This window comes from Aphis gossypii, chromosome X (genome assembly GCF_020184175.1).
Source record: "Aphis gossypii isolate Hap1 chromosome X, ASM2018417v2, whole genome shotgun sequence".
NCBI classification, from domain to species: domain Eukaryota; kingdom Metazoa; phylum Arthropoda; class Insecta; order Hemiptera; family Aphididae; genus Aphis; species Aphis gossypii.
This window is the reverse complement of record NC_065533.1, coordinates 7,368,684-7,440,772: the sequence shown is the minus strand read 5'-3', so window position 1 is coordinate 7,440,772 and position 72,089 is coordinate 7,368,684. Positions and strand designations below refer to the sequence as shown.

General features: G+C 29.9%; 2 protein-coding genes and 1 long non-coding RNA gene across 5 annotated transcripts; 1 reads left to right on the top strand and 2 right to left on the bottom strand.

Annotated features, from left to right (window-relative positions):
* Positions 1-11,579: 11,579 nt before the first annotated feature.
* Positions 11,580-17,155, bottom strand: LOC114123269 (uncharacterized). The gene is made up of 2 exons (XR_007605676.1): positions 16,776-17,155; positions 11,580-13,637 (listed from the first exon to the last, which is right to left on the bottom strand). It is a non-coding gene; the product is annotated as an uncharacterized LOC114123269 (long non-coding RNA).
* A 2,442-nt stretch (positions 17,156-19,597) lies between these two features.
* On the bottom strand, positions 19,598-37,382 carry LOC114123272 (uncharacterized). Of its 3 annotated transcripts, XM_050207471.1 has the most exons (6): positions 37,066-37,209; positions 36,671-36,893; positions 33,718-35,409; positions 25,180-25,782; positions 24,063-25,083; positions 19,598-22,774 (listed from the first exon to the last, which is right to left on the bottom strand). In XM_050207471.1, coding segments are annotated over exons 2-6 (3,570 nt in total). In that variant the 5' UTR covers positions 36,673-36,893; positions 37,066-37,209; the 3' UTR covers positions 19,598-22,522. The 3 variants fall into 3 exon arrangements, with proteins under 3 accessions (XP_050063428.1, XP_027841980.2, XP_050063427.1); XM_027986179.2 differs by lacking the exon at positions 36,671-36,893 and having other exon boundaries at positions 37,066-37,382; XM_050207470.1 differs by having other exon boundaries at positions 36,671-37,208.
* Positions 37,383-37,424: 42 nt separating this feature from the next.
* On the top strand, positions 37,425-67,573 carry LOC114123271 (inositol 1,4,5-trisphosphate receptor). The gene is given in 50 exon segments (XM_027986178.2): positions 37,425-38,250; positions 38,608-38,921; positions 38,995-39,065; positions 39,158-39,354; positions 39,714-39,800; positions 39,886-40,317; positions 41,033-41,329; positions 48,162-48,303; positions 48,379-48,752; positions 48,831-48,994; positions 49,081-49,185; positions 49,797-50,082; positions 50,181-50,500; positions 50,608-50,734; positions 50,807-51,060; positions 52,585-52,740; positions 52,818-52,977; positions 53,453-53,666; positions 53,792-54,066; positions 54,227-54,525; positions 54,685-54,856; positions 55,121-55,561; positions 56,050-56,394; positions 56,465-56,806; positions 56,967-57,111; positions 57,114-57,270; positions 57,434-57,569; positions 57,672-58,127; positions 58,218-58,350; positions 58,488-58,693; positions 58,795-59,018; positions 59,123-59,234; positions 59,556-59,916; positions 60,120-60,872; positions 61,038-61,199; positions 61,459-61,712; positions 61,840-62,019; positions 62,145-62,372; positions 62,522-62,845; positions 63,046-63,285; positions 63,459-63,651; positions 63,718-63,891; positions 64,043-64,419; positions 64,534-64,698; positions 64,890-65,073; positions 65,338-65,576; positions 65,879-66,044; positions 66,764-66,924; positions 67,000-67,170; positions 67,331-67,573. Coding segments are annotated over 49 exon segments (11,496 nt in total). The 5' UTR covers positions 37,425-38,250; positions 38,608-38,712; the 3' UTR covers positions 67,457-67,573.
* Positions 67,574-72,089: the final 4,516 nt, after the last annotated feature.

Here is a 72,089-nt window from a genome sequence, read left to right as displayed (position 1 = left end):
TTAATATTAAAAAAATTAAATGTTTTAAAAACAATTTAATAATAAAATAATAGCGTGTAAATTTCTTTTAAATATAAATAAATCAAGCAATGGAGTATAAAAAAATTAAAATCCAATTAAATTTTTTTTTAAATTTTTAAACAAAACATATTTTATTAAAATATAAAATACAATATAATAATAATAAAAAAAATACAAGTATACACTATAAATACATAATATTAAAAAAAAATGATACAACTACATCAATTTTGTATAAATAATTACAAATAAAATAATAAAACCTGTCCTGAAAGAAAGAGAATAGTCGACGTCTTATGAAAATAATAAAATATTTATTTAATATTTTTTAAACATATCATTTCTAAAATAAAAGCCCTTCAGAAGGGTATTTTATTTATTTTGTTATTTGTTTTTGTTTATTTGCAAAAGGTATAAAAGTAATTGAATAGGTATATGACATTACTTAAAAAAATTCAAATTAAATTGTTTTATATATAAGACCATAATATATTGTTTAGACCAGGGGTAGCCTTTTGAACACTACATACCAAAAAATTAAATATATTTACCTATTACCTATAATATCTATAGTATTATACATTATATTATAGTAAAAGTCTTCTTGTGCCAACTCGAGCATGCGCGTGCCATAGATTTGCCATCCTATTGGTTTAGATTTTAGACCATATCATTAAAAGGCCGTAGTTTAGGTATATTTTCATAAGACTCCGACCAATCACTTCTCTCCAGAACACATTGTGTATTCGCATAATACGAAAAGGTGTATAATAATAAAATCATGTACTTACCTAAGTAATTGTAAACATGTAACTTATAATAAATAATGAAGATTTGTAACCGTAATTATAGGATCACATTTTGCAGAATGTTGTTTCATATTTATCAACATTCTAGCAAGGATGTGATTTTACAACTCCGGCTTAGATTTTGAAGATATTGTTTGATATTATTGATACAGTTATAAAAAAATATTCTCAAAACATAAAAAGTTTGTATAAATACTACCTATAAACATTACCAATAAACACACTAATTCGTACAAATATAAATACGTATTAGTTATTTATACATAGGTACAATATTATTATAAAATAAGCTTACATGTATAGTTCAATAATAATGAATGTCGTTTTATAAGTTTATAACCATATTTTTGATTGCTGAATGTAGGTCGGTAAGATTCCATCATAACAACTATATCCAACCCACATTCCGCATACAAAACTACAATAACGTGACTACGTACATTCACTAGTGATCACTGATTAACATAAAATGCATTGAAATTACAAAAAAGTAAAGTTTTTATTAATTATTAATTAATAATAATATTTTACGTATTTATATAAAATTACATTTACAATAAGTTATAATTTATTATATTAATGAAAAAATAATAATTTTTAAAAAATTGGCGAGTATAATGTCTGCATTGAAACATTTGTATGGGGGAAAGTTTCCTAGTACACCAATAACAGCCGAAGGGAAAATGTCCGGGGAAATTGTCTGTTTATCATACAGTTAATACATTCTCCTCATTGTGGCCACAATATGTGCTAAGTTATTGTCGAAGAAATAACGCTAAATCTTTGTAATTTTTTATACTTCACGACTAATCACTCTAAAATATCTTGTTGAATTTTCATTAAAAATGTTTTTAATATTTTTATATCCAATGACCTTTTTTTTATTTATTATTATTGTTATTATTGTTACTATTGTTACTTATTTTTTTGCCTTGGCCATTAAAAATTTTATAATAATATTTTAAAAACGGCAAAAGGGAAATATTTTAGTTATGGTATTCCATGGCAGTGACTAAATTCCCGCGTCACAATAATGTATATTTTTAATTAAAATTATTATCAATTTTATAAATGATCTCGATTGTACAATCATTACATCTATATATAAAAGTACCTAATAAATAATAATTAATAACATTATATTTTATTCTTTGAGAAGAATTATACACATAAACTATAGTGTATTTTTTCAAGAGCATCAAATTAATATCATAAGTATAATGTATATAGAACTGTTTACGTTCAGTATACAAAAATAATTTTAATAAATTGCCCGAGACGTTTAGATTCAACAAACTTTAATCCACTAAACTTATAAAATCTTAAAATTAAAAGCACTATAGTAATGAAGTGGGGCTTAAAATAATTATTTAAGCTGATTTCAACTTTATCTACTCGTTGCTGATATAGTAAAGATTTACTTTCATAATTTTAAGTTGTTTGACTAATGGACAAGACACAAACGATAGAGGACTTAAATATACAATGGTATACTCAAAAGTTCAACGTTAACATTTAACAATATCGACACAAATGACTTACGACGTGCATTTACCTTATACAAAATCAAAACACTATTATTACATTGGTTAACGTTTGTTTGATACAATATTATCTATATACTATATTTTAATCATTATAGTATAATGCATTATGCACGTTATGTACAGGTAGAGATGGCGTTTACATTACCCGCTCCATTGGAGTATACTGTTCAAAGTCCAATATAATTTTGGTCATTAGTTATCGTTGGTATTTTAGTTAGTTTTTATTCATTTTAAAGCGGTGATACCCAAAAAGCTCAAATCGACCTTTTTTTCGATAACCCAAAACCGCAAAATTTATTTGCGCATTTAAATTACAGTATAGTGGGATAAAAGCGCAAAAAAATGTTTAATCCGATACAATACATTTTACCAGTTTCACAACAAATTGCAACGACGGTTATAATAATACCTATACTCAAAATTATAATTTTTTTATTCTTATTTTTTTTTTACTTATTTCAACTTTACAAATTTTAATATATCCTTAAATAAATATTAATATAATAACTAACTACTATTTAATAAAATTGATTTGCGCTTAATATGGTATATTTATTTTTGTGCTTTTAGGTTGCGTTTATAGGCCATATTTTGCGCTTATTGACTACAGTTATTTGAAAGATATAGGTGTTGAGATATTATATAGTATTTGGGTATTATAATATATTATGTTCAAATAAGATATACGCGTATATTTTTCTATTGTTAAACGGAAAGGTCATTTCGGGTAGAACACGATCCGTATATTTGTACCTAAGATTTTTAGTGCAATGTTGTCAGATTTCCATAATGTCACGTAGGTATATTTGATTCGGGTATAGTTATAGCGTTTTACGAAGTTTTACACGAAAATAAGATCAGCATCTAAAGGACGTTACAATCAATTAATGGCCTTGGCCGATCACACAATCTACGAATAGGTATAAAAAATATTTGATTCATCAAATTATAATAAAATATTTGTAACAATAATACCAAGCAGAAGTCAAATTAAAACCACACACAACATTATTTTAATTGACAGTTTACAATTAAAAATTTATTGTTGTTAAATAAATCGAAGTAAAAATAACTATACTTATAAATAGTGCCGTACAAAATATGATAAAATGAAGTATATGTATAGCAGATATAACACTTGGACTGAACAAATGTACTAGTATCTACACCTTAGCGTTTTCAAATATTCTATCAAATCAATTTCATTACTTATATAATCTTGTGATTTTGATTAAATATGATAGGTAGGTAGCGGGTGCGTGGTTCCGAGCGATGGGTAATATGGTTTTAGATAAATTTACGCATTATTGATCTATATACCTGCAGTGTGTGCAGTATGAAACGGTTTGAGTTTGGAAAAACTAAGCGGAATCGACGTAGGTAGGTACCAAATGTGCGAATTTGAAGGATGATCGCCGGATATTATTACTGGTAATTTAATTATGTAAATTTTGCGTGAAAATAATTCATAACGACCAACCAGAAAGCGTCATTAATTAAGACGTGCGGGTACGTAAACACATGTTTTGAGTAATAATAATATGCTAATATGTTTCCCGGATCCCGAGAATTTTGCATTTCTATGTTTTTGTTCGGAATCGACATTTTATACGAAATCTATAAATTCGATTCGGTGATTTTTTCTGTCTGAATCAAAACTTTAAACATGTTTTGTGCACAATATTTGATTTTATTTAAATTTACATTTAAATGTTTGTTGGGTCTTATCGCATATTTTATAACTTTTAATATTTTGAATAATTTATGAGTGAAATCGAAAACTTGATGTAAAACTAACAAACCAGAACACTATACATATTCTACATAATATTCAACGTTTTGAACCTAAATGATTTATGTAAAGATATATTCAATAAAAACTGTACTTCAAGCCAAAAATTATTTTAATCATAATTTAAATCGTTACCTGTTATTTAATTGTACGCCGTTTTAACTCTTCGAGTTAATTATCGACCTGTCTGAGCACCGAAAATAACGGCACACGCGGGAGACTACGTTTAGATCTGTTAAAGGTATAGCAGTACCTCATATTTTAAACTGTTACTGGATTTAGAAAAAAAAAATTCATTATTATTAATGTTTGTTGTTCGATGAATTTCGACCAACGGTTCAAGTATTTAGATATACCGTACAATATTATCTCTCATTTTCTTCTAATCATATAATTATATACTTTATTCAATTATTTTAATTATTTATAATTCTTCGAATTGTTTGCTATGTCGATCAACAGCTGCAGCTGGATTCTCGAAAAGTTATACACAGTAATTATTACTGTGTAATTTATTACTCGAAGTCCGATAACAAAATAACGCGTGGCATAATAATTTGTGCTGGTAAAAATTTATGTTCGTTTCGAGAATATTCTAGAGGCACATAAAATACAACTCAATACTCGGAATCCAGCTACTCGGGTTATTAGTAACAGACATTTTAAAATATTATTATTATTATTATAATTGTCGAGTATATTTAAAATATTTTATGTTAATAATAATAATAATAAGCGTTCATTAAATAATAATGGTGTAAGTATAATAATAATTTCTTGATAAAACTTATAATGGCAAGCCGTGGATGTCGTTTGCACTGCTCGTATTTATTTTGTTACTGTACGCGGGGGATGAGTGATGAGATCCAAAGTTTTCAAAATTAAACTAATTAAAATACGGTTCGGCAACATTTTCGTTTATTATTTTTACTGAGGAGTATACATATTATAGTACACTACTGCTATAACAAGGCAATACTTTACAGTATATACACTTATTATACATATAGGTATTGTATTACGTTCGGTTCAAATACTGCTTTTTCAGTTTATACTAAGGCACTAAGGCGTTCATTACCCACGTCATTCGGGGTATTCGTTCATTTTGATTTATTTATTTTGTCGCTTAAAAAGGGTCTGACTTCATCACGACGAGAAATTCTCGGGGCCCGCCTAACCTGCGCCGTAGTTATTCTATCACTACGTTCTTATTTCTTAAATCCAAAATTTGATTACGATGGTTTTGCCCGAACGATTCGTCTTAACGGTTTGAACGAGAAATAATCCGCTGACGGTACCTATACAAACCGTCGATAAGGCGAGTCGTCCGCCTTGACAAAATGTAAGTAATAATTGATAACTGTAGAATGCTGCGGACACAATCGTCTGTATAATAATATTATCAATGTTACGTTGTATTATAATATTGATTATATTTACTTAAGGGGATTGGTGACGGTAATTGCCTGTCTATGTCTAACACACGCACAACATAAGAATTCAGAAGGTGTTTTTTGTCCAACGTACCGATTGATACAGTAAAGCGATAAGAATTCTGAAAACAGATTTGAATTCGTCGTCAAGTCTACTTGAGAACGGCCAGTCCACATTTTTTATATTAAAATATAACTTTTTAAATAATTGAAATATGACAATTTTTTAATTACTCGTTTGTAATATAATAATTTTAAGATTTTGGCAGATAATATCAAAAATGTGGACTGGCCGTTCTCAAGTAGACTCATAGTATTTTATAATATGTTTTTCGAATATGAAAATGTTACGCTAAAAATAACGCGAAATCGTGTGGACCTATACACGGTTATCGAAATATTCATAGGTAATTTCGTGGAATTTATTTGAGGAAAGTCGTGTGGCAGTCGTTTGGTCGTGTGGTAAACCATTTTATACGAGTCTGACGTGTTTTGATTTGGCCCCACAAAAACCGAGCACGTAACGTAATTCGGCAGCGTTCAAACAGTCGTTCGTCAGTACCTACGGAATATCTTATCAAAGTCCGCAAACAAATTTTATTTACATATACTGTTTTGTTTGTTCCTCGAATAATGTTAATCAAAACCGGCAAAGCGAAATATGTGACCGAAATTATTTTCTGAAAAAAAAAAAAAACGCGTAGAAATACTTCTAAAACGAGACCGAATAAATAATATGGAAATCAGAAATCATACACTCGTACCAACAAGATATTATGATTACTCACCTACCAGCGTAATATTATTAACAGGAATAATAAATTATTTATTTGAATTGAGTTGCTCGACACGGCGGCGGCGTGAGCGCGGTACATTATTTACTCGGATTGTCGACGGGCGGACGGCTTATATCGTTAAAATAAATAAACGATATTGTTACCATATTATTATTAATTATGCGTTACTCGTTATTCAGATTACAACTAAAGTAGTCCAAAGTGATTATCTTATTAAGACACGATGCTTTCTGGTAAAATAATAATAATATTATATTATATTTGATATCGCGGTTTGTTAATTATTGTACGATAACAAGTGGACTTGTGAATCATATTATATAGGTTTACAATTATTGTGGACGAAACAAAGTTACTTTATTTTTCAATTTGTCCTTTTAACGCACTGGTTTATAATATTATGTCTTATGTTGTATGATATAATATATGAGTGTATGTATTTTTCTTAACCATAATAAATTACGAGGTTATTAACCGACGATTTGATTGCTTACGTTAAATTATATTTAGCTATTTAAATTTGCCACGATTTTAAGTTATTTGTATAGATTGGATTACATAATCGAATTGCTCCTGTTAATTGGGTTTATACTATATAGTATACAAAATTTCAAATAATTTTATGATATATTCATCGCAAACTATCTGTCACAATATTATACGCGCCTTCGTTTACGACATAATATAAACTTAATTATTCATTAATATACATAATATGTAACATTGAGTGGAAAATGGTTTTCATGTTACGCCTATAAATTTTTATTTGAAATGAAGGGGATCCTATATGACTTTCAAAATATTTCATAAACATCGTTGCAATCCACTGCTATACCTGAACAACTACTAATATTAATTATTGTATTAGGTATTTAATACTGAAGAATATAGATCGTATAGTGTTTCATATGTCTGCTAAAAATAGTTATACCTAGTCTCAATACTTTTAATTATAAACCGATTAAAATGTTCTTACATTAACTATCTCGTATTATTTAAGAATGCGTCTCAACTGCTTATACACCGTGTTTTTGTTAGCGATAACAAGTGATATTTTCTTTTACATTTTTTTAAATCCCTAATACAGGCTATAATTGCAATAAAAATAACAATAGTAAAATGTATTAAATGGTTGGCTGTGGATTGATTTATAAGTGTAAATACCTACTATATTCGTCGCTTACCTGCGGTACTATTGTTACACCTATTCAGACTACCCAGAAGCAACTCAGTAGCGTATTTACGGGGGTGCGGGTGGTCCAGGGATACTGGACCCTCCCAGAGGAAAAAAACCAATACATATTATCCTGCAGTATAGTTCATTAATAAACAAGAAATTGGTATTGTGTGTATTCTGAAGACGATTTCCAAGTTACGGCTAAATATAATGTGTGATAAAACTATAAAAGTAATATAGGTATATAATTATCATAGTTTATATAAATTATTTAATTATGTACAAACTGTGGACCCCCCCAGAAAATTTTGAAAATACGCTTCTGAAGCAACCAATACGGCAAATAGGAATAAACGTTTCATTCTCGGACAGAATTCAGTTCTACAATATTCAAATACAAAATATTTTATGAACGGATTGTAAATTAGACGTACCTATTACGATTTTCACTATACTTATATACTTACTAATATACTTACTCGGATCCTATCATTTACACATAATTTAGTAAAAAAAAATAAATAAATAAAATAAAAATGTGTATTCGCATTTTACAAACTAATGAAAAAAATTATAGAACTGTATTACTTCCAGAAAATGATAGATAAATATATTACCCCTTAAAATCACACAAACTTTGTGTCTTCTCCAACCGTGGAATTGAGTAAAAAAAATGCGATAACCCACACACACACAACAATTATGTCAAAATGCAAATGGAATTAAATATAATATTGTAAAATTGTAAATATGTTATTATATTATCACTAACCTGAAGTGAGCCTTCTATAATTTGTCCACAGCAGTTTTTTGTTGAGTTATCGTAGCAGTGTGATCCGGTAATGACGATCGATGAAAACTGTTAGCAGTAGCAGTAGGATTTAGGAATCGACTTTGGAATTAATTGTCGTCAACGTGATCCGAGAATAATGTTATCGTATGTTTAACCTATGACTAACTGACGGCGATAAAATAATAGTAATCATTATTGTCATATAGCTCGACTGGTCACGATGTACTTCGAACCGGATCTGACATTTTGACGTCATGTAATTATGTAGATATTGATTGTTTTCTTAATTGTTATTTCTGTGCAACGCATTCGCTTTGTAAAGAATAAGTATATAAAACTTTATTGAAATATTATCGTTTACTTCGATGATTTTTTCTATGTATATATTATATTTTGATTTACAAGCATTTTATTTTTAAGCTATTTTACATGAATAGACGAGAGCAGCTCCACGGAGGCCCTTGCAGCCACTCTCTCCAAGCCCATATTTTTAAAAATGATATATTGTTCAAAATGAAATTACTAAAAATATACAGGCATATATAACATATCATATACCATCGAATATTATACACGCATACAAGTGTGTGGTTAGGGGTGTAATAATAGAAAAGACTCTATAATACCTATCGGGAACGATTATGTGTCTTTAAATCAACTATACTTATTATATTATAATTAAGTATTATTATACCTCTCCAATCCTTATTACGACTTGCTTTTTGAAACCGTGGTTAGCGTCTGACATGTAAAATGAGGTGACCGATTCGAATTTTAGAGTAAAAAGACTTCTTTCTTTGAATCATCACTACTTGTTAATTTTATTTAACTTTTTGACACACACATACACTATAAGCTATCAACATATACCTATTACAAGAATATGTCAATTTGATGTTATGGGACAGTACTGAGTAGCAGTACTAAAACATTGATTTATTTAGGAATGCTTTGTATAATTTTTGATAATCCTCACTGTCCGTCAATATGTTAATATATATACTTTAAATTATTTTTACAAACGTAAAATAAATATTGGGTTCTTTATTATGTCTCATTATTATTATTATGTTATGTGTGTGTGTGTGTGTGTGTGTGTGTGTGTGTGGTGTGTGTGTGTGTGTGTGTGTGTATTATGTTTTTCTGAATAAAACTAAATTAGGTATTTTAGAATCAAAATTTTACAATTTTTCTCGAGATTTTTTTGCAACTTTTTATGAACTAATTTTGGTTTTGTGTTGCTTTAAGAATGAGTATTATTTAATAAATGAAACATTTTAAATGTACCTATTTATAGTATAATAGTTTTATTTTTTAAAAACGTGTTAAGATTAAAATTTAAAATTTTTTTGTAAATTTTTTAAACTACGCTTAATGATAATTTTTTTTTAATGTAATATAATATTTCACATTCTTATAATTCTTTAAAATTAAAATTTCAAAAAACTACCAGTGGCAAAATACAGATAATATTTTTATATTTAAATTTAAATTTAATACACAATATTATTTCATAACATATTATACATATTATACATACAACATACTGTGACTCACTTTAATATTAAAACAAACAAAATGAAATGGATTTTGTTGAATGTAAATTTAATTTACTAATAGTTGTACGATTCTAAGATAGAAAAAGCTTCACTAACGGTTATTATTGGTATTTATAAAGTACACATTTTTATCTATCCGGTTAAATAATTAAATAATTAATATGTACCTACCTATATAGTATATAATGTTATAATACTTGAATGTACTTTGGTTACAAAATTAATATTTATTTATTAGATATGTCTATGTGTCAATTTAATTAACCATTTTACAACAAAATACAAAACAAGTATAGTAAGCATTGTAGTTTTTTTTTAAAATATTCCAATCCATGTGTGGATTATACATTTATCATTTATCATTATATGTTTCTACACATCATGTTTTTATGAAAATATTATAGATATAGACGGTATAGATATATACATCATATTATGTTATTCAATATTATATAGTGTACTTTCGGTTATCAGCGGATAAGCGAATTCCGCAAATAATAATCAGAAAAGTTAAAATTCAAATAAAAATGTTATAGTTACATGTAATACCTCTGTATTATTAAAAAATTAAATGATGTAATTTTAAATAGTATTTAAAGAAAATTAAATTAAAGCATGTTTTATTTTTATTCAAACATTCATATAATATTACGAAAATATTTTAAATTTTATAATAAAAAGTAAAAAATACACAATAATATGTATATTGAAAACTTATAAATTATTTATATGCAAAAATATTCCGCGGAAGACAATAAATAATTTGGCTATAAATAATCGAGAGTAAACTGCAGTTTATCCAATACTCAATTATTATTACGTATACTCGTACATTTTATGTTTTATAATTTTAATTATGACAACCACACCTCAATTATTGACGGTCATCATGTCTTGTCAAGGACCTATATAAAATTATCTCAATACGATCGATATAAGTGATATAATCATAAAAATTGGAAACTATTCAGTATTTATGGTACCTATAGTGGGGAAACATTAGCAGGATGGACAGATGATTACGCCAAAATTGTTGATGTTTACCTGTTGAAAAGTTTTATGTCGTGACATTTTGATGAGCCAATTAAAAGATTATCATTTTTCATAAGTCATAAAAATAAAAATATTTAATTTTTTTTTACAATTTATTAATTATTTTACGTCTTGCTGCAATAATTTCTTTTTTTAAACTTGTTATAATTTATCACTTATTTTTAGTTTAAGATTTGTATTGTAAATTGAGTAAGAGGATTTTAGGTTGTGTCTTTATAGCTTACTTATTAATATATTTATGTATACGGAACGAAATTCGATCCTTAGATATGCCCTTGAATTTTGCCTCTAGAACACTTACCGTTAGTCGAGTATGAATATTATCGGCAGCTTCTTCACAACCGTCATGTTCAACTATCATACCACGAGATCACACAATGCAAAATATAATATATTATATATTATATTATTCATACCTATGTAAAAATGTAAACACATCAGCTGATATTATAAAGGTAAGTACCTACGACACATAAGTACGCATAGACGTAAATTATAAAAAAGGATTTTTTTTCAAATAGAATATTTATATTGATTAAAAAATGCAAAACTTAATTAAAATACATAATAAATAATATTTAGTTTATAATGGGATAAGAAAAATTGACATTTAGTCTTGAACAAATTTTTCAGAAAAAAAAAAAAAGAACACATTAATACAAATTATAAATTATTGTTAAATGAATTTCGTACGCGGATAACATAATATGATGACATATTTTTAGTCTTGAACAAATTTTTCAGATAAAAAAAAAAATATTGTTTACAGTATTAATCTTTAATTATTAATTTACAGTGAAATATTATTTGTACTGACTAAACGTGACCCGAACGACTAAATAAATCGTCGCGTTGAGTGATATTTGTACATCAAGTATATAATGAACACATGTTTATTAACATAGAACTTTAACGATTTATAATTTATATATATAATATAAAAATTCAAACTGCTTTTAATGTATATATTATTGTATATAATATAAAGTTAACGACTTAAAATATGTGATCAACGGGTGTAGAACAAGAATTGGGTATAATTTTGATATAGGTATAAACTATAAATATAATGTAATCGTGCGTGTATAAATTATGGTCGATTAATAGATCGTAAATACGGATAAAATAATGTTATGAAAATAAGCCGTAAATGTTCGATGTAATATTATGTAAATCAGCTATTAAAATTAAATCGCCCCTTTAGCGCGGGCATCGTAAATAACTAAGTGTGACGTTAATAATCGTTTTTTGTAATTTAAAGTGTAAGGGAGAGTGGGGTGATCGGAATAAATTTACAAAATATAAATTTCTGTAATCTCAGCAGCTATATAGCTATATAATACTATATGGTTATTAAAAAGAATCGTGTTTGTTTTTGAAAAAGGGTTTAACGAAAATCGTCATTGAGAGGAAAAGTTTTTCGGGGGGGGGGGGGGGGGGTGGATGCAGGTCGTACCTGCGCGACGTTAAAACAACGTATCCATACATCCCGAAATAACGATTAAAACGTCAACTAACACTATCGAATAATAATATTAAACTATAAAAAACTACAAACTACTGCGGGTGAGCTGCTGTCCCCGGTCGAAAACCGTGCGAACAAATTGCGACCAGACGGCGAACGTCCGGCGCGAGTTGCAAGACAGTCCGATCGGGGATTCGCTTTGCCCGCCTACTTATACGTTTACGTTTATTGTTATTTTGTTTTTGTGGAACGATAACGCAACGTTTTTCTAAACGATAAATTCGTCGTCGTGTAGTGTGAGCAGAAGTAGTAGGCGGTCGTGTTCGCTGAAAGAAATGAACACGGCCAAGACGAACCATGTCATCGCGACCGCGACGAACACGCTGATGAACGTCACGTGGCAGTGGAACATCAGAAAGCACAGTCCATCGCACAGGTGCGAATAGATGGAGCCGATCAGGAACACTAGATCGACGACCATGTGGCGTGTCACGGTATAGAAGGCGATGAGCACCGGTACGACGACCACGTACCCTATCGCGAGCAATATAACGTACACTACGACGGTCAGGATAAAATCGAAGATCAAGAAATACCGGCCAAAATATTTCTGGGCGGCCTCGGTATACGCTTCGGAAGTCTTCCAGTATGGCGTTTGGTACAAATAATCGTTCTGCATCGCGGGCTGCTGGAGAGGCGGCATTCTGTTTGGTGTATAGAACGCGAAGACGGCGTGATTGATATATATATATATATATATATGTGTGTGTGTGTTTTGTACGGGGCGAGCGCAACGCGATCGACGTTGAGATGAGAATCGCGTTACGGAGGCAATGTTAATCGTATAGTCGTAGGCCCGTTGGATCGGATGCTGCAAAATTTGTGGGCCGTAAGGTGGCTGTTTTTCGGGCGCACGCGCCACCCGGCGAGGCGGCGATGGTCGAGACGGCGGCGATATGACGAGCGCGCTGTTCGCGGGTTTCGCGACAAACGCGAAGGCGCGCTCGCTCCGCTTGATCCACCGGGCCGTGGACGACGCCGCTTCCGGCCACTGGACAGCCTATCCGGTAACCGTGGTCGATGTCTTGATTAGCATAATATGTGATATGCGTCGGACCGCTTACCGAAATTTTCGGGCAACAGGCCTTCAATCACAAAGCTGCTCAGCAATGTATTACGCTGGTCATCGGTCTTTGTGAATGAAAAAAATAATAATAATAATAAATAATTATTATTTAATAATATTTGTTACATTAGTTCACTAACATTTGTAGGCATAATAGTATACTATATATATATATATTTATATTATAAATTAATTTATTAGGGCAGATCCGAATATTGTGCAGTATGGGACGAATTAGGTAACGTAAACATCGCGCAGACATGATAATATTATAAAATGTATATAGGTAACCTCTTTTTGCTTTCATTTGAAACAAGTCAAACGCAAAGGCTGTACGCGCGCCTGTTACTGTTGTAATAACATTATAACTTGAACAGTTGTACCTAATAATAATTTGTAGGTAGATAGGATTTCGATATGCACTCCGAGTGGTAATTTTTTCAAGTATATGTATATATGTATTAGAAATCGAGCTACTCGATGTTTGTTTTATTTGTTTATCGTTTATTTTCGAATCAGAATAAGTCATTTTTATTTTTACATTTTTAAAGCAGGTCTTATGATTTTGAGTCAACACTACAATGCGATGTTTTCAGAATTGTGTTTTAACATTTCTACTTACCAGTTATAAAATAACTTAATAACGCGCCAACAGGGTTTTCCGAATTCCTATTAGATATTATAAATGTTAAAACATAATTTTTAAACGGATATGTACGTGACAAAAAATTTGAGATTACTATAGGCGACAGCAAACTAAATGAAAAATTATTTTTTGTAATTTTAAGTACGCGCAAACGATTTAAAGTTGTGCAATAAAATAATTTTTTTTTTTTAATTAAATAAAAATTATTTTTGATTCAAATCTTGTTCAAAGTAAAAAAAAAAAATGAGTATTTTATAGGTTTAATACCTAATTTTAATTTTAGTTTATTTTTTTTAATTTAATTTTATTTCGTCGCTAAATAATATAAAAAAAACCTATGTCAAAATTATAATTATTATAAACTTCAGTGTTTTTGAAGTTATCTTTGACAGTAACACGATGTTTTAAGTAACTCATGATGGACAAATCCAAATAAAATTGACATTTTTTTATGGGAAAACTATTTTGTGTGCAATAATTATTGTGACTGAAATTTATCGTTCATTATTTTAACAAACACATAATAAATTATATGCAGACCTTACGCAAATGGAATAGTTAAACAAAGGAATTTATAATGAAGCAAATTAATAAAACATAATTAATAAAATAACGTTTTTTGTGAAAATAACAATTTGAGGAGAAATGTTGTAACACCGTTTACAACCACCATTTATCATTTATCATCTACACCAATTAACTATTTCAAAAATATTATTATAACTTATTTAATAACTGCGTTATGTACCAAAAGCCCATAAAATATATACCTAATGACTATCAGAGCTCGTAGGCTATAATTATTGTTTTATGATTTGATAATCATATTTCACAACATGACTAAAGATATACCTATAATCGTGTTAACAATAAAAATGGAACCCATGAGACTATGTGTATTTCTAATCTAAAGTCATTACTTGTTATAACTATAATATTACTATAAACCACTCCTTTGCTACGATATAATATATAAATAATTAAGATATAAAATTAATAATAATGGTACCTAGTATGTAGGTTGTCAATGGTAATAGTAATTAGGTATAGTTTATAATTTATTATAATATATTTCAGTTTTTAAAAGATGTGTTAGAAGTGTAGATTCAACTCTATAATTTTGTGCATAATATTATTTTATGCTATATTTTGGTTATAGCTTACATTGGTCTCTCCAAATTTAAAGAGACCATAATCAATAATAATAATAATAATAATAATTAAATATAAGAGTAACTTACAATATTTTATTTATATAGCTGCTTTCGGGAATAAAGTCCTCGGAATCGTTTTTAAATATATTATTGTGTAAGGTAGGCTTAAACGTCACGTAACACCCAGCTGAGCACTCGTTGAGTTTCGGTGCTGGGAAAATATTGTACAAAAGTTGAGAAACATTGGGTAATTTAATTGATGATGGCGGTTCTGTCATTGGTGATGGTGATACGTGCATTGGCAATGGTGGTGGGGGTATTTATATGATTATTATTTTTTGTATAGTAAACATATTTTATATACTAATGAATCAATGAATAAAAATAAAAATTGTTATGTGATGGATTTATAATATTATAATAATAATATGTATGCTGATACTGTAATATTAAAATATACAATATCATATTCCTGGCATGTAATCGTTATGCAAAGTTCTCCCACCTCTCAAAAATACTTAGCCAAAATTAAAGGCCACAAAATTAACCATTACACTATATATGACTATACCTTTAACATACGTTTTACAAAAATGTTGACGATTTTTAATGTTATTTAGCACCAATACCTACAGAAGTTTGATCTAAAGCTTCTATATCTATGGCGGCACTATATGATATTTTAAAATATTATAAGCGTTGAAAATTTCACAGTAATGTCTAATGTCTAACGCTTTTGCATAGATATAGGTATGAATGAGAACCTCATACAGTGCTTTACACTCTTATCGCTATTTTCCTTAATAATTCATTAACATAAGAACATATGACAATACCCATACCTATAGTATATGTATAAATGCATTATGCATTTATCGATACCCTTGTTGAAACATATCTTTCGACAAAACTATTTTTAATTGAATCCACTCACTTACGACGAGGAGTTACGAAAATCGCCATTACCAACTTCATCTAAGAGTCATAGTTATGACGGTCATTTATCCATAACCATTTAATTGCATTCATAATTTTTATGTCGTTGAACGTTTTGACAACAGGTATATAAAATTCATATGTATTCCAATCAGGAGGCATATCATCACTAGTATAATTCAGTTTATTTAAAAATATATTTTGTACTAGATGGGTATTTTAATTCATTTTAAAAGCTTCCTTATGGGCCATCAGCAAGTTAATTCTCAATTTGTTCGGCTGTAGATTTCTAAGCATATTTCTATAATTCGAGTCGAATGTATTATATTCATTCGATACTACGATAGTGTAACCTAAATCCATGAGGATATTTTCTAATTGTATATTAAGCCACATAGGGATAAATGGGTTTTGGAGATGACCCCAAAACTTTGTTATTTGATTGTAAGATAAGCTCTTATACTCACTGTATGACACTGTGTTATGACCAACTGTAATATAATTGGATAATTGGATTGAAACGTACCGGTTCGAAGAAATTCGATACTCGGAGACAGACAACTATGGTGATCAGCCGCCGTCAACAGAAGCGCAACAGATACGAGTCAAGAGAGTTCAACCGCCGCTAACTAACTAACACATCGTTCACTGTCCCACACATTACTATACGACACTTACTACACGACACCACAATCTTCCCCACCATAGGCACAACAGGGGTGGTCGGTGGGGTACTAACAACACCAACAGCATGGCCAATATCGCCGTTAACTCTCACCGCCTTCATGACAATGACGTGAGTCTTTATCGATACAATAACATACTATTACCGATCTCAAACCGGATTCAAATCGTTCAAAAATATCTATGACCCGTAATTTAAAATGTAAGGAATTTACTGCGCATTTGTGAATTTTCTTTTCCATTCTATTTTATTGATTGATTATATTTTTCTGTTATATTTGAACTCTTTAGAAGAGTTAGATAAATATATGTTCAAGCTCGATTGTGATGTGTTTTTGTAGGTAAAAAGGTAAAACGGGCTCAATAGTGCTAATTAGTTATTATTAGAGCTTAATCGTGTTGTGTTCTTGCATTTAAAAAGGTAAAGTGCGCACAATCGTGTTACACTTTATTTGAAATCTACTCGTTTCGTATACAATACCTGTGTTTATGGTTTATTTAAATAACTTTCATTAGTTTTATTAATTTATGTACCAATATAATTTTTAATATTTTTTTTTTTTTTTTTGGTAAAGATACAAAAAATAAATAGGTACCTAATATTATCTATTTATATAATTAGTCAAATAATAATTATTATTTTTTTTAAATAATCGGATACAGACTTTACGACTTCAAATTTGTTTTTAACCTTCTTTTTATTTTATTTTTTTTTAATTTAATTAAAAATGTAACTATTTTGAACTAAAATTCGTTTCTTGGCTTTTAATGTTCCTTGAATTTAAAAAAAAAATAGTGGCCTTATTACTATAATTACACTTTTTTTGAAAAAAGTACATTGTGGCCCAATTTTCGGGCGCTTTTTATTATTTATCTTAAGTGTATTGTATGAAGACGATTAAAAAATTAGTCATTAAAATGTTGACTGTATTGTCACTAAAAAATGATGATTATATTTAGTTTAGTAATATTTTCTTCCCATTGAATACAAAATTTTACTGCTTAGTATTTATACCTAACTACAATCTATAGGTACTATATATTATTAACTTTATATATTATATAATTAGGTATATAATATTACCTATATTTAATATTTTCACGATGTATATTGTATACATTATTTTATTATTGACTCCAAAAAAATAATCATTACAATTGTTATCTATACAGTATTTTAAAAAATTAGTCTTTATGCACGAGTTATATAATATCAATTGGCCCCATCAATAACCACGAGAAATATATAATAACTTCACAACTACTGTACACGCTTATACTATGTACCTATATAAAACTTTAAGTCCACTTACCTGCAGTTACGCCAAAATACTATATTTATAGTATCTACATCACAGTTTTAGTCACGGTCCTGAAAAAAATATTCTTCCCTTCTACAGTCACTTCTAATAGGTAATTGATAATTACCTATACAATGATGTAGACTTTGCAGCAAATTAGTAATTGATGTTCATAAGAATATAGGATATTAAATGAATTTGGTACAAAATAAAAAATGGTTTTTGAATAATGATTTTAATGATTATTTATTTAACACAAACACACATTTATAAAAAATAATATTATAATGAAAAAAAATACTAAATAGTATATCTAAGTAGTTACTATACCCAAACACACGTGACAAACTTATTATGGGCACTAATTATTTCTAATTTCTATGATTATAATGCAAATATTTCTATAACTACATAATTATTAAATAAAATTATAATAATAACAAGAATATTTTATGTATGAATATGATAATCTTCAAATTACTATCAAACAAAAAAAAAACATAGATAATAATAATGTTTAATCTTTATAAATTGTCATATACATACAAATATTAAGGTTAGGTAGATTATTTTTTAGAATTATATTATTATATAAAGACATTTTCAATACGAGTGTAAAAGATACATGATATTCTTTGACACTAAAATAATAACGGAACCATACAATTAAAAGAAAACAATATTTTAAGAAATGTTACAAACAAAAAATTTTTAGAAATTGATACGAATAAATTATACTAATATTTATTACGATTATATAATATAATTTGATGTATTTTGAAGAAGTAATATCAAAACAATGAACAAACACTCATACATTTATTATGGCACATGCAACATCGTCAAAGAAATGTTCAAATTTTGGCTAGTGCAATATGATATATTTAATTTAACTAAACAATATTATATTACAATAGATATACTTAAATAAAAAAAGATTATGTCGATCAATATTATTTATGTATTACGGTTATATATAAATTTATGATATTGTATAAGTAAATGTGTATAACTTCACTTATATTATAAAAAACCAGACACACACAAAAAAAATTTTAAAAAATTACAGTCATCAAGACGTAAAGTAGATTTTTTAAAAGAATTATAATTTACGAAAAATCATAAACGATTTCGTACAGTCGTACAGATACACTATAATAATGTTTTTTATTGAGACACCCATGCAGTAAATCTAGTTATAGGCGTGTCAACAGACGATTGAAAACTAATATTTGTAAATATATAATGTATCAAATAATATACACAATGATAAGAAGTAAACCTACTTGAATATTTGTGGGGAGATAAAAAAAAAACAATAGACTCTTGTAAAAAAGTTCTATATAACATTAATCATTTATATATTTTTAAAAAAATTTTTATAGTATTGATATCAAATAACATAGGTATGTTCCAACAAATTAACTAATCAATGGCATATTAAATCAGTTAACTTGTATACATATACATGCAGTTATACCTAAATTTCAACACATACAATTATTTGTGTAGAACATGATGGTTATATCACATAATATAATAACATTTAAACAAATATACAAATAAATAGATTAGATATTTTAAATCTGTTTCGAACGTTTTTTTAACTGAATCATAATATTAAATACAATCTTGTTTGGTCGTGATGAAATACGCAGGAAACTATTATTTTAGGACTTTTATAAAGCCACTATTAGTATTTCAAATGTTGATACCGATATTTAGTAACCGGTATCAGCGGCATTACCGATTAGGTACAAGTATAATATTTTCGGTGATTCTAGAATGGTCTTTTCAATCCGAGAAAATTAATATTTTTTCATACCGAAAAAGAGGGGAGATTTTACAAAAATAAAAATGAGCATAGAATAAAAAAAAGCTCTAGTACCTACAAGGCTAAAACAAACTGTTCTATATCAGAAGTTCCTAACTTTTTTATGGTCATGAATTTAACAGTTTACAAAGTAGGGTTACAGACCATTTATGTCAATAATAATATGTGGTTCAAACACTATACACAATAAATTCGATTTTCCGAATAAAATACTAATACAGACCTATACCTTTATTTTATCGAGGACGGACACGCATTGGATATTTTAGATAAATACCAACCTAATGCGGTATTTTCGGTAACACAGTAATTATTCTCAAATATTGGATACCAATAATTTAAGTAGTTACCGGCGTATCGGAAATACCGTTAAATCTTTTATATCCCCCAACTACTCTACTTCACATATTGTTTTATCTCCCCTCCCCACTAATTTGTATTCGCATCGATCACTGCAACTCACAGTAGACTGTATACTAATATTTATTATATATTTTATTTGTCGAACGTGAATATTGCATTGTGTCTAACAGTTGGCCGAAAGTGGTTACGTCCCAACTGATGCTGCCTGCAGCAGAGTTCGTGCCAGATCTGATACAGATTACGATAATGATACTGATACCTCTCACTCTGTAAATCTTTATAGAAATGATTTCAACAGCAATTCCTATAATTTATATTTTAATCTAATTAGTTTTGGAGCAAGAGCAGGCCCGATATAAAATCAGTTGCGAATCAGCCAAGTGACGGAGGAAGAATAATTCTTATTCTTTAATTATTAAACCAAGATTTCATGGACAGCGATGAAAGTGATAGTGATTATTCGCTCCGAAATAAACCATAATGAAGAAACATACTGAATTAAAAAATATAAAGTTCAGATGATAAAAACAAATATTAAATAACTGAGGGCTGAGACACCAATGGTGAATATAATGGTGAAGATGGCAGTACTGAGGAAATACTATAGTATTCCAAATATTTTTGATCAGTTTATTAGACCGCTGGATTTTGTTACTATGTGACATCATTTTCCGGAAACCAGCAGAATAAAAGTAAACACATATTCAAAAATATTATAAATAATATTTAAGAATATTTGTTTATATAATGATAGGTTTTCATGATTATCACTCTTATTCTGCTGATATCCGGAAGGTTAGTATTTTTGTGTTCCATAGTAAAAAATCCAGCGGTCCAAAAACTTTTCAAAAATGTTTGTAATGCCACAATTTTCTCATTACTGTCATCTTCACCATTCGATTCATCATTGGTGTCACAGCCCTAAGTTAATTCATCTTCCTCTTTATTGTCAGCGTTTTTATCATCGGAACTATATTTGCTGTTTATGTAGGAGTGAATAGTATCACTATCCTTTCATTGCTGTCCATGAATCCTTTAGCTTTGAGTTATATATACGTTTATCATTCGAATAATCGATGCTCACCTACGGATGAATAACGTGTATTTTCTATATTAATATTATTAAAAATTAGTCAATAATTATAATTTACTTCATTAAAAACGGATTTAGTTCCATTATGACGAATGTAATTTTTTAGAATTTATAACCCACGCTATTAAAAATATCAATTATGAAATAGAATGTATAAACAAATTTACAAATCTGACCCCCCTTCCTAAAAACGCCATCGCTATCATAATCTATATTACAGTTATTAATTATACTAGGTACTATTGTATTATCCTATAGTAATAAATTATTTTAATAGTTTTACTTTATTCATACAGTAAATTTAAAATTAATTAAACATTTCAATCTATCAAACAATTTTGATACGTTTATAAATTAAAAATAATCATGCCATATATTATGTTACTTACTAAAGGTTGTTTGTCATAACTATTCCATCGGAGAAAGTATATACATCGAAATCGCATATGTTATCGGACATTTGTGTTGATTAGTAGGTAGGTCATCAAGACAGTCGTTAGCAAATCTACCAAGAAAATTTAGACTAAGAAAAATTAAATTATTCAGATAGGTAATGTTGATACTACATAATATAAAGAGTGTAATGTGGGAATTAGTAACGTAAAATGAACGAGTTGTGAGTAAATCATAGGGGTTATCATCTTATCGCCATATCAACGACTGGCTCTAGTGTTCTTCGGTCTCTGTCTTGACATCATAAAATGTTATGAACTTAATAAATTGAATAGGTAGTGGTAGTCTTCGCTAATGGTTCCTTCCAGTTGTTGGGTTACATATATATATATATTGTTGGGATAAATATTTAATTCCTACAGAATGAATTGATTTTCGTGACTACTGTTATTGGTTTTGTTTCATTGACAATTATTAATTATTATTATTATATTATTATTATTACTATTATTATTATTATTCATTTGTTTTATTAATTTTGACTGATCATTTTAATGTTTTCGATGCCATTGCGTCTCTTCTAAATTTGCTTTGTGATCTACTTGACGACGAGCGACGTCGGCGTTCTCTTGATGGTCTCCGTTGTTGAACCGGCGACGTACTACTTTCTGGCGATGAATCCGTTGTAACATAATTGTAATCCTCTGTCCAGTAATGTATAATATCTTCAGTTGGACTCCATTGTTTTATATCCTGGTCCATAGTAAATGAAAATTGACATAGAAGCGTAGATAATGGCTGTACGGGAGTAGAAAAAAAATTAAAATTAGTATTTGTGCATTAAACGAATGAGGGCGCCGAGGTTCCCAAGTCCGGTTAAGTAGGGGATTTTAAATTTCCCAATTAGAACTTTTTTATATGAAAAATTCTAAAAGTTCCCACGGTATATTTATCTGTGAAAAACATATTACTGTGAATTCGATAGTAGGTACTAACTTTAAAATAAATGTTATCTCCACTGATATTATTTTTTGACCAATTTTGTTTTTAAATTTTAAGTTAAAAATAAACTGACATATTTTTTTCTAATTTATTTAATTTAGTTTTCGTAAAATTTCTTATTTTTCCAAAATTTTTTCTCCTGATTATTTTGAAAAGTACGAACAATTTTTAATTTTGACTACTTAAAAGTAACAACTAAATCCAATTTGTTAGCGGAAACCGCCCTTAAAGTTGAAAATCAAAGATTTTTTACTGCTTCAAAAATTCTGAAAGACCGAAAAAAATATTACACACAGTGCCGGGTTAAAAGGGGAGAGGCAAAGAGGATAATATATTATAAGTAATAACTTATAAGTTATAAGTTTATAACGCTTCTGTTTCAATCAATTTGAGTGGAAAGAGCATAAAGTGGTGCTGATTTTTTTGTAAGGTAGCTAAGGCAAAAAAAACCGACTAATTATTTTTATGACATCTAAAACGTAAGGTTTTTATAAAAATGAAAAACTAGCATAAAATAATCATACATTTAAAATGAAATTTTTTTTAAAAAATGAAGGTATAAATTATTAGTCATAAATGATAAATAAAGAATTAAATATACCTATTTCATTATTTAAACAATCATGAAAAATATAATGCTGTGATTCATAAATCATATTATAATATAATATAATATAATATAAGTGTGTTAAAAGTATAATTAAATAGTATAGTATACTTATACCAATTTATTTATACTATAATATAAAATTATATTTTATATTTTCAATTTTGTATTAATATGTACTCAAAAAATAACCGAGCCGCAATTTGTATGTATGTTAAAAAATGTCGTGACAACAAATTAGTATGTAGTTTGTACACTAGAAAATCTTTGAAAATTTGGAAAGAATTGTTACTGTAGGATGCAACTATAAAAGCCACCTAAATTATTACAAGATATACTATTTTTCACTTTAAAATTTGTTTTAATTCGCTACATCGCTACATTATAATATTATAATACATAGTAAATATACTTATTTCTATGTTAATGATGAACATTATTATAATTTATAACAATAATTCGATAAAAGTTACTCACGTTTAGTATTTGTGGATTGTTATCATCAGGTATTTTATAAGGCACCCGGACAGGTTCAAATGAAACGAACTTATGAGCCAAACAAAGATCAAGCCTAGGTCCTTCCGGTAACACGAACGGTGATTCATCCTTATTATCATACAGGGATTGTATGGGTATAACTGATGGTGGTGGTGGCGGTGGTGGCGGTGGTGGTGGTGGTGCTAGTTGTATTTTTGGTGATGTTTGTGTTGTCGATAGTGATGGTGATAGTTTTTCTGTTTGTATCTGCTTTAAAACGGGATCTCTAGTATTTTCCTCTGGCCAACGTTCGATCGGTAACTCGGAATTATTCCTCTCCAATCGATGAAACCTGTTGCCAGTTTCGGTTGGATGTAGATCACAATGATTAGTACGATCATGATTTTGTTTATTCGATATATTTTTTAATTTTTTCGATTCTAATTCGGCTGTCTTGTAATCGTTATTCCATAACTTTTTTATTTCGGGAGGGATGCTATCTAAAATATCATGCGCAGGTGTACGTAACTGACAGTTACTTTCAGCAAGCTCTTTGAGAGACCACACAGCATACCGAGCACTTTTTTTTCCATGTCGTGCTATCACCCACACACGGTCAGCATTCCGTTTCAAATCCTGATTAGACATGTTACAATAATAATGTTCCTCTGTGACGTTTTTATTACTATCATCATAATATTTTTGTGCCATATCAATATCACTAAAATTTATGTGTTCCATATATTTTCGGCTGGATTCAGTAATTTCTTCGGCAATGGGATCTTCCGGGTCGCGTATTATTTTATCGATGTTAGAAGTTGGCAAAAACTCGCTCGAATTCGGATTGTATGGATTTAGATATCCATATTTGAATGGATTAAACTCCGGTTTGTCATATTGGTGAATTTTATTTTTTGGTTTCTTAATGGATTTTCCAATAATAACACCACATAAAAGTGCCCAATGAGCAGTGCTTCCACCGTTGACCAAAGACGGCATCATACTCCTATCGCAATCAAAACTACAACATAAATGAATAGAAAAATAGATTAACCTTTTTACCAACCATATCCATGAATAGATAAAAATTAACAAAAATCAGAAATATAATACTTACCAGACAGCGACAAGGTAACCGCGCATCAGACGTTGGACCACATTTAATGTAGATGATGATAATGGTCGTAAATGTTTGTTTTTAGACTTATTCGTACGTGGATCGTCATTTTGTTTTAATTCGTTAATTACACCATTTGTGTTAAGATTAGCTGGCCCAATACATGCATCTTCAACTTGTTCAACCACAGATTTTATTTCAGTTTCAGTATTAGTGTCATTTTTTTCTTCTGTCATATCAAATAAATCTTGGTTGACCATCGTTACATTGTATTGTCCGGTTTGGTGTCTCCTAGCCAGATTGACCATGGCTTGGGTACTAAACATTTCACCATGACCTGAGTATCCAGATTTTATAGCTTCCTTTTGAAAGTCCTCGATATTAGGTCTATAATTGTTTGGTGGATAGATGGTATTATTTGTAGAGCGTTCAGCTTTTGGCTTATATTTTTCCGAGGGTTCCATAAAGGCTTTTTCCACCACTTTGTCTAGCTCGTAAAAGTCCTCCAGTTCATCATATTGAGCATCATCTTGAGCATCGCTCAACGCAACCTCACTAGTCAGTATTGGACATGCAGCCATAGCAAGCACTGCCAATCCACAGCTGTTAATAGAAAACAAAATGTTTTACTGTTAAATATTAAAGAATAGCATTAACATTCTACATCTTAAAGCTTCCTAACTTATTCACCTCTATAATACTGGTGTCTGCAATGAAATATTACATGTATGTTAATATTTTAAATTAACTAACGTTTTTATATTCTGTATTAAAATAAAAGATAACAATTAACAATAGGATATTTAACTTATAAAATAAATTAGTTAGAAATCATTAGCGTAATCAACATATTATTTTGTTTAGACTAGATATTATTGATATTTTCAAAGTTCACAAATTTTAGAGAAAAAAATAAATACTCAATTTATTTTTATTACTATGTATTGTATCGTAATGTTTAACTTGTTTATAAATTGTATTTATTAAAATGTATACAGTAAAGCTGATATGACATAGTTAAATCATAAAATATTGTTTATTTAAGTCTATATTTTGGTCTTTTTAAGAAGTTTTTTTAGCATAATATTTTTTTTTTTTTTTTTGAGGTTTTTGTATACATCGCAACCTTATTAATATAATAATATATTATCAATACATAGTTATTGTTTTTGTAATAATTGTTTTCGTTGATTAAAATTGTACTTCCATTCTATACTTCCGTACTTTACTTTTCACAATTTTCAAATAGAATATAAGTATAAGTAAAATTAAATTACCTAATGTAAAGATAACTAGGCTCAGTAGGCTTACTAAATATAAAATAGGTAAGCAACATTTTTAAGACAAATTGTAGAACAAATTTTTAAAAACTTAGTGTTTATGAATCTGAGAAAAATATTTATAAATACAATTTTATCTAACAATTAATTATAAATATTATAACTGTTTATAAGACAGTATGTTTGACGTCTGTATGACTGAATTTCTATAACATTTTAGTTAAGTTGCATGGGCTTATAGAACCAAAATGTGATAATTAAAAATATCTAATTGTTCAAGAGAGCAATTTTAAACTTCAAACTGTATTGTGTTCTTTAGTAATGAATTTTTTTTAACTATTGTTAAATCTAAAAATTAACAAAATTATTCTGTGTTAAGTCTAGATATTTATTTAATAGTTCTAACTTTCTAAGAAATACGTAACGTAAAAAACTAAACAATAATTTAAACAATTTTCGCTAAGGACCAAGCTAAAACCTTTTAATTTTTAATAAATACATTTTTTAATTAAAAAGTGATATTGTTAGATATAAGGGATATAACTATAGACAGCTATTAACATTATACCTAATATAATGTATATGTTACAGTTTAGGTACCTATTGCATTTCGTTATTTTATGAATTAACTGAGTAATTTACAAATTACCTACGAATATTAGTTAAAGTATGAAATAATACATGAAAATCATACATTTAATATTTTTTGTATAGACTATCTATTTATTATTCTATACATTTTTAGTTTGATTTTCATTAAAGTATAGAATACATTTGAATTTAAAATATATTATAATATTTTATTTATTTTAAATTTAATTAATTATTTATTGTACACGCAAGGCCATTGTGGAATTTAATGTAGCTCAAACTTCTTTTGTTATTGAGAAAATCATGGTAACGTATGTATTGAATTTGAATTCAATGATAAAACTTTGTTTATGAAAAACGATTCTGAGGCGAAGATAAAAAAAAAGAAAGTAGGGTATTAGTAATTAGTATATTCTAAGTACTATAATTACAATGCTATTAAAGTATAATTTATTTAACTATTATAATAGTACCTACGGTAAATTGAATTATTTTTGATGAAAATATTGCATTTAAAAATATCACTGTGTTAAAATAATATATGTACGTTAAAAATTTCAAATAGCATATAAGTATATAGCAATAAAATTATGTTATAATATGAATCTTATAAGTACTTAGTATTATAGTAGTACGAGAAATCTTTATCAAAATTTGAAATTAAAAATTAAAATGCTTAGGTATATAAAAATTTAAGGTTAAATGTGTTTTTGATATTTTTTTATATGGTTAATAAACAAATTATGAGGAACCTATAGTGTTATTTTCAAAGTTATTGACCAATTGAAAAGTTTTTATAGACATTATAAGAAAAAAAAATTAAAGACAATTTAAAAAAGTTGTATAGTGATAGAAAATATTAATTAAAATATTTAGTGAATTTCAAGTATTTAAGATTATTCGTTTATTAGCTACACCAAAAAAATAAGGATTTTGTCAAAGATTGGTGTTGTAAAAAAAATTTAATTTTTTCTTTTTGCCATTTATTTAGAAAACTAATAGGTATTTTTACTTTTTACCTGCGAAAATTAGATATAGGTACTGGAAATCATTTTATAAGTTGAAAAACGAAGTATTTTCGCTTCATAAGAAGTTGGTGTCAAACAGAAAAATAAAAAACCCATATCATTACGACCAATGCATTTTCATCACTCCGCTCAAAAATTAAATACAAATAAAATGTTTACATTTTCAATATTATAATATTAACATTCCAAAAAAAGGTATATAAGTGAATACGCTTTACTAATTAGTAATTAATAATTACGCTATAGGGTATGTGTAAATTTGAATTCAATGTTAAATTGGTATGAATGAAAATTATTTTTATTTTGTCATGATTAAATTCATCATGTACGAAAAATGAAATGGTGTCTTTGTATTTAAAATAATTTAATAAAACTATAAAAATATAATCATGTGTGGAATCTAGTATTAAATGTTTAAGCTTTTCAATCAAGTAAAAATTGTTATCGACATTTATAGAAAATTATTAAAAACAAAATTTCAAATTTCATATCTATTTTAAAAATATATGTAAATAACACACTAACATTCGAAATATTTGTATAATTTTTATTATTAAAAAAATCGTATTCAAGTGGGTACAGCTCTGCTGTACATTAGGTGCCGTGTGAATCACTATGATATATAGGAGTGTTAAATTTGAATCCAATGATAGGTATTATTATAATCATTATATTCGAAAAAGATTCAAAAAAAGATGATTTGTCGGCAGTCTTGGATATATTTTCCAGTGGGTGGTGAAAAAGGTAGTTTATGTTTTAATGATCTGAAATCTGAATACCCCCAAAATTAAATCATGTACCTATACTGAAAATGGCAATTTAAACAACTGATGTGTTTCAAGTTTCTACGACTAGTAATTGTGACTAACGATTTTTATTTTTTTTTTTTAACTACATTAAGAAAGACTTATAAGATGTCTTTTATAACATTTTCAATTTTTTTTGGGTACACATATCAAAATATATGTAATAATTCACATATGTCAAAAAAAAAATAAAAATAATAATTAAAAAAAAATTGAAAATTTCAGTTGTCTATAAATAGCTAAAAAAATCCAGAATATTTTGTACATTTAACTGTGTATCGATAACGCTAATATATAAACATTTGGTGAAAATTTTAAGTATTTACAGAGATGAATTTTTGAGTTCTAAAATTAAAATAAAGAGAATCTAAAATTATTATTTGTACCAATGACAATATAAACAATTAAAGTGACTTTCAGTAAGGCTAAAATTCTTTTTAAGTAGGTACTATTTAGTGTAAACAACAAGTCCATGTTTCAATTTTCCTAAAAAAAACACAGTCCATTAAATACTACTTATATAATATATAAACGATTTATGTTATGGAATGTAGATGAACTTTTTATTGTTAATTTTAAAAACATTATCGTTTAGCACTTATTAATTTTTATCAAAAAATGTTCGATATACAGCAAAGTTTTTTCACGTTGTCGTGTACCTAAATGACTTTCTGTACAGAAAAAATGTACAATATCTGTATTTAAATTTGTCAGTAATTTTTTTTGTAAAATTTTGCTTGGTCCGATCAAAATTGAATCAATGATGTTTTCTTTTGTAATTTTTTTAGAGACCTTAACAATAAATTTGTTGAGCTGTTAAACACAGCTATGATTACCTATACGCTCGCCGAATGCCGTATTTTAACTAGGAACTTATTGACATCAGTTAAAATGCTGGCATAACAAGTTTTACTTGAAAATTTTATAGAACCATTTAAAAATCAGTTTACGATAAATGATAATGAAACGATATTTATGCAAAGAAACCATAGCCAATTCTCTATACCACGTTCGGATATCGGATATTATTATTTTTAATAAATTCTCCCTGGTTAGATAAAGTATTAAGTTATACCGCTAACACTGCACTATTACTCCCTCAACACTAATATAGGTACCCGTAACTTATTTTATAACGACAGTCGGCCGTATACTAATATAACGATACCGAAGTGCGACACGTCAAAAAATCTATTATAATAAACAATATTAACTCTAATCTACATCTACCTACCTGTTTTTTATAGTATTATGTATTTAGTGTATCAAAAAGTATTACATTGGGAATAATATTTACAGTAATGTTTATGAAACTTATCAAAGATAAGTAACAATTTCATTTAATCATTTATTATACACGTTTTCAAGATTACGAAAAATAGTAGCGTTACACTAAATTTGGTAGGTAAAACCATAGACCTAGCTTTTACTAATCGACTGGCCTTTCCTAGGCCTTATAGAGTAGCTGTACTGCTGTAGTATTAACCGGTCAGACATACTGCAGTAATGTACAGGATAATAACATGACCATATACATCTGTCAATCTGTGTTGTCATTATATGTAATAATATAATATTAATTATATTAATAAAACTATTGTGCAGTCACAATAGTCACACGCGAAGAGCGCCCTCTGACCTCTATATCTATAACCGTTTTACGTGTACAAAAGGCCAATCTATTAGTAAAAGTTCTATGGGCAGAACCTATGCAATTTTAATAGTGAAAAAAGATCTTACGCAGTCTTAATGCATCTGTATTTAGTAGTTTTTTGGGTACGAAACCAAAAACAAAACAATAATTATGAACACCATACAACTTTTTTCAGATCGTATTATGCTTACAGTTAAAAAAAATATAACATAAATGGTGGGTTGTAATAAAAGTTAACTTTCTAGGTATATAATATACAATATAATATAGTTTTGTACAAACGAGTTTTAATATATATAAGTAGTAAGTACATGAATTTATAACCTTTTGTTATTTGTTTTAAAACGATATAGTATATGATCATGACGTATTTATAGAAACAACAGTGATACTAATCATAGATTTATCGAGTATCGACTTAAACGGTTATACTATACTACGTCTATAAGACTATAAAGTATAAACACATCAATACATATAACTATATAAGCTCCTAAATATTCATTATTAATACATTTATTTCATTATTTCTTATCTGCTCTCTTCCCTGTATGAAAATTAACTGTTTGGAATTAACAGTATATGGTAGTGAATGATCTACCTACATTTTTCGACCAGTAGTCAAGAATGGCTTACTAGTATTTACGAGTGTTATACATTTATACCTACAAGTATTTATTAGATGTATTTTTTTGTTTGTTAAAAAAGAATTAGTTTATTTAAAACTACTTATCAATTTTTTACTCATTCTTTCTTAGTTCCGACATTAATGGTGGTGGTAAGTGAATGAAAATGAATAACATTTTATATTGTTTATCACTTCTCCCTCCCACCCACCTAAAAATAAGACCTAGTTGCGCAGGAAGTGAATAATAAGATAAATACATAAATTAGTAATACAATATATTAACATACCATTAATCCAAATATTTTGAAAATTACATTGTGTATTTATAAAAAATTATGATACTCGTGATGAAAAAAAATTTTAATTCTCATTGTAAAATAATGTTAAATGTATTAAAAATAAAATTAAATAACCAAATCGATAAAAGAAAATCGGTGTTATTAATTAAATATCCAAATAATTCAAAATTTTAAATTAAAAAGTGTGTAAAACAATTTTAAACTGTGTACTCAAATTACTGATATTTTAAAATTATTATATTATGTACCTACTACTGCAGATTATGAAGATTTTTGTATTACATTTTCAAACTTTTTTTGACAACAATCGAAATATTAACTTATTTAAAGAAATATTTGTACCTAATACCTATAAATAACTTAGAAGTTTGAAGTTTTAAAAAAACAACTTATAAATGAACTTCTCAACAAATGCATATTATATCTATATCTATTTTATTTTTAGATTCTGAACGAAGTGATGAATGTATTGACTTTAAAATGATATATGCTCTTTTTTGTGTCTGTCATTACATTTTGGAGCAGTAAAAGTGCTTCGATTTTTAGACTCAGCCCCGTCTCTGATAGGAAAGTGAATCTAGTTGGTACTTTGGGGGGTCAAAAATAAAAAAATTCCAATAGTTTTCCAAAGCATCAGGAAAAACCCTAAAAAAAGTAACAGAAAAACAGGAATTTTTACGCAAAACCAGTTTTTGACAAATTCGAAATTTTATTTTACTTTAACTCAAAAATTAATAAATGTAAATACTTGAAATTTTCACCAAATGTTTATGTTATATACAGTAAATTTTCAAAAAATGTTGACTTTTTTAGAGTTATTTATAGACCACTGAAATTTTCGATATTTATGAGAATTTTTTTTTAAGTGTCGATAAAATTTTTTTAGCCGAATCAAAATACTTGAAAATTTAATACAAAGTTTCTAATTAGTTATTCTTATAGTGCTTAAAAAATTATAAGAATACGTTGACACATTTTTTGTTATTAGCATTTGAAGTTCAAATATTGACAAAAATTCGTCAAAATCATAAATATTTGCAAATTATTTTGTAGGTATAATTCATATAAAATTTTCAATTTTGCATAAGTAGCTAAGAGTTGAAAATTTAATACCTATGACGACGTATTTGTAATATTATAAAATGGCATTTTACTTCGTTTCCATATTATATCACGTCTCTTAATGATTTAATTTTTACTAAATGTATTTTTTTTAACTTGGCTTTGTTTACACGGAGTTATAACGATGTGTTTTTGGTGAGATAATTATATACATAATAAAGCTTAATTTTCAACTATTTGTCTACATAATTATGAAAAAATTTAACAGGGTCTTGCACTTGAATTTACTGGAAACCATAACATAAACAACAATAACCTAACCCTAATGATTGTGTTTTTAAAAATATATATATCTAAATTTCAAAATTTGTAGAATCATATCGGTTGAAAACTGTAATATTTTACAGTTAACACATTTAATTTTATATTAATATGTACTTGTATTTTTACGGTAAGTTCGATTTAGTGATTAGTATTTTTATAGTTGAGTAAGAATAGTTTTAAAATAAATTATTATTAATCACTAAACATTTCTTTCGTTATCAATATTCATCAGTCAATATGACATGTGACATTCGTCTTCATATCATATTTACAGTTAGTATTAACGTACATAAGTTAATACAATTTTATGATATGAAATAATATTATTATAAGTAATCTATAACCTGAAAATGTGGTACCTACATAGTTTTCAAATTAATTTTACCTGAACTATTTAACAATCGTATATACAATTTACCCATATTAACGGTTACAAGCATTCGCACGTTTATTTAATTTCTAAATAATATTTGAACACTTGAATATACCCAGAACTAATTATCCAAATAAATTATTTAAGTTGCCCTTAAGAAGATGTAGATTTAAATATTATATGATTAGTATTATTATTATTAAATATTATTAATACACAAGGCCGTAAGTAATGAGGAAGCGGACCCCCCCCCCCCGATTATTTTAAAATTGGAAATATTTTTTTATTATTAAACAATTAACTATATTATGTAAATTGAATATTATAATGACGATTCATGTTTTTAATAACGATAATAATCAAATTTCAAAGTATTAAGTGTTCAGTATCTATATTTAAAAAAATGTTGAACCTCCCTTCCCGATTTTTTTTTCAGTTACGGCCTTGCTTTTACGAGTAATTAAGTTTTATAATATGTATAATATAAACTCACTTTGGGCCATTTTGTGGAATCCATCGAGTTGGCGTTATCCAGCAGTGGAAACCCATATGGTCAATTCCTTCGCGTGACGCTTTTGCGATCATTTTGTCTTCATAAAACAGCTTCCAAGTGTAAGATATTTCATTGCGAAGAGTTTGTCTCAAATTTTTTAGTCTTCTGTCAATTCTTTCGTCACTTGGTGTCATTGGGTAATCGCCAGCCAATATGGCTTGCTGGGACTGGCACCATTGCAAAACGCGTTCCGTTTTCCGTTCGGCATTTAACAGTTCTCGAGAACGGCTCTCGTTGCGCAAACGCTCGGCAGACAATATCTCAGCTCGCCTGGCCTCCATATTGTAGGCAGGGTCATTCTGACGGCGTTCGCAGTTATATTCTTTGCGTGTCTCGCGTCTTGCCCGTCTCATGGCTCGGCGCTCACGTCGTTCGGTGGCTGACCGTTTCATATAAGCCTTGAATCTCTTAAGTCTGAAACATCCGTCTGCATCATCAGGGTTCTCCGTCGTGTTCAACTCGTCATCGCTGGTCTTCACGCTCGACGTTTCGCTCAACGACGACATACCAGTGACCGGTGGACGTCCAGCAGCCACACCTCGCGGTCCACTTTTCAAACTGCTGGTCTCATAATCGACAGAATTCGAATCGAACGAACTGCTTCCGTCCGTTCCAGCGTCGATGGCACATTTTTTTGACCATAAGAACGACGACATGTTACCGTATTTTTCTAACGCGTTAGCTATGTTCGGCATTGTACCACCCCAACCATGTACTATACCACGGGGGCCCGCCAACATGCGCGTGGCCTGTTTGATCGATAACCTGCCCGGATTGCAACAGAAAGAAAGAGCAACAGATGTGTCCTCCGGATGCGGGTTCATCGTGGCAATTATTACAATCAATAAGATCCAGTTGTTAGCATCCGATGAGGACAGCATGTTCTTCAACCATTCTATCGCGTCTATAGTCTCTTGGTCGCTGACTACGAAATTTCCCATTTGGTTAATGCGTTCGATCAACATTGATGTAGGGTTGTCAGCATGGATGTTGATTAGTAAACTACGGTTTGTATTAAGTGGACCGCAGAACAAAAGCTCATATTTTGTGTCCACGTCAAGGTTATTAGGAAGTAACAAAACGGTAAATAATGGAGTATGAATCTGTCCTATCATTCTATCGCATAATGCAAACGGTCGTTGGCCCAGATCCCGGAGTAACCACTGTTGGCTTTGCATGACATGGAGGCCGTATCGACGGCGATAATCGTTATACGCCGTAAGCTCAAGGTCATCTAAATTCAACCTAGATAATCTCTGCTGTCTAGCTTCCATTTGTTCCCTACGTTCTCGCTTTCTGTTATCTTCGTTGTAAACAAACGGCTTAACCATACTTACTGTGTCGGTAGCTGCGGTGGTTGAGATGGCGAAAGTGGAGGTGTTTGTGAAAGTCCAGTGGGTAACCTGTGTAGTTCGGGCGGTGGCCGAAATACTGATCTCTGTGGCAACTGATGTACTGGTTCCTGTGATAATATCCGGTAGAGTCTGGGTGGAGGTCGATTCGTTGCCAGTCTTGCTTGCAACGGAAGTAGCTCCGGCAGAGGTCTGTGTAACGATGATCGGTGTAGCCCAGGTAGTGACTGACAACCGTCGTCTAGCCTTGGTAAGGGCTCCGTCTTCAGGTCTTTTGTGCCTATTATAGTAATACGAAGCAGTTTTATTTCGGTATCTAAACAATAGTTATTACCGATACGTAGTGGATAGTATCGGTATTAGTGATTACATACAACGGTATTGATATTTTTCGTAATTATTAACGGTGGTATCAATGTTTAAAAATTATGTGCGATTCAATTTTCAACACAAGTGCCTACATGGAAAAACGGCAGGTATTAGGTGCGACGTCGTCGGTTGGCAGATATCCGCGAAAGGTGAGCGTGGCACGAGTACAGGCCGTTAAAAATGGCGCGAAACAGCACCCAGGCAGAGGGTGAATACGGAACAACGAAATCGACGACCAACCTCCACGAATCGAAACGATACCGAAGCGTAAACGTAAAAAATACGATACGATCGAGGGACACGGCCCTTTCCAGCGTAAACGATTGTGGTCGACACAGAAATTAGTAATAAGATTGCACCAGCGATCACACGCACTTACTCGGAATACATAATTGGAGCGGGAAAATAATTTCGGCGGGAAAATTACGTACAAGAGAAGAAAGAATGAAAGTACCGCACAAGCAGCTTGTGCAACGCGGACGATTCGAATGACTTCTGTCGGCTAAGATTCAACGGCCCAGCGGCCAGCATGCCGCTAGGGCACAATCGAATCGTTCTATCGAAAAATTCGATAAGAAGTGCCAACAGAAAAATTCGATAGTCATAAAAATCGACAAACAATATCAGACCATGTCAAAAAATCGGCGAACCGTGGATCGTTTTAATGATAAATAATGTGTTTCGATTCAAAAAATTTATGTATAAGCACAATATGCGTTAAAATACCTATTCGGTTTCTGTGGTTAACGATCAAAATGTTAAATGTGACACATTTCATTGTGACCGCTGATTGTTGAAATCCAGTCGCAATGTTAATAATAAAATCGTCGGCATTTTCCGAGGAAACTATCGAATTGCATTCGATAGTGAACGAAAAGTGATCGATAGTGACCGCCGATACGGCAAAGCGGTGCCGCCAACCCTGACGTTACAACCTCCACCAACAGACCGGGACAGCTGCGATCGCCTCCGCGCGTAACCCCCGCTCATCGCCGATACGGTTATCACACCACACTGGCGGGCGGCGCATTTCGATAACGGTGATAACATAGTATCACGATAACAATATATTATATTATATTGTACGTATATTTTACGTACGACATAATAATAAACTACTATAATTATTAGGACGATATATTTTTTTCTCACTACGATATTATTGTCATTACATTATTAATGCGATGTTACAAAGCACGAACGATTACGTCATTATCGCTAATGTACATAACGTCGTGGTTATAGCTGCTGCTGCCGATTGCTGCGTTATTATTTTCACGTAGGTACGTCGCAGAGTCGGTGGCGGAGGTTGCGGCGGCAGGTGACGACGGGACACTGCAGCGTTAGTCGTGTGTACCCAAACACGTATCGCTCCGTCATAAATAACGCGTCGACCTTTAACAATTCAGATAACAGGCGAATAAAACAAACAGACAAACAGACAGACATCCCGACACGCTCACACGAAATCCGATGTCGGGCATTATCTCGGATCGCCCGCACAAAATGTTAGTATTCCCAATTTCGGATGGGCTGCGCGCACCGCTCACACCAGTTTTACACTTACATAACGTGACTCTTGTTGACCGGTTTGTTTGTACTACTCGTCGTCACCGCTGCCGCCGCCGCCGTCCTTATCGGCTGCTCGTACAGCAAATAAACAAACGTCAATGTCATCGCTATAAACGCCGCGACGACGTACCAGATCATTATGTCTGGTCGTGACCGTCGCGGAGTTTCTTTTTTGTGGATTTTACGCTCCGAAACGCCGGTCCGTACTCGTTCTGCGATCCGCGGCTGCAATCCATTAGCTGTCCGTCGATCTGTGCGGCTCTCGGCGGTGAAAAAAAATTACGGAGCAACGAATTACAACAATAATAATAATAATAATAATAATAATAACACTAATAATAGTAAGTCGTAAAGCTGGTATGTAGGTCAATATCGTTAATGATAACAGTAGCGATTGATAACCACGTCGCCGACTCGGCGGAGGAGGCGGCAGCTGCAGCCGCTTACCGTCGGACTGCGAACCTGATAAAGTCGGCGAGCGATTGGCATCTGATATCACACTCACACACACACCTGTACGCACATATATATATATAATATTTACATGTAATATTACGTGAATCATAATAACACCGTACTGCAATATTCATAACGCCTAATATTTTATATAACTAACTTATACGGTCGTCGGTCTCGACGGCACGCGTATTAAGCTCACAGTCAACGTGATTTTAATACATCGAATTCTCTCTTCTGTGTGTGCGTGTGTGTGTGTGTGTGTGTGTATATGTGTGTATGTGTTAATTTGTTTCGTGTGTGTGCGTTTGTTTTATTATTATATTAATCTAATCGTGTCAAGACTACGACAGGTACCTGCGATAATAAACTGTACAACATTTGCGTCCGTTTTCCACCCGTCGAATATCCAAGCCCTCCGGCCCATTGCTGCTTACGACGTGGACGTCATCGGCGGCTGACGACGGTCTTGTTGCTCAGACTTGAGTCCGGCTGCGGTGGTGGTTCCGGGGTCGCTCGTCCGAGCACCGTGCTCACGCGCGAGCTCGTTGACTCGTCAATGGACTTTGAATCGGACTTTTTGTGCCGGTTTGACGCTCCCGAAACGATAAAAAACAAACGGAATTAACCGATTGTGCAAAAAAAAAAAAAAACTCTCCTTTGTACGACCATAAGAATCGAAATACAAGTCGATTGCAATACCTTACAGGTTTTTCATGCACAGGTAACTACTAAAAATTTATTAGCAACCGTTCACAATATTACTAGGTACTGTATGGTAATGATAATATGTCTTCCTCGCACGATTATTATAAAGCCCGTATGGTCACAAGAAATATTAACTTTCAATTCGACCGTTTGCAGACCTTGTTTGCATTGTTCTATAGTGTGCATTTCAATAGAAAATACTTTGTTTCCGACTTACAATTCATTTTCAGCTATCTGTTTTTTCCCCGACTAATTATTATTGAAAAACAGCTCCGACTGGTGTACAATGATCAATTGATTAGGGTTGTAGTGTACGGTTTTATTAAAAATACAATAATAGCTTGTGTTTTATACTTTTATGGTTATTTTACAGTTCCAGTTACTGAGTCTAGACTGTAATGGATTATATCATATTCAGTGCGATTGGAAGTGGATAACACATGTTTAAAAATTACATATAACAAAAAAAGTCATTAAGATGATGATTTCACCAGGAGGTGGTGGCGGACATCAGTCGTCAGCCGCTGCTGCAGCTGCGGCGGCTGCTGCGGCTGCAGCTGCTGCTTCCTCTGCAGCAGCAGCGGCTGCATCTTCATCTTCCTCAGCTGCCAGTAGCTTTTTACACTTGGGAGATGTGGTATCTCTATACTCAGAAGGCAGTGTGTCAGGTTTCCTCAGCACCTTGGGGTAATTATATAAATCATATTTTAATACTCATTATATTATATATTGTTGTATTTTCCTTTTTTTTCATTAATAGTTTGGTGGATGATAGAGCTGTTGTTTGTCCTGAGGCAGGTGATCTAAACAATCCACCAAAAAAGTTCCGAGGTGTGTATATATAATAATAATATAGTAGTATAAGAATATTTTTGTATTCGCGAGTGATGTTTATATTGGTTATTTTAAAAAATTTTCTTTAGACTGCCTTTTTATGATGTGTCCAATGAATCGATATTCGGCACAAAAGCAATTTTGGAAAGCAGCCAAACAACAACAGCTTCAACAGCATCAGCGTTTGGGTGGTAATGGATTTCCACATGGGATAGGACCATTGGGACCAACGACTACAGTAGGACCTCCAATAGCTACAGATACTGTTTTAATTAAGCGTCTACATGTAAGTATTTTCTACATACTTAATAAATTTATTTTTTGATAATATCATTAATATAATATAACAATTATAATATACATAATAATATATTATATAAATTACTGGGTATGTTAGCAAAAAGTGAATAAAAAAATAATGTACTATGATAGCATGTGAAACTTATTAATTAACAAATTGATAAGCATAGCATGCATAACACTTGTACATATTAATATTGATTCTATATATTTTTTTAAATAAGTGTTACATTATTATACTTCTTTATAAATTGCCATATTATATAGAATCAATAATTATACATTTTGCTGTTGACATTTTATTTTCTGTATTGAATATCAAATTTGATTGTCTCACATTTTTAGCATGCTGCTGAGATAGAGAAGCGCCAGAATGAATCAGAGAATCGTAAACTGTTGGGGACTGTAATTCAGTATGGTACTGTTGTACAGGTATACTACAAGTTACAACAATATTACAAAATGTATTTATTTCAATTTTTAATTAGCTATATTACAACCATTCTGACCATTACAGCTTCTACATTTAAAATCCAATAAATACTTGACTGTGAACAAACGCCTACCTGCCCTATTAGAAAAAAATGCCATGCGTGTTTACCTTGACGCAAATGGTAACGAAGGGTCTTGGTGGTATGTGATGCCGTTTTATAAGCTGCGTTCAACTGGTGATAATGTTGTTCTCGGAGATAAAGTCACCATGGTACCAGCCTGTGTGGGTGGTGGTGGTGTGTCACTCGGGACACCTGGTATAGGAGGTGCCATGGGTGGTACAATGGGATTTGGCTTTGGCGGAGGCAGTGGATTTGGTGGAGGAGGAGGATACAGTGGCGTCGGTTCATTTGGCAGTAGCGGCTTTGGAGGTGGAGGTTACTATAATCAACAACAACAAGTTGCATTGCACGTTGCTGGAAATTATGAACTTCCTGACAATCCAGGCTGCAAAGAGGTCAGTAAATACTTCATAATATTATGATATATTAATTTTAATGTATATTTTATCTTCATTTATTAATTAATTAAACAACCAAAATGTTCAGAAAATAACCACTATTAGTAGAATGTATAAAAGTTGTTAACATTAAAAAAAATTTGTAGATTTTGTTATTTATAATACAATATACCTAGTTAGGTGGTAATTAAAATAATATTGGAACAAATACTTATTTATTTTTACGTTAGATTCCTGATTATTTAGAAACCAACATGATTTAAATTTCATTAAAAAAAAAAAATCATTTTTTTAGTGAATACATTTATTCTTATTATTTAATTTAAAACTAGATTTGGTTATCAATTTTTTTAGAAAAATAAGCACTCATTTTCAACACTTAAAATTAATAAATTTGATTATGTTGTTGGTATAAATTTCTTTTTAATTTCTATTTTATTTTTCCTTAATTGTTTAAAAATGTTATTAATGACATATGATAAATAAAATGTAGAAAATAATTGTCAAAATATTTTAATTTAATAAAAATATAGAATACTATTCAGTAAAAATATTATTTTGCTATTTATCTACTACAATAGGTACACATTTATGTGACATAACATATTATTGGTATATATATTAAATAATAATATGTAAAAATGATGGAGTACTTCAATATTTTTACGATACAATTATTATACTTACAATGTAATAATTTTATGGAATTCAGGTAAATGTTGTCAATGCTGCCACAGGCTCATCCATCCATCATCATGTTCAACATGGTAACAATCAACAAATTCAACAATATCAACAGCAGTCATGGAAGGTCACTTTATTCATGGAGCATCGGGACAATCAAGATGATGTATTGAAAGGAGGAGACGTTCTTCGATTATTTCATGCTGAACAGGAAAAGTTTCTTACAATGGACGAGTATAAAAGACAACAACATGTATTCTTACGAACTACTGGACGTACTTCAGCCACAGCTGCCACATCAAGTAAAGCACTTTGGGAAGTGGAGGTATGTTAAAGTCGATAAAACTATTGACACTATTTGTTAAAATATAAATTGATTAATTATAGTTATTACAATAATAGTTTCTCTTAAATTTACTAAAGAATTATACTTCTTTAAGAATATATAAATCAGATTATAAGTGTATATTTCCTGTATCCTACGATTTAAGATCCTTCATTGAGTATTTCTTGTTTTCTAATACTTAAGGATTCAGAATTTAAGGAATTAATACTGGGTAATACTTTTATCAAACAACAATCATTATTTCAAAATTTCAAAAAAATTTTTTACATAATTAACAGTTGAAATAAAACAACATTTTAAAAATATATGTATATTTTATTTAATATTTTTTATCGTTATACATTTTAGATTCTGAATGAAATAATGAATGTTATGAATCGATTTTTTTTATATAGTTGTAATTCAAATACGAATTACTGTAAATACTTAAAATTTTCACCAAATGTTTATATTAATGTTATCTATACATAGTTCAAAATATCATGGCTTTTTTGAGCTATTTATGGACAGCTGAAATTTTCGATTTTGAAATGTCGATAAAAAAAAATTGAAAATTTAATACGTTTTTTATAAGTTGTTCTTATTGAAGTTAAAAAAAAATAAAAAATCTTTAGTCACAATTTTTTTTTATGAGCATTGAAAGTTCAATTTTTACAAAATATGTCGAAATTGCGAAAATTTACAAGTAATTTTGTAGTTTAAAATTCATAAACATTTTTTGTAATTATATCTATGATTACAAAATTCAACACTAAGTTTTCCTTCAAATAGCTTTAGAGAAAACTGGAAGCCTCAGCTCATTATAGTTAAAGTGTTATGAGCGTTTGAATTTTAAATTTTTACAAAATTGTCTAACGATAACGATTTATCCTCAAATGATTTTCAATATTTGTTATTATTCAAAAAGTTTAAATCGTTGATACTTGAAAATTTCATCAGTTTTTAAGATTGGACTTTTCTTTACACGATTTAATTCTCAAAATATTTCGCTTATTTTAAGTCTATTTATATAGACATTTGAATTATAATATTATTATATAATATAAGGTTAGTTATTTTTATAAATATCGATAACATTTTTTTGGCTGAGTTACTTAACAATTTATTACAAAATTCATTATAAGTTAGTCTTATTGTGTTTAAAAAATTATAACAATATATAGGCACAATTTTATTTTTATTAGCGTTTGAAGTTCAAATATTAACAAAACTAAGTCGAAATCATGAATATTTGCAAATTATTTTGTAGTTAAAATTTATAAAAAATTTTGTGCGAGTGGCTAATAGTTGAAAATTTGATACTAGATTTTCCATTAGTTTGGCTTACAATAATTACAAAGGAAGTTGAGCATTGGTCAATTAAAAACATTTTATCTTAAGTTTAAATTTTTACAAAATCCAAAATTCACGCGTAAAATAACGATTTAGTGTCAAATAAATTTAGATTTTTGTTATAGTTAAAAATTATCAGTCGTAAAAACTTGAAACATACACCAGTTACTTTAAATTGGTATTTTCTGTGCAAGATTTAATTTTGGGGTATTCAGGTCATTAAAGCATTAACCACCTTTTCACTACCGAATTTAAAATATATATTTTATCCTATAGAGTCCTAGACAAGCAATTTATCTACGTTCAGAATTGTTTTTTGTATACAATGACACCTATCATTGGATTCAAATTTAACACTCCTTTATAAAAATATTATAGTGATTCGTACGGCACCTAATGTACAGCAAAGCGGTATCCACTTGACAACGCTTTTTTAAGTTTTTACTTCTTCAATTAACAACATATATTTTTAATTTCATGTTTCAAAGCAAAATATTTTTCGAAATATTTCGATGTATAAAAATCGAAATTTTTTACAATGTCATAAGCGATAACATTTATCGATAAAGATAAAATTTCTTAAATAGTAATTAAAATAGACAATATTAAATTAAATGCCAATTGTCAAGTATAACTTTAAGATACCAAATATGCATTATTATGCACTAATATAATATAAATATGCTTTGTAAGAAAAATGGATCGAAGTATGCAATTATATGTAACAAAAATTTTGCTCTCATAATCTATAGGTCACAAAACAAATTAGGTACCTACTATTATACTACTTTGCGACTTTTATTATTAAAGGAAAAATATATGATGCAAATGCATGAACATCCGCCCTTTAGTTATAACTTATAAGTATTTAAATTTTGTGTTAGCGGAGTGGTGTGGTCGTTCTGGGATACTCCGAAAAATGTTGGTGTACTACTTCACTCAAGTAAACTTTTAATATTATACATAAACTTTTCATCTTCATTTTAATTTAAATATATTGAAATACTCCGAAAATTATTCTACTATAAAATATGAATTAAAAATGTGTGTTAATATTCAAAAAAGTAAAAAACTTAAAAATGTTTGATGATAAAAAATATAAAAAAATTTGTAAGTACATTTTTATATATGTAATATTATGTATTATATATTTTTTTATATTTTTTCAAATTTTGTTTTATTTCAACTGGAAATTATGTAAAAAAAAAAAAATACATTTTCGGAAACATTGATAAATTTTGTAATAACGAGTGTTTTCCGATAAAAGAATATATCTAATATAATATAATATTAAATATAAAATATAAATTAATTTCTTTAGAACGATATGTTTTTAACAGATATTTAATTTAACACAATTTGTTTCATAACATAAAATTATAACTATACAGTGAAATTTCCATTTAATTAAAAAATGCGTTAATTCTATTTAACGAATTCCTTTATACTTAATACAATTTTTTTTGTCTCCTATGCGACTTTGTAAAATAGAATTTCCACTGTATTACTCAAATCTAAAAAGGCTAAAAAGGTGAACAATAAAGATAGAAGGTAACCACTGAGCTGTACAATTTATGTTCCAATATATATCATCATTGAGTAAGTCACTCCAAAGTTTATGTTTATTTTAAATTCTTCAATGATAAATTATTTTCAAACACTAAATCATTGCAAACAAAAAACAATTCTTTGTGAAGATAGTCTATCAACCTACATTACTTAGTATATTTACTAGTATCTATATTATTTAATGATATGTTTTTTTTTTTTACTAAATCGTCTAAATCTATTTTATTTTTCGTATTACGATTGATTTAATTTTTTTTTTTTTTTAATTCTTAATACATTGTTTATTATTAATAGGATATGCATTATAATAGTATATATTAATTATATTATATTATATTATACGTCTTAAACGTAGTAATCATAACCGTATAGAACGACTAGTACGGCGTGAGTAGGTTCATGGAAAATAAGTAATATCTTAAGGTCCTTACACACTAGGCGAATAGTACGCACTCGGACGCGATTTTAAATCACCGCGAACGTTCACTTGAAAATTAAACAGCATATTATATTAAATAAGACCATTCCCACTATGTAAAGCAAGCGGATAAAATACGCTACCGTCCGCGACTGTTCGCGTATGCTTATAATTTTAGGCGAACATTTGCCCAAAACGACAAAAATTAAACACGTTGTTTTGAATGGGTCTATTCACACTGGGCAAATGTTCGCGCGTGTTTCTCCCGAATAACAATATAGTTCGGCGCGATTTTTAATCGCGTAAAATTGTATAATGTGTAAGCTTTGTGTTTTAGCAAATAAAATTCGTGGTGATTTAAAATCGCGCCCGCAAGGCCAACTATTCGCCTAGTGTGCAAGGACCTTCATATAATTAATCTTATGCCGTAAAAATTTTACATTGTGTGCGTAAAATAATATAATATTCGTAAAAGTTTCAAGCTCATAAGAATAACAATTTTAAATTACTATTAAATAATTAAAATGGTGATTCTTTGTTTAATAATCAAACTTTTATTTCAATCTTTTCGACTAAGTTATACTTTTCTTATCGATACTTTTAGGAAAAAAAAATTTACTTAAAAAAAATCTAAAATACTTATAAATAATTCAGAATTAGTCATTAAATATTATTAGGTGTACTTTGTATAGAAATTTTTGCATTCAGTTTTTAATGAAAATTTCAAGAACTCATACAGTTATTCGTTTTTTAAAGACTAGGTATAAAATAAAAAATCGTTTGATGAGAAATTGTTATTTTACGCATGAATATCCTAATCAACATTTTACTTCAGACAATCATAATTACGAATTTACGCCTAACTTTTTAATTTTTAATTTCAGTAATAACAACTTAAACAACTTATAAGGAAACTTGTATTACCTTTTCAAGTTTTTCGACTTAGCAAACATTATTTTATTGACGATCATTGTAAAAATAAATCTAACATTTTACATATCTATATAAATAAAGAGTATAAATAATTAGTTCAAAAGTCTAAAAATATTTTTAAATTTTTAGAAAATATAAAAAATGCTAACATAATTATTTGGTGACAATTTTTAAAATGGTAATTTATTCAAATAGGTTTTTGTTTTTGAAATACATTAAAATGAGAATTTTTTTTGGAAATTAATTTAGCGTAAAAATTCAAGTTTTCTCTTAATTGTTTTGTTTTTTCAAATTATTAAGAGAAGTACTAAAAATTTTTATTATTGATCTAAAATACCAACTACCCTCTTACTTTTCTATTAGAAAATTATATTATTATAGCATTTTTCCCACAGTAAACAAAAAAAAACATTCATCGGTTCTATTCAGAATCTAATATGTACCAGTATTTTATTATTTAACAAATTTTATTTATTTTGAAGATTCAAAGATTTTTATATACACGTATATTCTATAATCTATATTATATTTTGTTAATAATAAAAAAAAGAATCTTCAATAAAAAATTGATTTAATAATTAAGTAATTAAGTGCTCTAGTGCATCTCTGTGTCGTTTTTATTTAAAACCATATTATAGAGTTAGTAATAGATTTGTAATGTACTAATGTGTATACAATACACATGTTAAAGTACATATGTTTTGTGTCCTTTATAACACTTTGAAACAAATTTTAATAATAATTAAAAATACGTAGTTATAAAATTAAATTTTACATAGGTATTACACTGTGAATAGATTTTTTAATTTCCATATAAATCTATATTTAAAAAATAAATAATTAATAATCTTATATTATATTATAGTGTACATATGCACACATGTATTTGGTTTTGATTATATATACCAGCGGTTCTCAAACTGTGTTCTGCGGAGCCCTAGGGCTTCCTGAAACTAATCTAGGGGCTCCGCGAACACATCTGAATTAAGTACATAATATATTATTATTCATTTAATTGTTACAAGTTACATTTATACTGTATAAAGTTTGTATATTAGCAATTTATTGATACATAATTTTTTATGAATTGAAAAATTGGTATTTTAAATTTTTTTTTTTTTAGCATCTCAAGGACTCCGCGAAAATAATGTTTGAAAACCGCTGATATATATACTATAGTTTCAAGCTCTGGGTTTTAGGTATCTAACAACTAATTGAAGCATAAAATATTATATCTATCTAAAACTCACGAACAATTACTTATAATGATTTATACATGGTGTAAATAATGTACATTATATATAAATATAATATACGTATATTATGTTAAATGTATATTATCATCAATGCTTTAGAATAGGATCATCAACCTTTATAAATTATTAAGTACGATAAAAATGTGTGGTTTCTAGTTATCGGCAATGATTTATATTTAAAATTAGAAGTTCAATACAATAATATAATTATGCCTGTAAATAGGTCTACCGCGGTAGGTCGTCTAGTTGACTAGATTGTTAACTAATTGGGGACCCCTAATTTAGACTTTAAAGCAACAACTTTATTTTTATAGAAAGTTGAAGGTGAACTAAGTAACTATTATATTATATTTTAAGGAAATCAATATTAATGATGTATATGATCAAATTATTTTAATAAAAAATATATTATTAGTTATTACTAATTAAATACCTATTTATTACACTCGTACATAATTATATTAATTACCATTTGGCATTTTAATTTTAACTTATCTGTTTTTTGATTTTTATTAGCTATAATCTATATTATTGATCAGTGGTAGGAAAATTATGAATCGTTTGGTAAATTTATCTCACGGTTACATTCATGCAGCCCGTGATTCGTGAACCATAATTTCAAGTTATAAAATAAATATAATACGTACAATACCAAAAATAAAAAACTTATACTTTTTGACCATGTGTTAAAATTATTTGGATATTTCTAGTATTCCTGATATAGACAGTAAACATTGTAAAATTACTTCATAATATGAGATTATTTATAATCAATAATTTATTTATTATTGTATTATAAACCTCCAAATAAACTTGTTTAAATTTTTTCATTGTTTCATTGCGGTTAAAATTACTTTTAAAACGTTTCTATTTATTGTTGGTTTCTGCGATTACACGGCTGTTTGTAATCTACATTCTAGTATTCTACATAATATGATTTATCTTAATACAGTTCTTTATCGTAAAAGTGTCACTTAATGTGATTTGTCAACATGAATCATGATAACTCGGTTCATGAACGACTGTGTGTCTGTATATATCATAATATACGTCATGCATATAATAATATAAACGGACATTATTATCATCTTGACAGAATGTTTAGTTTATCATACTGTATTGCCGTCACTGGAATTAGTTTTAAACCTAGTGGCTAGTATAGTTGTCAATCTGTTGTTTTTACTTAAAGGACTGTCTTCCACATTTATTTTGTACGAATATTTAATTGATTTACTTATCATGTAATGCATTTTATACAAATATCTCAGTAATTTCGTATATTAATTACACATTTTTTACACAGGTAGTGCAACATGACCCTTGTCGTGGTGGTGCTGGTCATTGGAACTGTCTATTTCGGTTTAAACACCTTGCTACCGGCCACTACTTAGCTGCTGAGATAGATGACGACGAGACTATGGATCAAATGAGATCAAAACTCAGAGGTTTATCAATTTTGTTTGTATTTATATTGGTTCATTTGTTAAATAATTAATCTTTCCTATGATTTATATACATAGATGTTCATGGTGGACCTGTTTATCATTTGGTGTCAGTGCCACATTCCAATGAGATATCTTCATTATTTGAACTTGATCCTACAACATTGTATCAGGGCCGAAGTGGTCAAAGTAGGATGGCTGCCCGACAACTACAATCAGGAGGCACTCCGGCATACGGTGGATCATCCGGAACGCCAGCAATTTCAGGTTATGGAGGAGGTTATGGTACTACATCAATGGCTGCTATTCAGCATCATCATCAACCAGCTAACTTAGATTCAGTAGTGCCACAGTCGTCATACGTTCGTCTTCATCATTTATGTACCAATACTTGGGTCCACAGCACTTCAATTCCTATTGACAAGGATGAAGATAAACCAGTCATGTCTAAAGTACCTAATTTTTTAAATTATTATTATTGTTTATAATATCTGATTAAAAAAAATTGTTATGCATAAATAAAATAAAAGGTTGGCTGTGCTCCAGTCAAAGATGACAAGGAAGCATTTGCACTAATACCAGTATCGCCGTCTGAGGTGCGTGATTTGGATTTTGCCAATGACGCATGTAAAGTTTTGGCGTGTAACAGTGCCAAGTTATTAGAACATGGCTCGATATCAGCTAATGAAAGACGGTAACTTAAAAAAGAAATAGTCAATCATAATAATTTTGTTGTTCTTATAATAATACTTGCATTTCTGTTTCTCTTTAAAAATAAAGGGCTGTCACAACGTTGCTTCAGGACATTGTATACTTTGTGGCTGATATGGAAAATGAACAAAATAAATCAGAAGCATTGGAATTGGTGGTAGCCAATCCAAACAGGTAGATTTTTATAAATTTGTATTATAATTGGGACTCAGAAGTTGATGACCTTAAAAACAATAAAAAGTGACTTAAAAAAAATATGCAAATATGACATAACAATGGCAAAAAATATTCTTAAAAAATGAACTGAAAAAATTATAAATATTAGTTTTAAATTAATAAAAATATATTTTTTTTTAAATTTTACTCTATTTTACTATACAATTCTATATAAATTTATCAGAGCTTCGAATTACTCAAAATATGACATAAAAATGACAAAAATGTCCTTAAAATAGGAAATTAAAAAATTACAAATATTTGTTTGTGGTAATTTCCAAGTTTTAAGTTATCGAAAAAATGATAAGAAGTGAAGTAATGTGAAATCAGTAAAAATGACTAAAAATGTGGGGAAATGATTTAAAAATCTCAAAAAATGACTTAAAAAAGTAACAAATACCAAAAAATGCATAGAAAAAATTAATTATTCAGATTCACATGCTAATGAAACAGATTTGTAATCAGGAGAGAATCATCTAAAAAGTTCCAAAAAAAAATGCAAAGTGCATCAACTTCCGAGCTCTAATTATAACCTATGCTGTTATTACACTAATTATTATTATAAATAGGGACCGACAAAAATTGCTCCGTGAACAAGACATACTCAAGCAACTTTTTAAAATATTACAAGCTCCATTTGTTATGGATAATGTCATAAACTCAAATAATGTAGGAAACAATAATGGAAGTAGTGGTGTACGAGATGGTTGTGGAGGAGTAGCTGCTGCTACATTAATAACAACTACAGAATCTCCAGATGGAGATAACCAAAAATATGCAGCTGCATATAAATATATGTTCCGGCTATGTTATCGTATACTGCGACTTAGTCAACACGATTATAGGAAAAATCAGGTGTTGCTTATTATACATGATATATATTAATTATTGTATTATGTTATTTTTATAATATTATATAGTTTTAAATAAATATTGTAAAATAAAATTTATAGGAATACATTGCCAAACATTTTGGGTTCATGCAAAAACAAATAGGTCTTGACATCCTTGCCGAGGACACAATAACGGCGTTATTGCATAATAACCGAAAACTGCTAGAAAAACACATTACAGCTGCTGAAATTGAGACATTTGTTGGTCTAGTAAGGTTGAAAAATGGTGGCGGTGGAGGATTCAGTCAATCAGCACCCAGATTCCTCGATTATCTTAGTGATTTATGCATATCAAATAAAAAAGCCATTGCCATCACACAGGAACTGATCTGTAAGAGTGTGCTATTAAGTGGTTCTCGGGACATTCTTATAGAAACCCGGTAAGTTATTTCTTTAGTTTTATTTTTATATTTAATGATGTATTTGTTTTCATTTTTGTTTAATAAACATGTATTTACATTGTTTGTTAATATTTTTCATATTAAAGAATGATGAAGCAATTGGTGCAACGTCAACAAAGTAAAGGTGGAAATATCCATGATTTGACTTCTATTGATTCCGATTCCGACTCAAGTGATGACCATGTGGTCATGTTATCTTGGAATAACGGAAAGGTTAGCTTACTAGGTTTTTAAATCTGTAAAATCTAATGACAAATAATAATAATAGATTTATATTAAAAACAGAATTCAAAATCGTTGGTTGAACTATCAGCAGAAGCTCGTCGTTGGCAGCTACAGCAACTCCAGCATCTACATCAACACAACAAGGCTGGTGCAGCTGCAACAGCAGCAGCCAAAAACTGCAATGGTTATGATGACTGGCATCTGCTTGAATACTATCGACATCAATTGGACCTGTTCTCAAATATGTGCTTAAACCGTCAATACTTGGCGCTAAACAATCTTTCACCACATCTAGACATCGACCTAATACTTAAGTGTGTATAATACAAAGTAATACTTAATAAATTATTGTTGTCTTTCGATTTATCAAAGCAAATGTAATATACAGTTAACTCCAAACATAGTCACAATATAAACAGCCCATTTCTCAAAAAAATATTCCTTTATTATTGATCATTAATGTAGCACAAATAAATAATCAATTGTTAAAATTAATAGTCAGTTAAGCGTAGTTTACACGATGCTAGTTTACTAGGGATTAGTAAACTAGTTCACTATCTGATAGTAAATAAACATTGTCTAATTTAGTGTGCTAGTAAACTAGCAAACTATTTTAATAGTAAACTAATAAACTAGCATCATGTAAGCCACACTTCAGAAACGTACACAATAAAAATTTCGGGGAGGGGGATTCATGAAAAATTTTACAATAATCAACATTTATTTATAAATGATGATGTAAATAAACTTCACAACTATTAATTTTCGGGGGGAGGGGTTGAACCCCCAAAACCCTCCTTGTATACGTGCATGCCACACTTAATGTATAAAGCTCATAATTTATGGAGAAAAAGTGGGCAAAATACACACAAAAAGTTCTGAGAAAAAAAATTTTATTGAAAAATTATTTAAAAAAATACTATTAAATTTAATTTGTATAAAACAAGTTTACTAACGAATCAACAATAAATAGATTAATAATATCATAAGTTAATATAATGAATTGATATGCATTTTAAAGACAAATATTAATATACAATTAAATCAAATTATTGTTTTTTGTATCTAGTTTTAAAATTGTCGATATTATGTTTATAAATATGCTAACATATTGATTATAAGTTAATACTTTTTAGAATTTTAGACTATAAATAAATGAATGGGTTGATTTATTGTATTAATTTTTTACTATGTCAAAACTGTATAACTGGTTCTGAATTTTTTTTTATCCCTTCAAGATCACTATTTACTTAAATTTTATCAAAGTATACTTAAGAGGATGACAGTGCAATATTTGTTTTCTTTCTCAAATCTATTCACAACATAGATAAAACTGTTTCACCAAAATTGTTTCTTATTTTTTATGATTTTTGAGTAATCTTAGAGTAATATCACATATTACAAAAACTGTGAGGATGATATTTTTGAAAATATAACATATCGGTTTTATAATTTATTGATTTTTGATTTTGTATTTGTCTTACATAATAAAAAAAAAAATGTTGTAAATTTAAATGATGTTTAAATTATTTTAAGATAATATATATACAAATCAATATGTCATACCTTTAAAAATGTTATTCTCTATCATTTTTGTAATGGGTAATTTTATTCTAAGATTACTCAAAATCATAAAAAAAATGATTCTATGTAAATGTGTTTTGTCTATGTTGTGCATAGGTCAGAGAGAGAAAACACAGTGCACTGATATCCTCTTAAGATATTATTTCTAAATAAGTTAACTTTTTACTTTGTATCATACTTTTTTGGTTTTTTTTTTTTACATAATTATGAACATTAACTACATTGAATTATATCTATTACTTCTACTTATACAGATGCATGGCTGATGAGAATGTTCGTTATGATTTACGTGCTTCATTTTGTCGGCTTATGTTGCACCTGCATGTAGACCGTGATCCCCAGGAACCTGTTACTCCTGTCAAATACGCTAGACTGTGGTCTGAGATTCCATTAAAAATAAGTATTGATGAGTGAGTATTATAGAACAATTTATTGATCTTATTAGGTATAACTATTGAATATAACAAATGTTGTAATATTGTCACAGCTATGATAACAATAGAAGGTTAAACAATGATACAGCCGCCGCTCAACAAGTACGCACCCGATTCAGCTCAACAATAGCATTCGTTGAAGATTATTTGTTTAATGTAGTGGCAAAAATGTGGAATTTCCAAGATGCTCAACAAAACAAGTTGACGTTTGAGGTTAATCATTAGTTTTTTTGTTCATTATTATTTATGATACCTTTAGACCATAGATATTTATTTAAATGAAAAATTTAGGTATACATTTTATTTTTACTAGATTTTTATTAAAAATTATCTAAATATCTTATTTTATTTATTTTATTTTTATTATTAATACTCATAAACTCCTTAAATATTTTAGTATTTTACAATTAATCTTAAAATATTAACAGTTAATATAATGTATATTATATCTTTATCTTAGAAATATTTTTAAAGGCTAATTTGTGACAAATTATTACTTTAAAAAATTGAACACTTCACAACTGTCTGGTGTTCATTTTGATAGGTACTGTTTTGATTGGAAATATTTTTAAAAACTTGGTTTTAGACATTTTTTGTCCAACTTTTTTTATTACCTAGTTAAATGAGTTTTGAGGTCTCTGGTTAATTTGTTTATTTTTGATTTTTAATGGTTTTTGTCTGTATATAGGTGGTAAAGCTGGCCAGAGACTTGATTTATTTTGGATTCTACAGTTTTGGTGACTTGCTCCGACTCACGAAAACATTATTGAGCATTTTAGATTGTGTATCAGAAAACGATTTTGCTGCAGTTGGCCGTGGAAATGGTAGTGATATTGTTAATAGCGTTTCGGCGGCAGTTGCAGCTACTACAACAACATCGACAACATCGTCTGATGCGCAAGGTAAAGATAAATGCAGTTCTGGGGTAGTTGTTGTTTTTGCACTTTAAAAAAAAAATATAACATGATTTTGCAACGAAATCTCACAAAAGTTCACAATTGAGCATTTATTGTTAATGTTTGTACAGCTGAAGGGATTGGTGCTATGAGATCGGCCATCGGAGACGTTGGTGCTGTAGTTACTGGACTTACGCTTGGTGGAAGTGGTGGACGCAGGCATCCACCGCCGCTGTTAAATAAATCGAAATCTACATTGAGTATGGTCACCACAGCTACGACAGGTTCATCGTCTTCATCACTACTACACCAGCAGACCACTGGTAGTAGTGGTTCAACGATCGTCAGTGGTGAAGCGTATCCTCTGGTTATGGACACAAAATTGAAAATTATTGAAATATTACAGGTCAGTGTACTTATAGTTATTTGTTATTTGTATATTTTAACAAAAATGTTATTGTTTTAATTATTGTATGATTTGTGCATAATTTTAATTATATGTTCCTTACTAAATTATATTTAATATGATCAATATATTACTCACGTGAAAAATGTTGTGTACACAGTTTATATTGGACGTCCGCTTAGATTACCGTATCGGATGTTTGTTGTCAATTTTTAAACGGGAATTCGATGAAATCGAAAAGTCTGCGGCGATGGCTGCTACAGCATCCATTTCTAATTTATCGCCGCCGACAACAACAATAGGTACGGGGTCACCAACAACTTCTACCAATACCACAACAGCGTCTTCCTCGACATCATCATCATCCGTCTCATCATCGGCGTTTATCGATCATCTTTACCATAAGTCCATTGATTTGGAACGGGTTGGCGCTCAAGCCGAAGGAATATTTGGTGAAAGGTATTTACTTTATTATTTAACTCATGTCCCTGATTTTTTGGTTTGGTATTTTTTAGTATTATTTGTTCATTCTGATTTTTGTTCCTTAACTCAAACACGATAACTAACTATGATTAACGCGCCCGCGTGTGTGTGTGTGTTTGATTAATTTAACAATAGCGAAGAGTGTGGTAGTGCTGCTTTGGATCTAGACGACAACGGCGGCAGAATGTTTTTGCGCGTGCTCCTGCACCTGACCATGCATGATTACCCTGCACTAGTCTCGGGAGCATTGCACTTGTTGTTCCGGCATTTTAGCCAACGGCAGGAAGTGTTGCAAGCGTTCAAACAGGTACGTCTTCTAAATTATTACTTCTCAATCAAAATTATTTCTGAAGATAATGTCATATTATGTACATATTGTACATGTAGTATAATATAAATGGTTTGAATTTAATATATAGTGACCAATTTTACTTAACAAATATTGTCAACATAAAAAATAACTGTGTTTATAATAGTTTCAATAGTGTAATAATTAGAGTTATAGCAAATATCATATAATATATTAAATTATATTAGTATATAATATGATCTGATTATTTTTTTTTGACAGGTACAACTTCTGGTGTCGGACGCTGATGTTGAATCGTATAAACAGATAAAATCAGATTTAGATGTGTTACGGCAAAGTGTCGAGAAATCTGAGTTGTGGGTTTACAAGTCAAATAAACCGACTACTATCACAGTAGGCACTGGTAGTAGCCAACAGTTACATAATGATAGTGATGAACACCAACAACAAACATCTGCGTCTAGCGCCCAAGCATCTACGACGACGATAGATACTACAACACCAGTGGCTTTAACGTCATCTACGAATGCTACGAAAACTACACCATCGCAGCCGATAATAGTGGATGGTAACCATGTTACAACTCAGGGTCAACCTACAAATACCACTGAAAAAGGAGCCTATGATACTTTTGTAACTGACGGCGATGGTGATGGCAACGAGGAAGAAGACGAAGACGATGAATACAAAAAAATACAAAAGGTAACAATTTTCTGTGATATAGGTGTTGTTAAATAGTTCTTAGTTCTCCGATATTGTCTTCATATTAATATCTGCTAACATATTTTGCAACCAATAAACCCTATAAATTCTTTGAAGCATACAATATTACTATTCGAGTACTTAACGTTTATTACGAATTGAGCTTTAAAAATACATATTTATATGAAAACATTTCTAAGATTTCTAAAAATACATATAAACAACATTTTTATATTGAGTTAAGCAGAATATATTTTTGCAAACCATAAAATATTATAATTTTTCATAAATTTACCGCTTTCTATTATAATTCTAGTAATTTTCCTTTCTTATTTCAAAAAAACAATACTTCAAAAAAGCTATTAGCAAGTACAAACGTGGTGAATTAAGCCTTTATAAACAAATGTATAATTAATATTTATGTAGTTGATTGATTAACAATTGTTTTTATTATTAATGAATTAAATAATGATTTTATGCTTTTATAGATTCTGATCAGAATGAATGAACTGTGTGTTACTCGCGTACCTTCAGCGGCGGGTACTGGGCTTAAGACGTCGTCTTCTAGATCAAATTTATCTATTGGAACTCCTTCAAGCATAGTCACAACAATGATAAAAAAACCCAAAAAGCATGAACAACGATTATTACGCAATGTAGGCGTACATACCGTAGTGTTAGACCTTCTTCAGGTGCCGTACGATCGAAAAGGGGATCGGCGTATGGATGGTCTGATGGAATTGGCACATGAGTTTCTTCAATCGTTTTGTCTTGGTAATCCACAAAACCAGCATTTACTACATGCACACCTGGATTTGTTTCTTAACCCCGAGGTATAATTATTAAAAACAATAACTAATCGTTATAAAATAAATAATCAATTCAATTGCATGGTTTTATTAGATTCGTGACGCACGTACCGTTTGTGCTATATTTAAAGACAACCCCGTGCTATGCAACGAAATCGGCGGCGGTGGTGGTGATAAAGTTGTCCAGCATTTTATACACTGTATTGAGTCACAGGGAAAACGAGTCGAGTACTTGGAGTTCTTTCAAACAATAGTTGGCTGTTGTTCCCCTACACCAGGGTCCGCTTCGGTGTCAGATCCCTCAGTACAGGAACCCGAAAATTACTACTATAGTAGTGGTGGCATGAAGCAGCGTCATGGTGCAGCTGCAGCTGCAGCCGCAGCCATACAAAAACAGCAGTTTATTAGAAAATCACAGGACATGGTTATGCAAGAAGTAGGTTCAGACGAGAATTACAATAATATAAATTAAATTTACAGTTGTTTGATATTCGAAAGTATAAATTGATTATATATCCATTACATTTATAATATAGAGTTTACACTTAACTATAACAACCTTTCATAAAATTAATAAATTCTGCATTTTTAATTAGCTACTTAATGCTGGTGAAGACGTATTGGTGTTTTATAATGACAATAAGGCATCGTTCCAACAATTTGTAGAAATGATGCGAAATGAACGTGATCGACAGTATCGAGAAGATGTGCAAACGCTAGTAGTGTCGGCAGTCGATTGTAGAAAAGCTCTGATAAACAACAGGAAGCCAACTATAATATGCTTATGTCAGCTACAGATATTGGCGATACAGTATCTACAAAAGACTGTTCTTTGAGAGAGGGCGTAACTTTGGCTGCAGAATCTGAATATGAAGACAATAATGATCATAATGCTCTAAGGTTTGTACGTTTATCTATTGAACTTTTTTTGTAATGTATTGAATACATTATTTATTGCCAATGATATTAAGAAAGCTGTAATTCTTATTACTATACAATTCTATAAAATATGCTATCGAAAATATGGAAAAAAATATTAACAATTTAAATGGCGCCTTTACAGATACCACATTGAGTTAGTTAAACTGTTGGCCTATTGTACTATGGGTAAGAATGTATACACAGAAATCAAATGTCATAGCTTATTGCCATTGGATGATATTGTTGCTATGGTGTCACATCCAGACTGCATACCAGAGGTGAATATTGATTTTAATACATTTTATTATACATTTTTTAACTCATTTTAAGACATGAGACATTAAACTCATTATTTATAATCATCAATTGTTGTGAACCAGGTAAAAGAGGCATATGTCAACTTTTTGAACCACTGTTATGTTGACACTGAGGTTGAGATGAAAGAAATATATGCATCAAACCACATGTGGACAGTATTTGAAAAAAGTTTCTTACCGGACATGAACCGTGTGGCAGATCAAGTGGCAGCTGCAGCTATGACAACCTTGCCACAGACCATTACTAGTGTTACCCTCACTAAATCACATTACAAACTGATAAAATATGTATGCGACTCTTTGATCACCGTTATTGGTTCGTTTTTTGGCAGTCCATTCTCAACGACAGCTGCAGCAGCGGCTGCAGCGGCAGCTGTATCAACTGCATCATCATCAGACCATCAACATCATCACCACCGTTTGCAAACTGGTGCTGAAGAAAGTGGCAGTGGTTCATCTTCTACTATAATAGCATCTCCTACATTGGCTGCTAGTACTAATGCTGCTGCTGTTGTACAAGTAATGGTTTATAGTTTACTCATATATGTATTTTTGTAGAAATGACAGTATCCAAATATTAATTGGGTATTCGTCCGATCGTTTTTACAGGCTAGACAGCCGATATTCGTACAACTCTTACAAGCCGCTGTTCGGGTACATCAACAATTGACTGCTGCCGGTCAATTGACCATCCAACAGCGATTCAACGTAGAAAACACAATACGCATACTCTCAGATTACGGTGAGTTTTTAATAGAATTCTATCCATTGTTAGCTATTCATCTACTTATTTTTAATTTCTTTATTATTTTAAATTGCTGTATTTTAAATCACAAATAATATAAAAATATTTTAAAGCTTTGATTTTTATTTTAACAGCCAAAAATATGTCAATCGACCTACCTTCACAGTTACAAACTCACATTAATGGTATATTCAACAGACAATCGCAAACCTCTACTGGTGGAAGTATGTCTGGTGGAAATTCATCACCATCAGCGATATTGCTTCGAAGACAAACGACTAAATGGTTACAAGCGGCAAAGTTAACACCCAAAAAAATGATCGAAAGATCACAATCACAGGTATTATAATAATAAATCATTATCTATTTGTATTACTAAAATGATGACTTCATATTGGCCACCTATCATCATCTGTTTAAATATTAACTTATTTGTATTAGTTGATACGATTAGATAAAAGCATCGTTGAAGGACTGCAGGACATAGTTCTAGTATTAGAAGACCAGCTCAGACCATTGGTCCTAGCTGAATTATCACTACTTGTCGATATACTCTATCGCCCAGAACTTCTATTTCCTACTGTGGCTGCAGCTGCTGCTGTTGGTGACACAGCTTCTGTTGCAGTTGCTGCTGCAGCGTGTGGTGTTACTGGTTTCATCAACAGGTATAACAGATTACATATCCCATTTGTTTTTTTATCGTTTTCTCTTTTGCATCCAACAATTTTCTTTGTTTTATTTTTATTTTATTTCTGTAATTTTTTTCTAGGCTCATTAAACATACAGAACAATTGTTAGAAGAAAAAGAAGACAAATTATGTGTCAAAGTCTTAAAAACGTTGCAAGAAATGATGGCTATTGATTTAGATTACGGTGATAAGGTATAAAATACTCTTAAGTATATAACCTACGCATATTGTTTAATTTAATTTTTATTTATGCTTATAAAAATACTTATAAAATATTCTTTCATTAATTTTCATTACTTAATAGTAGTTGTGACGCTTAAGTATCCTTTGTTCTAACATCTAATTAATTTAAATATCAACCTAAAATTAATTACAAAAATACTTGAGAAATATGCACTTATTAACTAATTATAAACAGTGGATAGGAATATTATCCTATTTTTGTCAAGAGATAAGGTCGTTTTGAAAAAAGATTTTTAATTGTGAAGTATATAATTTTGTTGTTAATTACAGGGTGATGCACTGAGACAAAGTTTACTAGTGAGGTACTTCAATGGTGGCGCTATCGGCACCGGTTTAATGAGTATGGATAGTTCAAGCGATAGTGGAATAGACGCATCTGATCAAGACGGCCACGATGGTAGCACTAATGTTACTGATGACGATGAAGGTAACAATGATGACACTTCTACGACTTCTGGAAGCCATCTCGTGGGTTCCTCTGCTACTGGAGATTCTTCAACAAAAACAGTGACTACCAATCATCAACAACATTTACCTCCACCTCCATCAACAACTTCATGGTCACCTCCACCCCCAATATCGTTTAGATCTGAACAACAACAACAACACAGAGTTACTCATGGACCTGGTGGTGAATAATTGCTAACCTTCTTAAACTAAGTGTAACACGCTGACACAAAAAAAAAAAAATGTTGATAGTCAATACTACTATACAACGGGTTGTAATATAATTTGTCCACAAATGTGTCAGAGTGTTAGATCTATTCCTTAATATATTTTATGTTTTAATGACATCAACAATCTCATCATAATAATCTTATCATATATTTACAGCGAAATTCTTGCAGCGAGCTGGGCTTACTTTACACGAAGTACAGACCCATCTGGACAGAGAAGGAGCGTCTGATTTGGTTGTCGAACTCATCATAAAGTCAGCTGCAGCTTCAGCAGCCGCTGCACCAATGTCTGTTGGCAATGGTGGTGGTGGTGGTTCTGTCGGTGGATTCTTTGGTTCGATCGGTGGCGTTGGTGGTAATTTTTTTGGCAGCAATTACTACTTCGGTGGTGGTACAGGAGCAAGTGGTTTTGGGCCATCGGCTTCAGCCGCAGCTGCAGCCCTCTCCGCATCTCCGTCTTATTCAATATTTGTCGAAGCTGTGCAGCTGGGTGTAGCCCTGTTGGAAGGTGGGAACCCCGTTGTTCAGCGTAGCGTTTACAATAAATTATTGTCACCATTACCGCCGGGTACAGCCGCTGCCGCAGCGGCTGCAGCTTCAGCCGGTGGTGGTGCTGGTGGCGGGCGAAGTGGTGGTGCTAGTCCGACTGATCCATCAGTAAACTGTTGCCAACTATTTTTCCGAGTGTTTTATGACAAAATGCGTGACGCTCAAAACGAAATAAAGTCAACAGTTATAGTATCAGTAAATACAGCTGCCACGACAGCCGCAGCTCAGGCAGCCCAACAACAACAGCAAGAAGCCGAAATGGCTGCAAGTGGACGACGAATGCCAACTGTCAATGGTCAACAAAACCGTAGTGGTCAGCGACGACAAAACAGCCGTTTCGATCGAAGTCCCGGTAAAAAACGTACGCATACAGTTATTTTACCTACAATTCTACAGAACTCATACAATAAGTAGTGGTTATAATATGATATAGCTATTAAACTTAGTTCAACAGTTAGGTTATAAAATGTATATATTATAGTAATTTACAAAAATATTCGTTTTTGTTAAACTTGGATACATTTAGGTGGTAAAACTACAAGATCCAGAGGTGTTGGAAGGATGCGTCAAATATTAATGACGGATGAGCTGCGTGAAGAACTGGCTCAAGCTGCAGCAGCTACTAGCCACGCGTACGCGGTTGGTGCTCGAAATTTGTCAGTCACATCTTCAACAAAGTCTGCCACTGGTATGTAAAAACGCCATTTGTTTTCATCAAAAAGAAAAAAACATTCCCTATCACAGGTTTCGCCTAGAACGTGTTTTAAAACACTTAAACTTAAACTTCTGTAATTTTGGATGATATATAGTGTACTAAAAATTATGTTGTCATAAAGATGTAATATTAAAACTGATACTTATTATATCTCTATCTTTCTACAAAACATATAAACACGAAAAATAACTCTTTACTGCCATAGTTTTAATTAACTAATAAATTGTTACAGGTGAACAAGAAAATGATGACGACGATGATGGATCATCGATAGCTGATGATGGTAACAGCACTGCAGCTGATAGACATCAACGGGCTGATGATTCATACTATTACTATTATCATAGACAACAAGAACAGCAGCAGCAATACTTACAGCAACAACAGCAACAACAACAACAGCTACTTTCTCCTAAAATTCTGATCATGCAACCTATTTTGCGCTTCTTGCAACTTTTGTGTGAAAACCATAATCGTGATCTACAGGTACTATAATATTATGATTTAATTCATTAACACTGCACTAATTACAGTTAACTCCTTCTTATAAAAATGCAACTGAAAATAATATCTTAACCGTGTTATGATATAAACCGATTCTTATATTTTACAGAATTTACTTCGAAATCAAAATAACAAAGTCAATTATAATCTGGTATCCGAAACTCTTATGTTTTTGGACTGCATATGTGGTTCGACAACAGGTGGTTTAGGATTATTAGGTCTATATATCAATGAAAACAATGTATCACTCATTAATCAAACACTAGAAACGCTAACAGAATACTGTCAGGTTTGTTTTTCAATTTTATATGAACTGTGCTATGTAATCGATTGCGATACATGGCTCAACTAATAACAGTACTTCGTATATTTTACTGTAAATATAAATAATATATTCAACGATATTTTATTTAGGGGCCCTGCCATGACAACCAAAATTGTATCGCTACGCATGAATCCAACGGTTTGGATATAATCACAGCACTTATACTGAATGATATTAACCCACTAGGAAAAACGCGCATGGACCTGGTATTAGAGCTGAAAAACAATGCATCTAAATTGTTACTGGCCATTATGGAGAGCCGAGGAGACGGTGAAAATGCTGAGCGCATTCTTTACAACATGAATCCTAAGCAGTTGGTAATAAACATTTTCTAATTATAATTATATGTCACTACTCGCTTGTGTTAGTTATACGTTATTCGACAATTATATACTTACAGCACCGTTCAACCGTCTCGGTTTTATTATCCTTTTGTTTCTTCAAAGTATTATGTTTTTCCATATAGGTTGATGTAGCATGTCGCGCGTACTATCAACAACAATACAACGCAACAACATCATCAGCGCGCCGACAACGTCGTGGTAAGCTGACTATGCCGTATGGCATCGACGATGATGACTGTGACGACGATGATGATGATGATGAAGATGAAGACGACGACGATGACCAAGAAGACTGTGATGAAGATAACTGTCATATCGAAGACGTACGACTGAGCAAGGGGACGTCCATCAGTAGTGGCCGCAGTCGTGGTACCAGCGGCGTAAGTGGTATAGACGGTGACTGTGACGATGATGACGACGAAGATAGTGGTGTTTCGCCAAAAGAAGTACGAAATAAATACTAGTTTACTAATAACATAATAAGCATAATAAGTCCTCATTATACTTAAATCAGATAGTTTTTTATATTATACATGTATTGTGTGAATAGAATAACGTATATTATATCATTTCTATTTATCTAATTTTCAAGAGTGACAATTTTTTTTTAAACTTACAAAATTTATGCTATCTTTTACATGTTTAGGTAGGCCACAACATTTATATATTGTGCCATCAGCTAGCACAACATAATAAAGAGTTGGCTGGTTTGCTAAAACCCAATAGCTTGTACTGTAGCGAAGTCGAAGGTGTTCAAGTAACAGGTGGACAAAATCAACAGCAGCAGCAACAGCAACAACAACAACTATTACAACAACAAAACCAAGTAGACCCCCGAGTTAACCGAGCTTTAGTGTATTATGCATCGCATACTGCTCAAATAGAGGTATAGTAAATCAATTAAGTCAAATTATTAATAATGTAGTGAAATGTGAAATAGGTACATGAAATGAAATTGTTTTAGATATTTTCAATACCAATAGTACTTTAATGGTATCAGTATAGTATTTTAGTGACTATTATTGAGTAGCTAGCTTTAATTACATATTTTTTTTGCAGATTGTCCGGCATGATAGAACCCTAGAACAAATAGTGTTTCCCATACCTGAAATTTGTGAATACTTGACCCGTGACACTAAAATCAAGATTTACAATACAGCTGAACGCGATGATCAAGGGTCCAAAGTTTCTGATTTTTTCGAAAAGACTGATGACATGTTCAACGAGATGATGTGGCAAAAAAAGTTGAGAGGTAATTATTCAAATACATGTATTAATACAACTAGTATTAAGTATGCGTATTGGTGTTATGTTACAGCTCGGCCGTCGTTGTTTTGGGTTAGTAGCTTCATGTCGCTGTGGAGCAACATTTTGTTTAATTGTGCCGTGATCATCAATCTTATCGTGGCATTTTTCTATCCATTTGACAATGGTGGTAGTGGTAGTAGTAATAAGAACGGTGATGATGGGCAACGCCGTCGTATGATATCTGGTAAGTTGAGCATTCATTAGATTAACAATCAATGATGGTAAATAATAATAAAAATAATTTGAAATGTTGATCCAATATTTCAAATCATGTTTCAAGTCTTTTTAATAAATAATAATATAATATTTAATCGTTTTGTGCTGTATTGTTGCAGCTTTGGGTGGCCACGTTTCTGCGGCTGTTTGGCTAGGACTATTGGCTTCGATTTGCGCAGCTGCATTTTTGATTTGGGCTAAAGATTATGATAATGCTGATGATGTCGACGATGTTGAAGATGACGATGACGATGACAACGAAGACGAAGATGATGGTGGGGGTGGTGACCGAGACCAACAACAACAGCGGAAAACGACTCGCCGCCGTAGACAGCAGCGTCGGCGCCGTCGTCGTAGGCGTACCTTATTGACGACCCGGACAAGTCGACGAAGATGGACGGCTGCAGTACGCACCACTTTAGTCGTCACAGCCATCCTCCGGTTAATATTATCTGTTGGCCCGGAACCAACACTTTGGCTGTTGGGAGCGATCACGGTACGTTTTATACTCACCACTTAAAACAGTATATAGTGCCACGGCGATGCTCACTTGTTTCATAACATTGTAGGTAAAAAGTATAACTTACAAAGATTTTTTTTATCATTACAGGTTGTAATGAAAAGCGTGCATATTATCAGTATCATGGGTAATCAGGGTACCTTTACCAAACGTCTGGGTCAAATATTGGCTTCGGCCGAAATTCTCTACCATCTGATGTATATCATGTTTTGCATACTGGGTCTGTGCATGCATCCATTTTTCTATAGTGTATTGGTAAGCTATAAAAATTATAATTTATCATGATAATAATATGATAGGTATCTTAATTAATAACTATAGTTAACTAGTCAAAAAAAAAAAAAAATGGTAATACAATTTTATTTACCATTATTTAATTTAAATAATTTATAATACTGCATTAATGTATTGCATAATATTATAATCGAATTTATCATACATCCTAGTTGTTAGATGTTGTTTACCGTGAAGAAACATTGCTGAATGTCATACGGTCGGTCACGCGTAATGGCCGGTCTATAATACTGACTGCCGTTCTAGCTCTCATACTAGTTTACTTATTCTCTATAATTGGCTACATGTTCTTCAAAGACGATTTTCTTGTGCAAGTTGACGACGATGTCGTGTTTGGTGAGTACACTATTTGTTACTTATCATACATTGAATGATTTTGTACTTCCTAGTAGTGACAATCATGAAATCCTGTAACATTATTAATAATATATAAAATGGCCAAGTGTCATTTTCACTCCTCTTAACGCTATTATTAAAATTAAAATTATCCATTTGAAGAGGATTCATAGTTCTTTCTTGCATTATTGATTGCAATATATTTTATACTATATAATTATAATTTGACTAGAATTTTAAATTTTTTCTTAATTACTCTTTTAGACACCAGTGGCGGTGACGACCAGAAAGCCTGTTCAGCAACTTCGGCGACAGGAGATGATTTTAACTGCGATGATAATGGTAGCAGCTTAACAAGATCTTCTTTGTCTGTAGATGTGGGCAGTGGTGATCGAAAAGAAAGAGCTTGTGACTCGTTAATCATGTGCATAGTAACAACATTAAATCAGGGTCTGAGGAACGGCGGTGGCATAGGTGACATACTTCGAGCCCCAAGTAGTCAGGTATAACAGAGATGACTGATTATAATTATATTGTCAATTACTATTAATTACTTCTGTATTAATGTTATATACTTATATAAAATAAGAAATTCATTAAGTTATTATTTGAAATAAGTAGCTTATGTAGTAAACACATGATATGAATTGGGTAATAACCTAATTCGACAGTATCACATCACTTATCTTTTATATAGAGTGATACAATTATTTTATAATAAAAAACAAAATGAACATTACTTAGGTTTGAATAATTATGTTTTTGCACATAATCTATTATTAAAATATTGTTTTATAATAAACAGGAACCTCTTTTTGTGGCCCGCGTTGTTTATGATCTTCTATTCTTCTTCATTGTCATCATTATCGTCTTGAATTTGATTTTTGGTGTCATCATTGATACATTCGCTGACCTACGTAGTGAAAAGCAACAAAAAGAGCTGATACTGAAAAACACGTGTTTTGTGTGTGGTATGTATAGTATACTACTTTTGTACTTTAAATAACCCAATATATCTTGAACATAAGATACTTATACTTGTGATTTACAGTGGCACCTCTATTTAACAAATTTCTGTTTAACAAAACTCTTTGTAGTTATATTACAAAATATTATAAGAAACCATACAGTTTTCATTCAAAAATGTTTCTATTTAATGAATAAATTTTGTTATAGCTATTTTTACAATATATTTAAAAATCATTGTTTTATTACATATTTATTAAGTACGCACTCTTCAATCACACTTATCAAAATAATTGTGAGCAGTTTCATAGTCAAAATAGTACAGAAGTTGTTCAACAGGAAAGTTATCAATAATCAAAAATAAAAAAATAAATTATAATTTACATATTGTACACTATGATTTAAATGTATTTATTTTATTTTAATTAACTTATTAATATTATACATACGTATTTTATTATTATTTGCATACATTTTGTATAATAAAAATTAGTTGTGTACGTGAAACAAAATTTCTCATTAACAAATTTTTTTCAGAAAACCTTTAAATTTGTTAAATAGAAGTTCCACTTTATTATGTATATAATATATGTGCATTATTATTATATAGAGAAAATGTTACTACTATTTTATACTGATAGATGTTTATAAATACAATTTACTATATTATGTTAAAAATTAATCATAACTATGTTGACGTGTTTCTATAAAAAATGTGTTTCAGGACTCAATAGATCAGCATTTGACAATAAAACTGTAAGTTTCGAAGAGCACATTAAGTGTGAACACAACATGTGGCACTATTTGTATTTTATCGTTTTGGTTAAAGTAAAAGACCCTACTGAGTTCACAGGTCCTGAAAGTTATGTATACGCCATGGTCAAAGTAAGCTGAAATATTTTTTGCTTCCAGTTATAACATACAATTCTTATCTGGTGGTTTGTTTAAATACCTTAACAGGACCGTAATTTAGACTGGTTTCCACGTTTAAGAGCAATGTCGTTGCTAATGGCTGCTCAAGTGGATAACGAAGGTGAACAAGTTGAACTTAGAGGTTTACAAACACAATTGGAAACTACACAGACTTTAGTTGCATTACTATCACAACAGCTTTCTGAACTCAAAGAACAGGTATGTCTTTGCCTATTCAATTACGTTTAAAGTATTATAACTATAAATATTTATCTATCAATTGTTTAAAATCCACTTCTAGAAAAATAAAAAAATCCAATAAAAGCAAAAATGAAAAAAAATTTTTTATTTAATTTTTATCTTTTTATGTATAATTTAGATGACGGAACAACGAAAACAGCGACAACGAATTGGACTGTTAAATTCAACCAGTGCATATTATGGCATTGGTGGAGGCGGTGGAGTCAATGTTTTGCGACAGCAGAATCAAATGGGCATATTATGAGAAGTCAAATGCAACATTATAATATTCTCCATTGTCTCTTGAAAAAAATATTTCAATTTTTTTTAATTATTCAGTACAACGCGCACACAAAAATGTCTGTAATAACAACATTACTAATGGGATTAGCAATAATAAATACTTAAACCACGGGGTACTTAGAATTTGGTTATTTATAAAAAATACTATTGTTTAAAATGTTTTAATGGTAGGTAGTTTAATTGTTATTTAAAAAAAATATATATTTATATTTATATTATATAAAAATGAAACATTTTAAAGTCTGACATTTTTGTAGGTAGAACAGGGTAGTTTATTTTCTAAAAAAAAAATCATTAAATATTTTAAAGTTTAATTTTATTGTTGACATTTTTGTTATAGACAAATTATTATTGTATTAATATTTTATATAGTTTAGTATCTATGTTAACAGTGACCACATATTATTTATATTTATATACTGTATACGAAATGGAATTCTGTGAGTTATACATCAATAAAAAAAATTTATTCCACAGTTATATAAACAACCCTAGAGTGTCTTATTTATTATTCTTTGAATTTACAACTTTTTCACTAAATTCTTATTGTTATCCAGTAGTACTACCCAATTCATTATATATATTTAATATTTATGATAATTTTTAATAATTTCTTAAAGAATTATTCAAAATATTCTGAACTAAAGTACCAATTTCATGTATTTTAAATAACTTTGCCTTTTCTTAAATTTTATAATAAAACTATAGAGGTCTACAATAGAATTATTTTATATTCCTAACCAAAAGTGAATTATAAGTTTTTAAAGTGTAATAAAGTATTAAATAATACATTAAAAATGCTTATAACTCATTTTAGAACAAAAAAAAAAACTTCCAAGAGTATGTAAAAAATTTAATTTAACAACAAGTTTTCACAGTTTTATCTATGTTAAAATTATCAAAACTAAATGTGAACTACTTAAAGTAAATTTTTATATTATTAACTTGTAAGATGAAGAGATCACCAAGTTTAAATTTAAATTAATTATGTATTATTTATCACTTATCAGCCAATGAGTTGTTAGCCATATCATTGGATTGGTGTTATATACTAGTATTATCAGTTATCACTATTTAAAAATATTTTGTTCTTGTATTTTTAACATTTTTAAATTTTTATGAAAAAAAAAACATGATATGATCTAAAATCAAATTGTCTATCTTTTTAACCGAACTTAAAAGTTTTTATTTATAATAAAAAAATTATCTAAATAAATTTAAAAAATTGTAATTCCTAGTTAGCTAATTATCTTAAAATAATATATTAGTTTAAATATTTTGAATATTTCATTGAGGATAGAAAATCGTAATTGAAGTAGTACTGAAATGGATTTTATGATAATTTTTTTTAAATAAAAACCAAATAATGGTACAGTTGAAGCTTGAAGATAAATTGTATTATTTGCGTTTGAATATCTAATGTTGTCTAATACTTTATTTTCAATCGCTAATAAAAATGACAGCTACACTTTTAGATTCTGAACGAAACAATGAATACATACATTTTACAATGATGATATTTTGTTTTTTAAGTGTCTTATAACTGATAAGTAATTGAAAAAATGCATCCATCTTCAACTTTGAGGATGATTTCTGATAGTTAATTGGAAATACATAGTTTTAAAATAATCAGAAAAAAAGAACAAAAAATTAAGAAGAAGGGGAATTTTTATGTATATCCAGAGTTTAACCAAATTGTGTTTATTATCATTATTATTATTATTATTATTATTATTTTGTATAACTTAATAACAAATAACTGAAGATACCTAAAATTTTCAACATTGTATAGGTGTGCACATGATGCAATTTCCAAAATATTTTTAATTTTTTTGAGCAATGATTTATAAGCAATGGAAGCAATTTTTGTTTTTATTTTTTTATCGGTTTTCAATTATTGTCGATAAAAAAACTTTCATGTGATTAACATGCTTGAAAATCGAATATAAGGTTCGTTATTAGTTGTTACTATAGCCGTATAAAATTAATATTAAAAATAAATAGACATGAATATTTTTTTATAAACGTTTAATAATAGACTGTAAAGTAAACAATTTATAAATGTATATTTCAAATTTGAAAATTTAATACAAATAATATTCCTTATAAATAATAACTTATTCTGGAACAATTCAAAAAGCATTTAAACACAATTATATTTTATAGACATCTGAAGTAGGGCTTAGTAATCTTACGTACCTACCTACATTTAAATTCAACTTTGCGCAATGACATTTTCAAAATATATAGATTACGATGAGTGCTACGTCGACAATTACGTACTCGTAAATGTGCTATTATAGTCATATCGTCCGCTCGTTGGTAGTATTCATACTAATAATTATCATTTACGACTAACACAAAGTTACAGTCCGCGACGACAAGATAAGAAATTGCCTACATTTTCCCCCTTAAAATGTATTATTTAATTATAGCCACTAAGAGCCGCCTCAATGATGTTATAATATTATCATTGAATGCAAATTTATCACATACTTCATGTACAGTACTCACTCCACACACTTCAGTAGGTACTTCACTGTACCTATAATTGGACACCGTTTTTAAAATTTGAAAAAATTATTTTATGATGAAAAACCAAAAAAATACTATGACACATCTGTAATACGAATGATGTCTGTAATAAACAATTTCAACAACTCACCGCCAATTAAGACAAATGTCTACCGTACTAAACAAGTCTTCATATTATTATAACCTACTGCAACTAAGCACGAAGAAATCGTGTAATTGCATATATTATTGGTTAGGCACGAAACAATAACTTCGAATAAAATGTTGTACTCCGGTGGCGACTTGAAACAGCTATAGGAGGTGGAAAAATCATGCCCTGAAAACAGGTACAACAATTTTGGTGACGACTGGTGTGGGTGCGGTTAGTATTGATGACGTCTTAATTACGAATATTACTCCTGTAGAGCTGTGTCGACGAGTGCTAGTCAAAACGAGCAATGGAATAATGTCAGCTTATTATTACTGCTAATGAACGATTTAATAAGCTTAATGAATTTAATTGATCCATGTGGGATAGGTCTGCGTCTGATCTTACGTCGACTATTATCGCGAACTCCCTCACTGAACTAATCGGTTTGGTCGTATGTATAATATAGTATAGGTACATAGCACACCAGGTTCCTTCCCATTATATCGACAAAAAAATGATAATTTGATATTGAAGCATAATAAATATTATATTATACCAATTATACTAATAAGTAGTAATTACTAATAATTATCGTCACGACGTTGCCACGTTGGTCGTCGAAACTATGTATATGATTAACAAAACCGGAAACATCTTAACAATTTAAGTTTTTCGTTAAAATTTGGCAGCCCCCGCGTTTAGCGCATTGTGTCAACAAATTCAACTATTACACCTTATCCACTTATTTAACTTATATTCGAATATTCCTTATACATATTATATTTTTTCCTATTTCAACAAATTTTTGAGCGAAACAATGTTTTTTTTTTATTATTTAATTACACTATTTTTTTTTAAAACGTTTCGAACTGGAGTTTATTTTTTCTGTAATAAAATTAGATCTTGTCGGTACTAGAGGGAAGTCAAAATCGAAAATGCTCATTACTTTTTAATGTATAATAAAGAAAAACAAAACAAAGAATTATAAATCAATTCATATTAATGTTTAGTATAAACATGACAACATTTTTAAACATATATTATACAAAGTTCTTCAAAAGTTATTCCGATATGGCGATATACCAGATATTTTCTCCGTAAACCGGTTACCTATTATACATTTCGTATAAACAGACAATTTAACTCATTTTATTAGGTATAGGATAAGAATTCTGTTAAAACAATGCCTATTGGATGAATGGAATCTATTATACAACGCAGAAAGGCACTAACAATAGAGTTGTGATAACTTTTATACAGCACAATATATTATTACTACTTTAAGTGTATGATAAAAAGACTGTAATATATAACTGATAAACTTTTGTTAAAAAGTAAAAGCGCAAAACCGCCTTTATATATAGGTTGGCGAAAAGTAATGCGTGAATTGAAGTTCGTTTTTGCTAATAGCAAACTAAATATTGGCTTAAGAATAAACTCTGATTTAAACATACTTATATGTTTATGACGTTGCTGGATAAATGTTTTTCCAGCTCCTCCCCCCCACTACTGCAATTTTTTTCTGAAAATTCTTAAATCATCCATACTGTAAAAAAAGTCGTGCAAATTTAAGATAATTGTATATTTGTATCCTAATTTTTTGAATATAAAACAATTGTAAAATGTTGAAAGTAGGTAGACCAAGAATACATTTATATACATTTTATAATACGAAAATTATTTTTCTAACTACTATTGGACATTGCATTAGAAGAAGAAATCGGAAGTGATTATTCAAAAGTCAATAATAATAAAATATAGTTTTAATCTATTTTTTTTTTTTTTTTTTTATTATTGAAACTTAAAAAACAATTATTTTTTTCGAACATTTTGTCCACTTAGTTTGAACTTATTTTTTCATACATTTTCCTCAGACTTTTTCTTGTCGGACTTTTTATTTTAAAGTTATTATGATTGATACCAATTGACT

Bases quoted from the DNA above. Each gene is read 5' to 3' on its own strand.
- LOC114123272 (XM_027986179.2), bottom strand. From the start codon at position 37,208: ATGATCTGGTACGTCGTCGCGGCGTTTATAGCGATGACATTGACGTTT. The intron at 35,410-37,065 runs GTAAGTGTAAAA...TTACTATAATAG, and splicing joins GTCAACAAGAGTCACGTTAT to GCACAAAAGACCTGAAGACG. The intron at 25,783-33,717 runs GTGAGTTTATAT...TTCTATTAACAG, and splicing joins ATTCCACAAAATGGCCCAAA to CTGTGGATTGGCAGTGCTTG.